At 46.0% G+C, this 70,834-nt stretch overlaps 3 protein-coding genes across 5 annotated transcripts; all 3 read left to right on the top strand.

The window, feature by feature from the left end:
• The first annotated feature begins 12,319 nt into the window (after positions 1–12,319).
• LOC113407103 (chitotriosidase-1-like) lies at positions 12,320–22,367 on the top strand. 2 transcript variants are annotated; one of them, XM_029912301.1, is made up of 11 exons: positions 12,320–12,438; positions 13,656–13,685; positions 14,603–14,804; positions 15,830–15,886; positions 17,352–17,517; positions 18,228–18,352; positions 18,491–18,614; positions 18,874–19,056; positions 19,258–19,374; positions 20,317–20,449; positions 21,803–22,367. In XM_029912301.1, the coding sequence occupies exons 1-11, from the start codon at positions 12,414–12,416 to the stop codon at positions 22,123–22,125; spliced, it is 1,485 nt and encodes a 494-aa protein (XP_029768161.1). In that variant the 5' UTR covers positions 12,320–12,413; the 3' UTR covers positions 22,126–22,367. The 2 variants fall into 2 exon arrangements, with proteins under 2 accessions (XP_029768161.1, XP_026510936.1); XM_026655151.2 differs by having other exon boundaries at positions 21,842–22,367.
• Positions 22,368–24,872: 2,505 nt separating this feature from the next.
• Positions 24,873–37,906, top strand: LOC112118387 (chitotriosidase-1-like). The gene is made up of 10 exons (XM_024216671.3): positions 24,873–24,979; positions 25,563–25,592; positions 26,658–26,859; positions 27,739–27,795; positions 28,145–28,295; positions 29,014–29,138; positions 32,176–32,302; positions 34,891–35,073; positions 35,299–35,415; positions 37,529–37,906. The coding sequence occupies exons 1-10, from the start codon at positions 24,955–24,957 to the stop codon at positions 37,670–37,672; spliced, it is 1,161 nt and encodes a 386-aa protein (XP_024072439.1). The 5' UTR covers positions 24,873–24,954; the 3' UTR covers positions 37,673–37,906.
• Positions 37,907–46,870: 8,964 nt separating this feature from the next.
• On the top strand, positions 46,871–60,715 carry LOC113407102 (acidic mammalian chitinase-like). Of its 2 annotated transcripts, XM_026655149.1 has the most exons (12): positions 46,871–47,034; positions 49,408–49,464; positions 54,920–54,949; positions 55,089–55,290; positions 55,710–55,766; positions 56,420–56,585; positions 56,812–56,936; positions 57,671–57,794; positions 58,060–58,245; positions 59,067–59,186; positions 59,770–59,911; positions 60,462–60,715. In XM_026655149.1, the coding sequence occupies exons 1-12, from the start codon at positions 47,010–47,012 to the stop codon at positions 60,713–60,715; spliced, it is 1,488 nt and encodes a 495-aa protein (XP_026510934.1). In that variant the 5' UTR covers positions 46,871–47,009. The 2 variants fall into 2 exon arrangements, with proteins under 2 accessions (XP_026510934.1, XP_026510935.1); XM_026655150.1 differs by lacking the exons at positions 46,871–47,034; positions 49,408–49,464 and adding an exon at positions 53,394–53,418.
• The last annotated feature ends 10,119 nt before the right edge of the window (positions 60,716–70,834 follow it).

Genomic DNA, 70,834 nt, shown 5'->3' on the forward strand with positions numbered 1-70,834 from the left:
CTACTGCTAACAGCTAATGGAGATACTCCTTTAACTCTGGGATATAGGCCTGTGTTTTTGGTGCAGAACATCTCAGGTTTATATATCCCTGCTTGGGACCAACAGTTCAGGTACAAAGGTCTCTTTGCTCTCTTCCAGTCTTGATCCAGACAGCTCTATATATGTGTGGATTGTCAGCAAGCGAGGTTGTTGATGGAAGGGGCTCAAACCACAGACATTTAGATCCAGATCTAGGATTTCAAATGCCTCAAAATCCAGGTCTGGGATTTCAGTTCAGCCCCTTTTGAAGACAGGAGCCATTCGCAAAACATGGATCCGATTCCAGGCTTCAGATTTCAGATACCCTCAGAGAGGTTGCAGATAATCGTCTCCTGTGGGCTGTAATACTTCAGTATCATTTCAGTGGTTGGGTTTAGCGTGCGGGTGCTGGGTGGTGGTGGTGGCCTGTAATATACAAGAGGTCAGACCAGAGGATGGGGTGGACCCTTCTGGCCTTCAACTGTATGAGTCTAGATGCTGTTCCCCCCGGGGATTTTAATTCTTAGCAGCCTCCTCTGTTACAGGAGACTTTCAGATAGAGACAGTGGGAGGATGGAGCACAAATGTGGGGACTGAAGTGAGCCATGAGCCATAGTTCTCTGCTCCCCCTTGTGGCCAGGGTGGGAGGCATTCCGAAAGCACAAGCCTACTTCCCGTCGGCTAGAACTGCGGAGCTGCAGTTTTATTATTATGCCTACTGTGTGCTGTTTATCCAGCCCCTGCCGCTTCTCCTTCCCTGTGCCATGGGAGCCATCGTGTTTCCTACGCAGACAACCCGAACAGTAACTTTGCTAATCTCCGCCATTATCCAGCTCCCTGTTCAGGTCATAAGAACAAGAACAAATCTAGAATTCTAAGACAGATCTCAGACCCCCCTTTGCCCTGAACAGCACCCAGAGCCAACTCCCTCCTCCTGCCCCCTTAATATACTGCAGATCCAGATTCTGCAGAGAGATTATGGGGTAAAAAGGGCCAAGGATTGGGGAGAAGACACACAAGACTTTGGGTTTTTCCTTATATGACCAATGGAGAATCGACTGTCATCTACGCTGACTCCAATCACCCTCTGAATGGGGGAGGAGGGCCGTGACTGGATGGCTCAGGGAGCTGGTAATCTATGTTAGGATTTTATACTGCCACCCACCACCATCTGGGCACTTTCCATGTAAAACTGATAGCAGAATCCCTAGTGGACTTCATGGAGTCTCTGATTCTTCTCCCTTTTTGGGGTTAAAAAATAAACTTTCCAGGGGTTGTGTTTTTGATTGTTTACATTTTATTAATTTGGGCTTCTGTTTATTGGGTAGACGGGGTGGGTCAGTGTTGAGAGTGTCATTCTAATGGTGGAACGGCTTTTTCGAAGAAGGTGGTCTGAGGCGAAAAGTTTTGCTGCGTTTCTTGAAGATGGTCAGACTCTGGCTTTGTCCTATCTCGTCCAGAAGTCTTCGAAGAAGCCTTTCCACCATAAGAATGACACTTTGAGAGCTGCCCAGTCAAGAAGGGAAGAGACACCAAAAACCAAAAACCAAAAAAAAATATAAAACTGGTGATAGAGAAGGGAGAAAGCCCCCAAAACATCTCCATTCTAAGTTTATTGGCTGAAGAACCTTGTATATCAACTTTACAAGAGACAAAAACAAACAAACAAAGGAACCCCTCCTTCAAAGTTGCTTTTCAGATTACAGTATCCTTCCCCAGTAAAAGCAAAGGTATATTGTCTCCCAGATCTTTCAACCTTTTCCCTTCTCCTGGGCAGCTGTCCAAGTACATGGAAGTTTGGAAGAAGACTTGGTCCCACACAATGAAATTGACCTAGGACTTTATTTTCCAAAGTCAATGAGATTGAATAATTTTTTGACAATTTTTGTTTTCTAAACAGGAACAGGAATTTTCAGATGAGGACATTGTCCAACAAGAGGATACTAAACCAAGAAAGATGGTCAAAGACAAGGGAAAAAGGTACTGTAGAGCCGTTAAGCGTGTACCAAAATACATGATTGCCCTCCTCCACTACTTACAAAACAACCTCTCTACCCTAACTCGCTTTCGAGATCACTGACTATCATTGCATTATCCTGATGTCCCAGTAACAGCCAAGGATGGATCATCATGCATCATCCAATGATGGAACTGTTCATTACAGCCACAAATGTTTGTTTTTAGGATCCTTGGCAGTACTGGCTTATTGTTTAGTAAAGTGCCTTTCATTAGTAGCTTACTGTGTGGAGCTCAGTTTTAATTTTGTGTACATTCCACATCACGTACTGGTTGATTAAAATTTTCCTACACCCCATTAAACTCTTTTCCTTCTATAGATAAGTACTCCATCAGAAGACTATTTTCCTCAGCATTTCAAGTCATTGTTTCCATCCCAACTAACAATTAGCAACGTAAGACGTAAAGCGGCACTGCAAGAAAATCACCTTAGCTAGTGTTTTCAAAAGGGACCTATGAAACAAAACTCACTTACAAAAAAGGATGGTAATATTTGTGGTGAAATAGAGAGTGGAAGCTAATGTAAATTTTGCTAGAATTGAGTGCACATTTCTCTAGTGTCAAGAAAATTAAAGGAAAGGATTCAAGTTGAACGTTTATTTTTTATATTTAATGCTTTTCAGGCTAGTTGGCATCAAACATTGTTTGTCTTTTAATATTAATTATTTTAGTAAAAGGGGCTTCCTTTTCCAAGCTTCTATGATCCAAGTGTTGTTTAATTGTTTGAAATTCAGCACACTGGGACCCAAAGGTAACAATACACTTTTAAGTGCAGGAAACAGAAACCACTGCCCTTTTGCTTGCAGTCCGATGGCCCACAGGTTGCAGGTTGAGGATTATCGGGCCGGGGGAATAATGGCAGAAACGGGTTGTTCACGTTCAATTCTAATTTGGCCATGAGTAGCACACTTCTCTCGGCTCTTCTAACCTGCCGGGCGGGTGCATCTCAGCACCTGTTGCTTTGATCTACTCTTCTTGTTATGTCCTGTAAATGTTTAATAGGAGACAGTTGTTACCTCTGTTACCTAGGCAGATGGTTTAGGTTACTGAGCTTGTGAACAAGGACTAATTGGAAAGCGGCAGATGTCAGCTAAGCAAAAGTGCCAGGCAGAAAAAGGGCTTAAACAAGTAATTAGATGAGGTGGGATAGTGGTGGGGCCAGAGCTACCTCTACAGTATCCAGTGGAGAAGGGGTGGGTCAGTAGCCAGGAACCCTAGAAAGGTCCTCTTTGTTTAAGCCCTGGTGTATCTTACTTAAAGTTGGAGCTACAGCTAACCCAAGGACTGTCTCATTTGGGTCTGAGAGAAATGGATCCAAGCATAACACAATGGCCAGCTAATGTCTGAGTCCCCCTCGGTGCCTCCAGTGAACAGACTAGGGATCTTTAAACATGGGGCCTAAGAGCTCCCAGTCCAGAGATCTTGGGATCAGGTCCCACTGATGACTGCTCACATTACCCAAGAGCAGGAAGAGAGAAATCTAGACGTTTGCTGCTGAGCAAGTGGAAACACAAAACCTTCTTCATCAGGCATCCCCTTTGCTTAAGAGAACACATGCATGTTCTGCAGTGTATGTGCACGCGCTTTTGGTTTTCCCATTGGGCATGCACACATTTTGTTTGATTGTGTACACACACTTGTTTGTGTATACGTTTGTGTTGTTGGGCACGCAGGTGCATCCATACCTGAGCTTTTATGCATCTGTGTGCATATGTATATAAGCACAGTTGTGCAACATCTGCACCTTTGTGCATGCACCTATATGTAAATATGTGTAAGTCTGCATACACACCCCGGGCTTGCATACACCTTTCAAAAGGTGTCCCTTACCTGATGTCACATAAGGAAAATATTCTTGGTTCTAAAGGGAAGTCTCAGGCTACGTCTACACTACGGGGGGGATCGATTTCAGATACGCAAATTCAGCTACGGGAATAGCGTAGCTGAATTCGACGTATCTGATCTGACTTACCCCGCTGTGGGGCCGGTGGCAAATCGACCGCCGCGGCTCCCCCATCGACGGCGCTTACTCCTACCTGGGCTGGTGGAATATGTGCGTCGATTCGGGGATCGATTATCGCGTCCCGACGAGACGCGATAAATCAATCCCCGAGAGATTGATTTCTACCCGCCGATCCGGGCAGGTAGTGAAGACAAGCCCTCAGACACAAAGCCATTGATTCTGGGGTCTGCTTTTAGCTATAGACAGGGCAGGCAGACTCCACAGGAGTATCATGTTTGTACATGGCACCTAGATACTACGTGATAGGTCCATTAGAAATACAGAGACAGATGGAGGACCCTGGCACTGGAATACATTCTTAGATGCAGACTGCATCTAGTTCATTGAAGACCATGACACTGGGGTCACCACGGTCACAAAGAGCAAGAGGGCCCATTACCTCAATCCTGATCGCTGCGGAATGTCCTTACGATGCCTGCGGTGCAGAGCGAAGGCTTATTTGAGGAACGGGTTGGTCACAATTTGAGTCAAAGCCTTCCACGACCTCAGAGGAAGCTGGAGATATGTTTTCATAGCCTAATGATAGCTGTTTGGTGCCAGCAGGGAATGGGAGAGGTGAATGATGCCCCAGAGGACGGGTATAAATGGACATGGGATTATGCTGCTTCTTTGATTCTTCAATAAAATTCTTTTCCCAATGGTCTGATAAAATGCACACAGGGCCAGATCCATGGCTGGTGTATGTAGATGTAGCTCCTTTGGAGGCAGCTGATATGGCCACAGAATTTTGTAAGTCCTGTGCAGTAGCGAGCGGTGAATTTCAGGTGATGTCTATGGGAGCGTGTGCTTTGAAGGCAGGAATGGCTGGCGTCTTAAGAAGTTAGCAGCTATTTAATTTGACTCGGCTCTACAGCGAAGAGGGACCGAGCATCTAGGGTAGATGGGCATGAAGCAGAACAGCCCCAGCCCACATCACGAAGGGCTACTGCTGAGGAAGCTGGGCTTAAAAATAGAGTCCTTTAAACAAATCAACAGGTGTCATATGACATTCATAAAAAAGAAATAGGACTTCCTCCTGACTGCCTTATATAGGCAAAGTGCTCTGAAGAGACTCAGCGTGGTTATCTTCCGGGTGAGCAAAACCAGACGTGTTTAAGCTTTGGGTTCCCCTCCGTTGATCTGAAACAGAACTGAGTCCTCCACCTCCATCCTCTGCTCCTGGAGCGCTGGGTGCTCCTGGATGGGCCATGTCTTCTTGCGGCTGTTGTGGAGCTCTGTGCGTGGGCTGCTGTTGTGCCTGGCTGGTTTTGGATCAGCCGGGTTTGGGCTCCCACTGTAGTAGTCTCATGGGTCGGCAGTATCACCACATTCTTTTCTCCCTGTGGTGCGTGGACGGGGACTCACCAGGCTGTAAAATTTGCAGGCACTCCCCCCTTGATCCAGGGATTTTTTTTTCTCAACATGCAGTTATTTTTTTCAGCACATTTGGGGCCAGCCTTCTTCCTATCACACCTACAACAGGTGCCCAGTCCGCTGGCTCTTCTCGGCTGGCCTGTAGAAATGGAGTTGCCACCGCCGCACCAGAAGCCCCAACCATTTGAATCATTCCCCTAGCCCTAAATGATTCACATCATGAAAGGAGAGCAAGAGACTGAATACCACTGCCCCTTAACTGCTCTCAAGTTCGCTGCTGGGCAGCTGAGCCAATGCCAGATCCCTGGGTATTTCAGCTATCTCCTTACTCACACAATGAGTAACATTACACCAGATGCCATCATCTCTGTGGCACTTGCAGAGTGAAGAATGCCTGATGGGTCATGTGACTCGGGGAAAATCATTCTCCCCAGTTGTGTTTACACATCAAGTTGTTATAGCCCCAGTAAAACTGAACCAAGTACAAAAAAATTGCATCTAGGGCCTGATTTTTCAAGGGACCGGCACACACTACTGGGACTAGCTTTTCAGAGGAGCTCAGCAGCTCATGTTCAGAACGGAGGCTGAGAGGCTTTGACAAGCTGGCCACACAAACCTTGGAAGAAGGCTCATGCAGTTCTCTGTGAGCATGCTCAGTGCATCTCTTACATATCCATCCGAGTTCGGATTCTATCCCTGGTTTTGCTACCAACTCACAATGCGGCCCCGGGGAAGTTGCTATTCTGCAGTACACCTCTACCTCGATATAACGCGACCCAATATAACACGAATTCGGATATAACGTGGTAAAGCAGTGCTCCGGGGGGGCGGGGCCGCGCACTCCAGTGGATCAAAGCAAGTTCGATATAACGCGGTTTCACCTATAACGCGGTAAGATTTTTTGGCTCCCGAGGACAGTGTTATATCAAGGTAGAGGTGTAGTTTCCTCATCTTTAGAAGGGGAATGGCAGATATTTACCCAAGCCAACATTGTAAGATTTAAGTCATTAGTCTACATCAGGGGTAGGCAACCTATGGCACGCGTGCCAAAGGCGGCTCGCGAGCTGATTTTCAGTGGCACTCACACTGCCCGGGTCCTGGCCACCGGGCCAGGGGGCTCTGCATTTTAATTTAATTTTAAATGAAGCTTCTTAAACATTTTAAAAACCTTATTTCCTTTACATACAACAATAGTTTTGTTATATATTATAGACTTATAGAAAGAGACCTTCTAAAAACATTAAAATGTATTACTGGCACGCGAAACCTTAAATTAGAGTGAGTAAATGAAGACTCGGCACGCCACTTCTGAAAGGTTGCCGACCCCTGGTCTACATGAAAAGCTTTGAGATCCACGCATGAAAGAGGCAATATAAAAGCAAAGCCATAATCAGTGAGGACACTATGCCGAGTTGGTGGCTGAGTAAAAGCAGACATCAGGTTCGTTGTGATGAGAGCCAAGTCCGGGGGCCTCTCTGATACTTTGCTAGCAACTTAACCACTGCTAGTGCTGTTACTGATATTTACCAAGTGAAAACCTAAAGGAGGCCTAGGTAGTTACTCGCTTTAAGTCATGACATTAGCAAATGAAATTAATGCAATGTGTTTGCATGAATGCCCGGGACAGGCTTGTCTTAACTAGCCTACTCTTCTGAAATTCAATAAGGGTAATTAATGCAGGGATCAGAAAAAGCTTTGCGGGAAACAGGATCACTATTTATCTGTACCAGGAAGGATTGCATCAAAGTCATTTCCCAGGAGAGCGCAGCTCAGGCCAGATATGGGCAAAGCAGAGGGGAGGACAACGGTGCCCAGCTCCAGAGGGACACAAAAAATAAATCGCCAATGTGGTCTCGAAGTAGGATTAGCGTTTCTGATGCTCATCCCCTTGCGCTACTCAGACATGTCACCCCAGTGCGCAAACTCCGATGTCAGGAGCGCCAAGGTCACTCATCAGCAAGACTTAACTCGGGGAGTTTAATGAGTCACTATAGCAAGCAGACAGGAGTGAAAGTAACACCATATGACTAGCTATGAATAACAGGTTGATCTGAATGCCACTGGCCCTTAAGCCCTTTTTGATTGTAATTTTACACTGAAAACTCAGAGGAAAAGCAGAATCTCGCATACACTTTTCTGGGTCATCCAAAAGAAACTAAGTATTGACTGTACGCTGCAAAAGTCCTGGCAAAGCATTGGTCTGGAGAGTTTCCCACTTTGGATTTTATTCTGATTTAGCAAGAGGTTTTAAGGAGATGGCTGTGATCAGGGCCGGCTCTGGCTTTTTTGCCGCCCCAGGCAAAAAAAGCCTCCGGCCGCCCTGGCGAGCCCCGGCGGGGGCTCCTCTCTCCCCCCGGCGGCCCGGGGGGGAGGGCGGCGAGCCCCAGCCGGGGCTCGGCTCTCCCCCCGGCCGCCGGGGGCAGGGCGGTGAGCCCGCTCTCCCCCCGGCGGCCAGAGCGCAGGGGGCAGGGCGGAGAGCCCGGCCGTGGCCCCGCTCTCCCCGGGGGCCGGAGCGCCGCGCTGCCCCCCTCCAGGTGCCGCCCCAAGCACCAGCTTGGTGGGCTGGTGCCTGGAGCCGGCCCTGGCTGTGATACAGTCATGATTGCACCGAGTGTGCGGGAGAGAGAGACACCCCTTCTAGCTGAAGTTGTAGCTGTTTGGAAGTATCAGGAATGTCCTCCGGGGACCTTCCTTATTATTGCTGGAGGATTTGTTGGGCGCCTCAAAGGAGACTTATGGGGCGCTTACCCGCTTAGTTGAAGGGTGTTGAAGTTTTAACAGAGAAGCCTTTTATCAAAAATGTTCATTGTTGACATTAAGGAGGTGCTAATGGACAGCCACCCTTTTGGTCAACTTGAGGGATTGAACCAGGGACCTCCAGAGGTAACAGCATGGTATTAAACTAAAGAGCCAAGGCTTTGTAACGATGGGCTGGCAACAACTCTCATCATCTGCTCATTGGCACAGAGGAGTAACTGTAACACTCACCAGCGAATTACACTAACAAAGCGACAGTGACTAATAATCCCTTCTCCTCATGATTGCTCAACTTTCACTTTCTTGTGACCAATTACATTAGCTCTGCAGTTATCCCTTGGGTCCTGCCCTCCTGGACAGGCCTGAATTTCTAACAAAATAAGCCAGGGGGTGGCGGGGGGCAGAATGAGGGAAGGGGTAGGGAGGAGGAGAGAATCGTTTCAGGACTTCTTTACACAAGAGCAAAAAGAGTGCACAAGCTCAAGTACCACTGCCCCACACACACACACACACAGGTAGGCCATCTTTACCCTGGTATCACTGAAATGCAGCCTCCTCTGGAGAAAGTCTGTTCAGAGAATTTGCAAACAGAAAGACGGATGAAATGTAACTACCAGAGGAGGCTGTTCTACAGGATCCGCTAGCAGCAAGCACTGCTTTATAGACCAGCTCATCTATCCTAAAATGGCTACAGCACAGAATCTCCAAAAACTCTTAATCCAGATTGAGCCACTTTCTCATTCAGTGAGACTTTAAAAAAAATCACTTGTTTGTGCCTCACTTTGTCCATCAGGAAGCCTGGGCATCAAGCAGAAAACGCCGTGGAAAAAGGACCCTATACCTGAGCTGCGCTCTCCTGGGTAAGTACACATGACTGACCAATGTTTAAATTGTGGATTATTTTATTCACTGTGACTAACCTAAACACCCAATAGATGGCACTATTGCTACAGGGGAAAAAAGCAGAGTGCTTCCCATACATAGTTCCAACTGGCAAACTGGATGATTGCATCGGACTGAGCTAAGGTGAGATAATATCTTTTATTGGACCAACTTCCATTGGTGAGAAAAAGATATTAACTCACCCACCTTGTCTCGGCTACAACATATAGCGTTGGATAGAGCTGTCACTTATTCCAATTTAAATATCCTGTTGTAGTAATTCATACACAGTCCCCGAGATAGAAGACTGGATAGCAGAGGCTGTGAACTGCAACTATATATATTTTTTTTTAGAGCGGTCCCTTGATTCATTTATTTTATCACACAGATTAAGTTAGGCACTAGCCTTTTCCTATTTTGGAACACTGATTCAAAGACACCTCGCATTAACTAAGAGTATGGTATTGCAAATAGCAAGAGACTGCAAACAGTGATAAGTCATCCACCACACAGTGCTCCTCCGCTTCAAGGCATTTTGCACATATGAACTAAAATCTTCTGAAGAATCCAATGTTGTGTTATTTATTTGCATTCATTTCACGCACAGGGTCCTATCATTAAATCTTATTCTATTTTGTAATTATATAATTAAACACTGAAGATAGCAGATTAGAAAATACATCTGCTATGATCAAGTCAATGTTATAAATATTAAACAAAAATCTATAATCAAGTGCAAATCCTCTGTAATTTATACATATTAGAACTTGGCATTAAAAATTGGGTCAACAAATGGTCTTTTTTATCCAATTAAATATTTAAGAACTTTGCTTTCAAACTTGAACAGGTTTGACAAAATCGGAATCTTTTTTCCCTTCCTTTTCTTGTTTTTACCCTTTTTTCCTTTCTGCCCTTCTCCCTTCTTTTTCTTTCAAAAATGGCTGAAGTTTTATTTTCCAGTCCTCTCATTTTGTTAAAAAATTTTTTTTTTAATCACAAAAAATTCCAAGTAATGAAAAATTGGTCGATTTTGAACCCTGCGAAAACCAATTTCAAGGGGTTTTTGGTGAAATTAGGTTCCCCTTCTCTGACCAGCTGTAGTACAGATTTTTTCTGCAACAGCCGTTTGTTTTCTCCAAGTAGTATTTGAAATCCCTTCTCCATTAATGCTACCACTGCTGCTAAATCTATTTTTTAATCCAGAAGTGCTTTAGACAAAAGTTGACATACAAATTATACAAAGAGGATCAGACTGCTCCACCTTTCACTGAAAATCAGCCACTTCCAGTTGACAGCAGCCGTTTAACAGCAAACAGCAACACTACAAAACAGAAAGTGTGTAAAGATACTGTCTCCCACTGAACCTGCAGAGGAAGTTTAGGAAGGCAAAATGGAAGGCAGCAGAACTGGAGTTAGGTCAAGACATTGGAGTTAGTACTCAGTCTGGTGGAAAGAGCACTAGAATACTTAATGACCATGTGTGGTCAGGAGCTATGTTTTATGGCTCATCTATAATGATTTTTGAGTTATGAATGTCGAAGTCACAGACCTGTGGGTTCTCAGTGAGTTCTGAATTTATGCAAATTTTCCTGCAAATTCAAAATCCAAGGAAAAGCGAACATCTTGTGGATATGGACTTATACTGAAGCTACAGTCCAGAGCCTACAGAGGCTTCTGCCCTTGAGTCCAGGCAGGCTGATCACATGGCAGTAGTCCCTGGTGCTTTGGTTTGCTATGAACCAATATCAAGGAAGAAAAATCACAGATGCTCAGATTCTACAATAAAGGAGGCCATAGATAAATCTGATACTTTGCTTTCATCAAAAATTAAGTTCTCTTTTCCCCTGGCAGGCTGCAAGACACTCATTGCTTAGTTATATCCAAGACAATCCAAATCACTGTTCTCCATTGACTGGGTTTTTTCCTAGGTTCGTATACATTCCTGGTGCTATAACGGTGCATAAAGGGTTATTTGATGCATCCAGTGACAAGGTCTCCAGCCTCATATAAAGTCAACTGGTTTCTTGCCTTTGAGCAAAGATTTCCACTTTCCAGACTGGTTTTAGGGCTTTATTTTCTTTCACAAGCTGGTTACAGACCTGCCTTTAGCAGAGTCACTAGTGTAATAACAGGAAAGTGACTGAAAAGGCCACTGTCTTAACCCATAGCTGCTCCTTGTGGGTCTTAAAAGTCACATCTGCTGGCCTTACTGACAGGTGTTTGATGTCTCCTCCCACAGAACTGTTGCAGCCACGGGAGGGCGATCCGGATTTTATTCTGTTTTGTGCATCATTCAACAGAATGGTCAGCTAAGTTCCGCCTGCGGAATCCTTATTCCCTGTGATGTCAGACAGCAGGAACCCGGCCGGGTTTCTAGAGTCAAGAGTGAGTTTGTGACCCCAGCGGTCAGTAAAAGTATCTTTTCACTTGTAAACTGAGCACGTTTGATCTGGGAGTGACTGAGGCTCAATAAATAGATGCCCTCATGGTGTCATTTTACAGGTGGGAGCATACATGCTAGAACTAAGGGTGCCCAGCCCACCACTGAAATGCAGCCACCTCTGGGGTGAACGGCAGCAGCTGGCCCATAGCGCTACACATTTCAGCTTGGAACACTGTGGCAGACTCCTATCCCCCTTTATGAAAAGAGCTATGGGATCAATAGGTCCTGGTTTTTAGCCAAGTCTTTACATGGTTTCCAATATTTTGGGAGCGCTTGACTTAATTGCAGGGAGCCGAGGGGCACTGATCATTTTGTCTTTATCCGACACAAGGGTGAGTTCCCTCAGAGAATGTACTGTAGGAACTCGTTAAAAGCCACATCATCTACTAGTGTTACAGGAGTGCTCTGTACAAGAGAGATGTCTGTATGTATGCAAATAATTACTAGATAACATGCCAGTAGGTAGCACGCAAGATTATGTAGCATCATTTCTGGGTGTTATAGGGCTAACCAACTTCTTTTTGTTGTGCACCATATTCTGCAGTTCTTTACAGGCTGCTCTTAACTACAGCAGGGCTCCTGCCAAGGATCAGTGAATTAAAAGTATAATTAGTCAAACAGAACATGTGCCTCAAGAAATGACTTCAGATACTCAGAATCTTGTGATTCTGTGATCACCAGTGCAATTGCAAAACCTGCCCTTGAAAATTTAGGAGATTGAGCAAAAATCCTGCATGTGGCGAAATCCTTTAACTGCACAGACTGGCGGCATGCACTCCTCTCAGTTCAACACAGCTGTCCTGCATGGGTGTGATCAGATATAAAGAGAAAGATTGAGCCCAGGCCAATGCTGAGCATCAATCTGCAGCCAGAGGCACAACCCAGGTCTACAGAACCCAGCCCAGACCATCTGCAGCCACCATGGGCCGGGCGTTCGTTTGGGTTGGTAAGTTTGCAACTGGAGATGAATTTATGTGGGATGTTACTGAACAGGACTGTTGAGTTTTATGGGATTTGGATGTGAGACTGTATAATGTATTCTTCACCCATGACGTGGATAATGGAAGACATTGGGTTAGGCCAATTGCATCCTGCAAAACGCCAACTACTAAAAAGAGGGTTAGAGAAAAGTTGCAGCTGTCTAAACTGAAACCCAACATTTCTTGGGTTAACCAATGCTGGGATGCTTAACTTCAGTGGTGTTGGTGGAAAAGAGGAACAGTATCACCCCCTAAGGCAACGTAGTATTATCCTCCATCTTGCAGCTGGGAAAACTTTAAGGGACTTTCTGAAGGCCGTAGAGGCCAACGGTTAGAGCTAGCATTAGAACTCAGGAGTTCCTAGCTCTCAGTTCTGTGTTCTTAATCCACTTCTCCCTGCACATTAGTTAATTTACTTTTCAAGATAGTTCTCCTGGGTAAGATTCTTGAGCAGAACCTAAGCTCTGCTCAGCTATAACATGCAACAGTCTTTACTGCCACGTGCCGAGACTGGAGACTGAGAGCGACTTTGTCTTTGGAACTGACTTTGCAGCATGTGGTTCTCTCTGGTTTTGACTTTATTTGTATTGCAGTAGCGCTTAAGTACCCCAGTCAGGAGCCAAGGTCCCATGATAACAAGTAAGGCAAGACACAACCCCTTCCCCAGGTGGGGAACTAGGAAGCAGAACAGAGGGGCAGTGGCATACGTTCGATAGTCACAGTGGTCTCAGTAATAATGGGTCCACAAGAATATGTGTGGTCATTAGTTATGCAATGGACTTTAAACTTATTTCTAGTAGGAGAATTTCTGCATTTCTGCATGGCTGGATCTAGACTGTTCTCAGTGGTGGCAGATGACAGAACAAGGAGTAATGGTCTCAAGTTGCAGTGGGGGAGGTTCAGGTTGGATATTAGGAAACACTATTTCACTAGGAGGGTGGTGAAGCACTGGAATGGGTTACCTAGGGAGGTGGTGGAGTCTCCTTCCTTGGAGGTTTTTAAGGCCCGGCTTGACAAAGCCCTGGCTGGGATGATTTAGTTGGGAATTGGTCCTGCTTTGAGCAGGGGGTTGGACTAGATGACCTCCTGAGGTCCCTTCCAACCCTGATATTCTATGATATTCTAGGCCTGGGGGAGGGATTTTTAAATAACAATCTTCTCTTCTGTTTTTATTTTGCTGTAGGTTTAGCTGTCTTGCTGTTTCTCCAATGCAGTAAGTCACCTTTTCCATGACCATCCATTTCTTAAAAGAGTCATGGGTAGTAGAAAAGAAATCCCTTTGGATAACAGAATAAGGTCCAGTGTTTAGCTAGGATTCAGTAAGCCGTTTCCTTGTTCAGAGGGTTAATTTTTGAAGTGGTCTCTGTGAGCCTGATCCAAAGCCTCTTGAAGTTTCATTAACTTCAGTGGGGTTTAGATGCTACTAATAAGCTCGAGTCAGTTACCTGTATGAAAGCTCTGTGAGCCCATCCACAGCCTGCATGTGTGTAACTTAGCTGCGTTCAGATGCAATGCTGCTTGCAGAGCAGTGGCAAACAAACAGCTGCCCTCCCATACTGTCCCATATGAGCACAAGTGGCCCATAGGCTGTGGGACACATTCACTTTGAAAACAGAGGCAACGGAGGTTGTTCCTACTTAGCTGACTCTTGTCCTGTCTCCATTCAAAGATCGGGCGTAACAGACCCACTTCTGGAGCATGGTTTAGATGTTCAAAGCCCTGTATCACTGCTGTACTACAATTCTCAGTGGGGCAGCCACAGGCCACCGCTGTGGGACAAAGTACAAAGCAAAACAGCAGTGAGGCCTAGCATGGCCATTTCTACACCCAGGTGTGCAACCCACCTATTCTCAAAAGCTTTCGTCACGTCAGTACCAAAGCACGACCATTCCCATTCCCCAGAGACAGGAAAGGAATTGGAAGGGCATTCCAAGTCCTTCTGGGTTTGGGGAACCATGCTAAAAGGAGCACGGTTATGGCCCACATGGACTCAAGAGCCTGAATACTGTACAATGAAATCGAGAGAGTCTGTGAGGCCCCATGCTATCAGCCAACTGAAGGGGTGCATCGCATTTTGATTCCTTGCCTCAGTCCTCATCGCACCTTGACATCTCTCTCCTATTTCCACAGGCTCTGCTTGCAAACTGGTCTGTTACTTTACCAACTGGTCCCAGTACAGACCAGCCCAGGGGCGCTTCCTTCCTGAGGACATTGACCCCAACCTATGCACTCATCTCATTTATGCCTTTGCTGGCATGGACAACAACCGGATCACCACTGTGGAGGGGAACGATGAGCAGCTTTACAAGACTTTCAACGGACTCAAAAGCAAGTGAGTCAAAGGGGAGAGGGGCCTATCTCCCAGCGCTGGGGTCTCACCCCTAGGGAATGGGGCCTCTGGGTTTATCCTGAAGGAGGAGGCAGACCTGGGATTTAAGCTAAGGCTGTTTCTAGCTTCACCGAGGGAGAAAACTCCTTTGGAATCATTATTTATCATGTGCTCAGCAGTGTACAAGACCAAGTCAGTCCCTGGCCCAAGGACTTTAGAGTTTAACCTATCCTCTCCATGAGAAGAGTGGATGTGACAGTTCGAAGACTCATGTTGACATCACCATAAGTGTTAAAAAGCCCAACTTCTTGCATCTGAGAGGGATTCTTCTCTGAAAGATCCACTCAGACACAGAATGTACACGAACGGGTTTTCAGTAGGGTTATAGCAAAATAGAATGTATTATCAAGCGTTGGGGCACGAGCTAAACTAGAGGGGGGGAAACCCCACCATTCACTATCTCAGCATAATCTGGGGACAGTTCCTTAAACTTCAAGGAGGTCCCAACTTCTCCTTCCTCCCGTTTATCTATAGGAAGGTTTGAGGGCGTTTACATTGCAGAAGTATGGAAGCTTTCCCCCAGATTAAGCATCCAGATCAGGGGTAGGCAACCTATGGCACGCGTGCTGAAGGCGGCACACAAGCTGATTTTCAGTGGCACTCACACTGCCTGGGTCCTGGCCGCCGGTCCGGGGGGGGGCGGGGGGGGGCTCTGCCTTTTAATTTAATTTTAAATGAAGCTCCTTAAACATTTTAAAAACCTTATTTACTTTACATACAACAGTAGATTAGTTATATATTATACACATAGAAAGAGACCTTCTAAAAACGTTAAAATGTATGACTGGCACACGAAACCTTAAATCAGAGTGAATAAATGAAGACTCGGCACGCCACTTCTGAAAGGTTGCCGACCCCTGATCCAGATTATGGCTGTGTTTATTAAGATCGGAGAAGTCCAAGTGTGAGGGACACAATGAAAGTGAGCTTTTGCAGCTGCTTTTAAAGCCACCTTTTCTCCCACCCAGGAATCCTGGGCTGAAGACCCTCTTGGCCGTTGGTGGTTGGAATTTTGGCTCTGAAAAGTAAGATGAGAGGATGTTTGTTTTCTGCATGAAAAGCGTGAGGCGGGGGGGAGTGGATTATGCTAAACCTCAAAATCCTGTGATGTCCAGGAGAGTCAGAACAGTAGCGTGTAGGAAGGAGATTGTGCATTCTATCTACCTACATTAGGCACTTATACGACCGCCATTGCCATAGTATCTGAGTGCCTCATAACACACCCGTAGTTAGCCTCAACACCTCTGGAAGGTAGGGCACGGCTGTTTTTCCCCATTGTACAGATGGGGAACCGAGACAGACACTACATGACTTTCCCAAGGCGCACCCAGTCTGTGACAGAGCAGGAACTGAATCTGGGTTTCCTCACTCCTAGACTAGTGCCCAGCCCATTAGTATTATATTTCAGAGCTCAGTCTCCAAAGACAATCAGTATCAGCTGTACACCGCCTCGTGATGCCCACATCAATGTTCAGTACAACCTGGAGTTAGTGGAGTCACTCCAGCTTGACACTGGTTTAAGAACAAGATCTCGCCTGTGGGTCATTACGCCCTTTTTTGACTAAAATTTGTCACTGAGGAGGTTGCCCCAGAATTTTCATTCTGGGCTTTTTGTCATGAAGAGGTGGTCTTGAAAGGCAGAAGCTCAAATACTGTGTTTGGTACTGAGATTTGTGTGGCAACATTTTGGGAAGTTTCCAAATCTCTCGTGCTCTTTGACAGCAATAGAGTTACTAACAGCTGTGAAGTCTTTGGTATTGACAACAATTCATCTCATCAGTGCTTAGCAACTTAGATTTTTTTATATTCATTTGTCAAGCTTTAAACCTGAAGCTCTCCCTGAAAGCTATCTCCAAAGCAAACAATATTCAGAATAGTGCTTTGCAGACAGAGTCTCCTTCCTGCTCTGGATGGGACGTGGGCTGGAATTTAAAGTGAACTGGGGCTGAATATGACCCTGCGAGGACCAGTGGCCTTTCCTCCCAGCTGTATGTAGCCCCAGGGCTGGTGCAAGGAAGTTTCGCGCCCTAGGCGAAACTTCCACCTTGCGCCCCCCCCCCCCGCCCCGCGGCAGCTCCCCCACCCCTGCCCTGAGGCGCCCCCCCCCACGGCAGCTCCCCACCCCAGCTCACCTCTGCTCCGCCTCCTCCCCGAGCACGCCGCCCCTGCTGTAATTCTCCTCCCCTCCCAGGCTTGTGGCGCCAAACAGCTGATTGGCACTGCAAGCCTGGGAGGCAGGAGAAGTGGAGCGGTGACCGCGCGCTCCGGAGGAACGCTGTAAAAAAAATTGGGGGCACCGCTTTTTGGCGCCCCCAAATCTTGGCGCCCTAGGCAACCGCCTAGTTCGCCTTAATGGTAGCACCAGCCCTGTGTAGCCCTCTGTGCTGCTGAGTTTATCTTCTGGACGCAGCAACTGTAAACTAGCCCCCAAATCTGCAGCGGGTGGTTAGCAGCACAGACAGGGTAGTTAACGTGTCACTTCCATGCTAGGTTCTCCAGCATGGTGTCTACGCCTGGTAATCGGCAGACATTCATCCTCTCTGTGGTTGAGTTCCTGCGCAAGTATGAATTTGATGGTCTGGACCTAGACTGGGAATATCCAGGTGCAAGGGGAAGCCCACCTGAGGATAAACAGCGTTTCACTGCTCTGGTCCAGGTACAGTAAGACCTAGGAGTACAGCCCCCTCCTTCCATTGCCAAGGCAGAGATTATAAGGATGCAGGACATGTGTTTTGTCCTCATATTTCACCTGCAAACACTACACAGTCTGCAAAGTCAAAGTCAAAGCTGAGGCGTTCTCTAAGGTAGAGACAGCTAACATCTGAAAGGATCAAACAAGTGACGGAATCAAGTCACCAGACTGTTCGACCATCTGAACCATGTTTTTTGGATCCAAGCTTTGGGCTCATCTCTAGCTCAGATCTCCAAAGAGTGGGGGAAGAGTATATCCAAGGGGCATACAGGTAAGGTCAGGGATTGGACTTCCTAGCCTGCTGGCGCCTGGCTCAAGGAATCCCCACCAGATGAGCAGACACATAATGCCCCCAGTGTCAGAAGATACTGATCAGCCACTTTGATTATTTGCTTCCTGGAATCTACCATCAAGTCCTGTGCCTTCCCAGAGTCAAATCATTCACAGCATCAGCCCTGAATACGTTAATAAATTGATCAAATATGTGATCTAATTGGCATGACCCACAGCTACTAGAATGCTCAGGACCCTACTCTAACTGTGTTTGTCAGACATGTGTGCAGTCTCTCCTTTAGTTTAGATTTGCTTTTTTTTGAAAGAAAAAAAAGATGGAAGGCACAATTAAAAAGGGGATAATTGATGGTTGTTTGGGGCTTTCTATTATTCCCCCTCAGGAAATGGCTGAAGAATTCAAGGAGGAAGCCAAGAGGACAGGGAAAGAGCGGCTGCTGTTGACTGCTGCTGTGGCAGCTGGGAAGGAAAACATCGATGGAGCCTATGAAGTCGAGAACATCTCAAAGTGAGTCTATCCAGCCACACAGTTTTACAGAGGACAGTCAAGCTACAGGACCAAATTCTATTACCCAGGATGCTTTGCAAAACTTCTCTTGCAGAGGGAAAATCAATGTCATCTTGATTCCTTATTCTCCCTTTGTAGGGCCTTAGACTTCATTAACCTCATGACGTATGACTTCCACGGTTCCTGGGAAAAGATCACAGGACACATCAGTCCTCTCTACAAAGGGAAAACTGACACTGGATCTGCTGTGTACAGTAACACTGTAAGTGTCAAAGAACTTTGTAGGTGACTCCTCCTTCTGACAAATAACTAGAGCTCAGCTGCAGGAAATGGTTGAAAAGTCACATTTCCAACAAACCTGCATGTATCATCCTTACCCCTGGTGCAAGTATCAGAACTTGCGTCACAAGCCCCAGACAACAGAGATTCAGTGGCTGTATCACAGTTTGGTTGCAAACTCCAAAAACTGTTCCAGCACCCCTGTTACATGGAGAGACTTCATGTCTGATCCCCCCGTACAGGACTATGCTGTGACGTACTGGAGGAACAAGGGTGCTCCAGCTGAGAAGATCATCATGGGAATCCCCACCTATGGACGGTCTTTCACCCTCTCTTCCTCCGAGACAGGGGTTGGTGCCCCTGCCTTTGGGCCTGGATCACTCGGCCCTTTCACTCGAGAGGCAGGATTCTGGGCCTATTATGAGGTAGGAAAGAATTCGCTTTTCCTGCAAGCGGCTCATTAAATGCTCCTGGGTCTACTGTGATTTAAATATGGTGCCTTGAAACTGCCCCTTTGATCCTTCTATTGGCAAACATGCTAATATTCGTAAGATTATTAATTAATTCAGAGAGGCAGCCAATCTCAGTGGTCTCTTCCCATCTCTCCATTTCTGTATTTTTTTCAGATCTGTACTTTCCAGAAAGGTGGCACCACCAAAAGGATCGAGGAACAGAAAGTCCCGTATTCCTTCAAGGAGAACCAGTGGGTGGGGTATGACGACCAGCAGAGCATTAAAACCAAAGTAAGCAGTTCCTATGCATTCTTCTTGCCACACATTGTGGAAGGCTGGAGGGGGGCTATCGGAACCTTCCCGTAGCCCAGAGAGATGGGCTCCACTTTGTATCATTGTGCGTATCGGCAGACAATGCTTTGTGTGTCCCTAGACTGTGCATCTGAGAATCTCAATGCACTTCACCAAAGTTAACCTGTTAAGCCTCCAGTCCTGCCTACCTTCTGGGAAGGCTAGTGTTATCCCATTTTACAGATGGGGAAATCAAGGCACAGAAAGGTAGGATGACCAGACAGCAAGTGTGAAAAATCAGGACAGGAGATGGGGGGTAATAGGAGCCTATATAAGAAAAAGACCCCAAAATCGGGACTGTCCCTATAAAATCGGGACATCTGGTCACCCTACAGAAGGAGAACGTGACTCGCTTGAAGTCACAGCAAAAGATGAGACTAGAAGATGACTTATGTGGTGCGCTGTGAGCGGAAACATTGGCCCATCAGCAGGTGAATTCAGCAAACAGGCCCCCCACAAGCCCACACAATCTTTTCCTTGAGTGTAAAGTGTAGGAGAGAGGATCCAGACAATATTCTGGGGCAGGGAAGTTTCATGACTTGCAATGTGCTCCACCCTGAAAACAGAATCTTAAGGTCATATGAGATTTCAGACCAGGCAGGAAGCAGCACAAGGCTGTAAACATCCCAGGCATGAGCACCCTTAACCCAAACGGGATTCCTGCCTACATGGAGCTTCATTGGTTCAAGCATAGGCAAGCTTTTAGCATGCACTTGCCCCTTCTCCCATCCACCTCTCAACCTCATGGCAGGTTGTTTTGGACTTGCAAGAGGCTCCTTAGATGAGTAACAGTTGCTGGAGTTCTAACAGAGGCGAGATGTTTTAACTTCCATCTCCCACCAGCACCCAATGTCACAGTTTCGGAGATTTTTCCTCTCCCAGGTTCAGTATCTGAAGAAGAAAAGTCTGGGAGGGGCCATGGTCTGGACCATCGATCTGGATGATTTCAGCGACTCATTCTGCGGCCACGGGAAGTACCCTCTTCTGCAAACTCTGAAGAAAGAGCTGAGATGCGGTAAAGCATGAGTTAAGGGTCTGCCCCATACCGATAATGCAATATCTTCTTGACACATGTATTTTTTTATTATTGGGCAAGAGATTTTTCGAGGGCAGGGAGAGAGAATGAATTGCAAACTTGCACCACAGCCTCAGCCTCCTCTGAACACTCTCAGAGTCTCCAGGGAAAGCCCTAATGGCAAAAACATTTATGTAATACACCATTTTTCTTTTAAACGCCCACGGCCAGCTTTTGGTTTAGAGCGCAAAGGCTGGAGCTGCATGAGTGTTGCAGGGCCCAGCCTAAAGAGGGGAGCCTGGGACACAAAACACCCTGATGAAAGTTGTCTGAAATCTTTGCATTAGGCCACGTTGTTATGCCTCCTAAAATTCAGTCATGCAAGCCTGGGGAAAAAGCCACGTAACTAGGGAAATATAGAGAATTGGAAGAGTTTGCATCTAACGCTCATGAGCTGAGCCACCAAACCTGCCAAAAGCAGGCTGGGAAATTACACATCAGAGACCCCTCCCCAGCATCATAGCTTTGTAGCTGATTAGCCCAAAGCTGATTTAGTTTAAAGCCACGCCTCTTGTAATAGCATTATTTGTTTCTCCCCCCAGGCCTGTTTCCATGTTATTCCCCATGTGCCCTGTTCTCTCTGCTCTGCCAGACCACCACCGTCACACATTTGTATCCCTCTTGGAAACTCATTTCTCATACAATCCTCCCAATAAACCAATCCACTTTCAACCCCACCCTATTTAGATACACTATAAAAAAGATCAACCAGAAATACTGCCATGGTTTGTGCATCTCTAAAGTAAATAGCCACATTGCATTGCTGTAACATTTGTCCTCACTTATCCCATTCCCCTCCCTTGTTTCCCTCCCCTATGTCATGGGCAAACTCTTCAGAGCAAGGTCCTAGGAGACTTTGGGGTGCTACCAATAATCTATCCAGCCACCATGTATTTACGCTTCAACATTAAGTCACCTTTAGTTTTACAGGTGTCTCTACCCAAAAGTCTCTAAATAGTGTAGCATAACATAGTCCATATTTATCGCACCAAACAGTAATTTACCAGATCGCCTTTCTATGGCATTCAATTCAGAGTTAGAATCCTTGTGGACTTTATGCCAAGTCCACTACAACTGCTGCGTATCAAAAGGTTGTCCTATTGTTGGTTTGTTCTGCCCTAGAGAGCCACTGATCTAGCTATCGGCACCTTTACATCATCGCTCGTTCATATTTCACAATAAAAAGCCCTGTGTCACCTAACAACCATTTAAACCACCACCAAGCTGTCTAAAACCTCCAAGGGATTGACCACAAAATGTCTCCCTTCGTTCCATTTTCTTTCTGACTAGTAGATGCCGATAACGTTGTTCCTTCTGCTAATGCCTCCGCAGGGCTGGTTCAGACGACGCCTGTTCCAGAAACCACCATCAGCTCCACTACATCACCGCCAACTGTTTCATCCTCAACCCTCAGCTTCACTACACTACCATCCATCCCTGCCACAACTACCAACTCCACGACCAGCAGGTTTTGCCTCCATAAGGCCAATGGGATCTACCCGGTCCCCGAGGCCCACGCCATGTTCTACATATGTGCCAACAGGCGCACCTTCCGAATGTCCTGCCCGGAAGGGTTAATTTTCGACTACTTATGCAAATGTTGCAACTGGCCTTAAAAGCAAAGAGCCTCAAATCACCTTCCTAGAGAATGAAATAAGAGATTGATTCGTATCAGCTCAGATAGTTTAGTTTCCTCTGCCATCAAATCCGAGCTTAGGAGATGGTCTATATTGCAAGTGTCTCCAGCAACCTTCTTCTCTGGCCTGGGTGAGTTATTTTCAGGGGCAACAACCATCGCAGTAATACAGGTCAGAGTTAGGGAGGGGAGTGAGCGGAAGCAGAATATTGGCACTGACAAGTAGGGCTGATGGATTTTCAAACTGTCGTGCATTTATTTCTTCATTTTGCATTGGTCTCTTTTAGAGTCTGACTTCATCCTCTGTCCTTATTTCATGTTTGTTTGCTCCAAGAAAATAAAGCTTTCATTTGTAAATGAAGTTGTTGTACTTTTCTTCTATTGGGTAGAAGTGTCAGGCCCTATAAGCTACTGAAAAATGGGGCAGGGAGGAGGGAAGGAATGAGGAGATTTATGGCCTCTTTACATCCTTACATCAATATAGTATCCTAGAGTTTGATGTGTGGTTCACTAGACAGTACAGAAGCATCATGCATTCTCTCAGCTCCATATTATCCCTCTTGGAGAGCTCAGCAAGATAAATTCAAGATGTACTGGAGTGTCTGTAGGAGAACACCATCTGCTATTAGTCCAGTCTGCCACAGGTGTCAAAGCTGTTTCTTCATCTTGCGTGCTTACCCAGGAAGGTTCGACTCAGACACTCAGGGCCGGTGCTACCATTAAGGCGAACTAGGCGGTTGCCTAGGGCGCCAAGATTTGGGGGCGCCAAAAAGCGGTGCCCCCAATTTTTTTTTACAGCATTCCTCCCCGAGCACACCGTCGCTGCTCCACTTCTCCCGCCTCCCAGGTTTGCAGCGCCAATCAGCTATTTGGCGCCGCAAGCCTGGGAGGAGAATTAGAGCGGGGGCGGCGTGCTCGGGGAGGAGGCAGAGCAGAGGTGAGCTGGGGTGGGGAGCTGCCGCACGGCTCCCTGGGGCGGAGAGCTGCTGTGGGGGGGGCCCCTCAGGGGGGGGGGGGGGGCGGGAAGCTGCCGCAGGGCTGGGGGGCGGGGTGCAAGGTGGAAGTTTCGCCTAGGGCGTGAAACTTCCTTGCACCGGCCCTGGTTATATGGTTTTCAAATCATGCACAGGAAGGTCAAGTGATCTTTCTGATACCAGAGACCCAGCCCTCCCCCCAAACCTAGGTCTTCCATTGGCCAGGACTTTGCTGTTCCCACTGGGCCAGTGACCCTCTCAAAAGCAGAAATCCTGACACAAGTGCAGATCTCTGGGCCATTAAACTTAGGGATAGATTCACAATATTTCCAACACCAGATAATAAAGGTGGCCTTACATCTGCTATGGGAATGACTTTAACTGCCTGGGACTCCTAATACATAAAAAGCATCCGATTTCTTCCTCTCCAAGGAGTCCAAGGGCTGTGGTTTTTATTTGTCTTTGATATTTCGGAGGCACGTAACTTGGTATCTAATCACGAAGCCTTCACAAATTCACTTCCCGAAGAGAACAGAGAGGCACCGACAGACCAGCCTGCAGAATCCAACACAGGTCATCCATCATTGCCCACGTGGACTGACCCAGATGAACTGAAGTTTAGACCTTACCTACATGCTAAGGTGGTCACATTAGTGGGCCAGGGATCTTTCTGAATGATTAGAAATACAGGCAGCAACTGTCAGCAAGTGCTGGAGTAAGTGACTCCAAATGCATTTGGTCTCCACCGCTCTTGTGAGGATTCATCCATGGAGTAAATTCATTCCTGGCCTAAGACCATTCAAGCAAACAGAGTTACCCTACGGACAGACTTGGCTCAGTTGCTGCTCATCTTAAAAACCAAATAGGAATTTTGGAAGGAATATAACCTTCCTGCTTCAAGGCACAAGCTGACCTTGAATGGAGAGTTATGGGGAAAAGATAACCTGTCCCTGGGGGAAGTTGTTTATCCCATAACTGCAGGGTTTCTCACACCTTCCTCTGAAGGAGCAGGTGTTGACCATTGCTGGAGACAGGACACTGAGCTAGATGGACCCATGGTCTGGTCCGGAGCGGCCATTCCTCCATCCTTGGAGAGCCTGGCCCCGAAGGTGCTATGGGTAGACAAATATAAATGCATTAAAACATTCTCACTGCTCTGTGAAGCATGATCCCCATTTTACTGCTGGGACCTCAGCAGCACAGAGGAAGTGATCTGACCCAGGTCACGCTGGGAATCAAAGCGAGCCAAACAGTTTCTCGTAACACCCTCCCCTTGGCAAAGTAGCCACAATAGCAGAAGTGAAAAAAACAACAAGGCTTATCAGGCTCTGAGCCCCTTTGGGGCCAATCTCGCTGCAGTGGGAGCTTGCAGGCAATGATAAGAGAATGAGGCTTGGAGATTACGCAACTCTCTCCAGTACAATGACACTATTTAAAGACTCTTTGCTCTACATCTTCAAGAACAGTAATAAATCCCAGAAATGTGTACTCAAGGTCTCCCGCTCCTTGCCTCGGCACCATTTGTGTTTGCACATCAGGCCAGAGCCAGGCTGATGGTAGGTATTGCAAAACCTACACAAGCGCGCACACAGCGCATGCTAAAATTGCACAAGAATTCCTTCACTAAAAATAGCCAGTTGAGTTCTCAGAGAGACAGAGTAAATAAGACTGTTCCTTTGTGAAAAAGAACATGCTGAGTTCTTGTAAATCAGGGTTATTGTGAAAGACAGGTATAAAAAGTGACAATGAAAAGCAGAGATCAACCATTTGGCAGTCAGATACTGTTTCTTCCACACCCCAGTGACAGAATCCAGAGCAGAGCTGTATGACCCAGCATGGGACAGGCAATCATTTGGGCTGGTAAGACTGGGGCTAGTTTAACTCTTGTGACGGGTGTCATTGAATAGCTCCTAAGTTCTACAGCAGTTTGGTGAAGTGGACGCAATGGCATTCCCGGCTGGGGAAATCTCAATGAAACAGGCACTTGGGGTGGATGTATTTTGGAGACTCATTTGTTAATGGCTTGTGACAAGGGCCACCACAAAGCAAATTTTAAAGCAAGACAGTAACTGAAGATGCTTAAAAAAAATCTAAAATTTTGTGAAGGGCCAAGCAGAAGAGTTCTTAAACATTCAGAAGAGATTTTAAAAAGAGAGATTTCCAAATTCTGGCTTTCAATTTGTGCTTGCAATCAGGTGCTTCGACATTTAAGTGGCCTAAATTGCACCCACAAATAATTGTAGGCCCCAAACTGCAGGTGCAAAACGAGGTGTGGTTAAGGCCTTTGTGAAGATTTCTTAGACATGTGCATATGCCTCTTTGGGAGTAGGGAGGTGGGGGATTTATCATCCAAAGCACCAATATTACTTTATTCTCATACAGTCCACAGGATCTCAAAGATAGGTCAATAGTACACTTTACCCTTGTTCTTGTATTTCTCTAGGTTTCACTCTCTTGCTGTCTCTACAATGTGGTAAGTAGCCAACTTACATTATCACCTGGTTTTACAGAGGCCAATAGAAACGTGATTGATCACAGGGGATGGGGAAGAAAAGTTGCTGGGTTTTAGTAAGTGCTCCAGTGTGGGTGGGATTTTTGATGCTTGTACTGGGCCCTGGAATTCAAAAGCGGAAGAGGAAAGTCCTTCTCCTTCAAAACAGCTCCAAAAAAGCTGTGCCAGGCCTATTCACATCCTGCAAAGGCATCGAATCATTTGAAAAGGAAGGAGGGAAGTTGCAAGGTTAGGAGGAACTGCAGGGGTCATTCTGGCTGCACGTCCACTGCCTCCCTGCCTGAGACCACCACCAGCCAAAACTGCCCCTTCTCTGCCTCCCCTTCAATCCCAGCTACACCCATGGCAGAGAGACAGAGGCAACCCACTTCTTCCAGTGATTAAGTGTTTTACTGTAGAGCATGGGCAGTCTAGCGTCCCCACTTCAGTGCTCCGTGGTTAATATCGACTGCTCCATCTATGGCTTTCAGGTATAAATCCCCGATCTCTGCAGGCTACAGTCCTGTCTGTTAGCATTGCACAAAGGTGCACCATGATGCTGAGTCACGGAGGCGGGGGGGGGAATGGATCACAGAGCTGCTTTCATCCTTCAGAACTCAAGTCAAAATTCCTCCTTCTTTGGCTTTCCTTTACCTGGCTCTCGCATTACAGGAGATGCACCTTCTAGCACCGCACGCTGCCGTAGGCACGATAAGGCTTAGTACATTTTGATTCATCCTGCGGATCACAGCTTGGTTATTTTATCAGGTGGGGCCTGGGCGCCCCCAGGAAGATTCTATCATGGCACTGCCCTGTAAGGGTCATGCCATGTTATGGCCTCTCATAATAGAGCACTGTCTACCCGAGGCCCCAAAGTAAACGCAACAGAAACTGCAATCCACTCACAAAGTTGTATTGATATTAGAGGACTAAGAGGCCATTCGGGCCCATTGGCTTTTGTCTTGTTGGGAGATCCCTGGGAGGTGGCAGAGATAGCACAGTGATCTCAGGTTTACATGGGACCCAGTCCTCTCGCTGTCTCCCCAGGTTCTGCCTCTAAGCTGGTTTGTTACTTCACCAACTGGGCCCAGTACAGGCCTGGGGAGGGGAGCTTCCTCCCCGATGACATCGACCCCCATCTCTGCACCCACCTCATTTATGCCTTTGCCAGCATGAGCGACCACGAGATCACCACCGTGGAGTGGAACGATGTGACACTTTACGAGGCTTTCAATGGCCTTAAAGCCAAGTGAGTAACACGGGGAGCGCGCCCCAGCTGTGGGAGGGAAGGCTCACCCTCAGTTCGAAGGGTGAGAGTTTTCCCAGGGAGCATCGTGTCATCCTCGGGGGAAAGAGGGGCTAGTGCATGTAGCCAGAAAGCAACAGGAAGCATCCAGGGGCGGGGAATTAAACAAAGCTGCACTGCTGAGCATTCACGTCAAACCCAGTTCCGTGACAGAGGATGAGGGGAGCAGCTGCTCCCCACGTCTCGCCAGTAGCTGGTTCTGAGCTGGATTCACAGCTAAGCAGAGCCTAAGCAGGCAAGTCAGCCATCTTTCCACTCATCCTGGGTAGGCCGGGCCTGAAACCGCCCCAGGCATAGTTTAGATCATCCAAAGCTCTCCAAACTACATTAGCTATGGCAGTCACACAGGGCCCGCTGTGCTAGCTGGATCCGAATGCCGTGCTCTCCCTTCCTTCCCCCCGACACCCACCTCCATGCAGACGGGGGGAGTAGGTGGGAAGGGAACTAAGGGTACATCTACACTTACCGGAGGGTCCGGCGGCAGGCAATCGGTTTTCTGGGATCGACTTATCGCGTCTAGTGAAGACGCGATAAAATCGATCCCTGATCGCTCTGCCGTCGACTCCGGAAATCCACCGCGGCAAGAGGCGGCAGCGGAGTCGACGGCAGCGCGGCAGCGGTCGACTTTCCCCCGTCCTCACAGCCAGGTAAGTCGACCTAAAATACGCAACTTCAGCTACGGTATTCACGTAGCTGAAGTTGCGTATCTTAGGTCGGACCCCCGCTGTAGTGTAGACCTAGCCTAAGTCTGTCGAGTGAAAGATTCCCCATAGGACAGCCAAGCCAAGTGTCCATCATTTAAATGCACTTTTCTCCCCTCAGGAATCAGAACCTGAAGACCCTGTTGTCCATTGGAGGATCAAGCTTTGGAACCGAACGGTAATACTGGGATCTGCAGTACTGTTCCACTTCTGAGTGTGGAAGTTAATATACTCTCGTGACACACCTGCTCGGAACAGCGATGGGCTCGAACCCACCACCTCCAGCTCTGGGAAAGCTTTTAGCTTATAAACATGGAGGTGGAGGAAGGGGGAAATTGGTTCCCCCAAGAGCAGATGTAAAGGAGTATGGGTACGTCTAGTGTGCTTCGCTGCTGCGTTATTATTGTCCCTGTCATGGACAGTTTGCAGCTGTGAAGTGTGCATATTGAGTGTAGCCAATTCAAACAGTACTGGGAATCTATACTACGATATACATGAATACAGGAGGCATGTCACTTTCATTCCAGCTTCTCCAACATGGCTGCTTCGGCTGCTAATCGCTGGACATTTGTCCGCTCTGTGGTACAGTTCCTCCGGACGCATGAGTTTGACGGATTAGACATAGCCTGGATTTACCCAGGGAGGAAGGATAAGAGACATTTCACTTCTCTGATTCAGGTACAATAAAACCAGGGGGTGCGGTTACAGTCTGAAAAAGGGCTACCCAACAATGGCAGAACATACATGTCAAGCTCACAGCCTACTGCACCCAGCACAGCACATCACACACCCAGTGGAGCTAGATCTCTGGGGAGGTGAATTTTGTCCGTCTTTCATAGAGATGGAACCACTTTCAGAAAGAGTTTGGACATAAGGGGAATTCAGAGGCACATGAACATTTAGGAAGAGCAACAACACAGACATGCTGTCTCAGACTTTGGAAGGTCTGAACAATGCCCATGAGGAACATAGCTCAGTTCCTTTTCCTCCAGGCACACTGTTGCGGGGACCCTCCCGTGTCTCATTTTCACTACAACCCATGTGCTTCAGCCTGGGGAGATGGAGAAACATGGGCTTAGTACAAAAGTGTTGGCACGCTGATCCTGATCCTAAGAACATCCAGAAGTAAACTAATCAGGTTTAAAAGAACCCACCAGGAGTTTCAGAAAGGATCTAAACACTCCTAACTTCAAATCAGAAGCTAACCTCAGAGAGGCTAGATAGGAACGCCCATGGGACTGTCACTGCAGGGTTCCTTGCACCTTCCTCTGCAGCAGCTGGTACTGACCAGTGTCAGACAGGATGCTGGGCTAGATGTTCCCCCGGTGTAATCCAATGTGGGAAGTTCCTATGTTAATTCAGATATTCAGGTGAACTGCTTTCTTATACCCTCTAGGATCTAGCAACGGCATTTGAGAAGGAAGCTCAGAAAACCGGAAAAGAGAAACTTCTACTTAGTACTGCAGTGTCCTCTGGAAGGATAAATATTGACACAGGCTATGAAGTCGACAAAATCTCCAAGTAAGTGTATCCAGTGACACTATTTTACAAAGGCTTCTAGAGAAGCTGTAACCAATCAGGAAAAATACCTGAGCATCATCGTGAACAGCTCAATGAAAATATCTGCTCGGGTAGCAGCTGTCAAAAAAAGGAAAACAAAGTTAGGACGAATGAGGAAGAGAATCATCCTGAAACTGCTCCAGTGATGTTATATAATTCAGTGGTACATCCTCATCCACACTACTGTGTTCAATGCAGGTCACCTTCTTTCAAAAAAGGATACAGCAGAAACAGCAGGGGTTCTGGCAGGCAGTATTGCCTAGTAGGTAGGGCACTGGACGGGGACTCAGGAGAGCTCGGGTCAATTCCCAGCACTGCCACTGGTTTGCTGGTTGACCTTGGGCAAGTCACTTCCTTCTTATGCCTCAGTTTCCCAATGGGTAAAATGGGCATATAACAATATTGACCTCCTTTGGAAAGTGCTTTGAGATCTATGGATACATACACATACAAATATTTATATATAAAGAGATAGGCAACAAAAAACTAGACACCTGGAGAGAGTTCCATAAAGAGACATTGGAGACTGGCTTAGAGAGATGAGTAACGGGTTATGAAAGAGAAATAAAATAGTGAATGGTATAGAAAAGGTGAAATTGCCAACTCCTATTTACCATCTCATCATGCAACAGAAGGGGAACATGAAATCACATGAATGCCACTGGAAATTTTACAATATAGATTAGCCGGTGGAACTCATTGCCACAAGATAAAGGACAAGGATTAGACTACATTAGTTTAGCTTTTTATTTTAAGAGCTATAAATCTTCACGGCTCAGGCCATCAGCCAGTCATCAATTGACAAGGTTAGACAGAAACTTCCCTTAGAGCAGATTCATTCCACAAATGTCCCCAATTGATTTTCTGGCACCTTTCCTTAAAATATCTGGTGCTGACCGCTATCAGACAGGATAGTGACTAGATGGACCCTGAGTCTGATTCAGTAGGACAGTTCTTAAGGTACATAATCAATATACTTGGCCATGTACAGTTACCCAGAATGTTTCATATCATTGTCTGCTGTTAGAGGCGCTAAAACTAGAACCTGGATTCTGAAACTCAATCACATGTTAGGAATGCTCCTGCCACAAGAGTTTTGTTTCCATGTTCAATGGAACATGGAACGGACCCCCAAGAGTCAGTCCTAGGACCAATCCTATTCAACTTATTCATAAATGATCTGGAGAAAGGGGTAAACAGCTAGGTGACAAAGTTTGCAGATGATACTAAACTGCTCAAGATAGTTAAGACCAAAGCAGACTGTGAAGAACTTCAAAAAGATCTCACAAAACTAAGTGATTGGGCAACAAAATGGCAAATGAAATTTAATATGGATAAATGTAAAGTAATGCACATTGGAAAAAATAACCCCAACTATACATACAATATGATGGGGGCTAATTTAGCTACAACTAATCAGGAAAGAGATCTTGGAGTCATCGTGGATAGTTCTCTGAAGACGTCCACACAGTGTGCAGCAGCAGTCAAAAAAGCAAACAGGCTGTTAGGAATCATTAAAAAAGGGATAGAGAATAAGACAGAGAATATCTTATTGCCCTTATATAAATCCATGGTACGCCCACACCTTGAATACTGCGTACAGATGTGGTCTCCTCATCTCAAAAAAGATATACTGGCATTAGAAAAAGTTCAGAAAAGGGCAACTAAAATGATTAGGGGTTTGGAATGGGTCCCATATGAGGAGAGATTAAAGAGGCTAGGACTCTTCAGCTTGGAAAAGAGGAAACTAAGGGGGAATATGATAGAGTTATATAAAATCATGAGTAGTGTGGAGAAAGTGAATAAGGAAAAGTTATTTACTTGTTCCCATAATATAAGAACTAGGGGCCACCAAATGAAATTAATGGGCAGCAGGTTTAAAACAAATAAAAGGAAGTTCTTCTTCACACAGCGCACAGTCAACCTTTGGAACTCCTGGCCTGAGGAGGTTGTGAAGGCTAGGACTATAACAGGGTTTAAAAGAGAGCTGGATAAAGTCATGGTGATTAAGTCCATTAATGGCTATTAGCCAGGATGGATAAGGAATGGTGTCCCTAGCCTCTGTTTGTCAGAGGGTAGAGATGGATGGCAGGAGAGAGATCACTTGATCATTACCTGTTAGGTTCACTCCCTCTGGGGCACCTGGCATTGGCCACTGTCAGTAGACAGGATACTGGGCTGGATGGACCTTTGGTCTGACCCAGTACAGCCGTTCTTATGTTTCAAGCCAGAACCAGAAAGGGTCCATGTTCTTTTTTTCTTTTCGGTACAGCTGAGTTCGTGGCAGAATGACCTCACACTATTTCTACCTCTCAAGATAGCAGAAGTCTCACCAACAGAGAAAGTCAGCAGATCTTGTTAGATGAGACATGTTGGGCTGAAATCTTATGAGGACAGTTTGCAAGAGATTACACCTTATCAGTGAATCCAAACCCACACACTCATTGTGTGAGAGGCTCAGGGAACTGGGCCTATTTAGTCTGCAGAAGAGAAGAGTGAGGGGGGAGTTGATAGCAGCCTTCAACTACCTGAAGGGGGGGTTCCAAAGAGGATGGAGCCAGGCTGTTCTCAGTGGTGGCAGATAACAGAACAAGGAGCAGTGGTCTCAAGTTGCAGTGGGGGAGGTCTAGGTTGGATATTAGGAAACACTATTTCACTAGGAGGGTGATGAAGCACTGGAATGGGTTACCTAGGGAGGTGGCGGAATCACCATCCTTAGAGGTTTTTAAGGCCCAGCTTGACAAAGTCCTGGCTGGGATGATTTAGTTGGGGTGGTCCTGCTTTGAGCAGGGTGTTGGACTAGATGACCTCCTGAGGTCTCTTCCAACCCTAATCTTCTATGATTCCAGTTCAGCCTCAAAACTATTAAACCTAATCCAGATCCAAATGTAAATATTAGGTTGTCGATCCCTCTCCACATATTATTCCTGTGTGCCATTTTTGGGATGTTTATTTTGGGTTATGTAATTTATCTCATTCTCTTTTTCTTTTCCTGCAGGATTGTGGATTTTATTAACCTCATGTCCTATGACTTCCATGGGGCCTCCTGGGAGAAGACTACAGGACACGTCAGTCCTCTTAACAAGGGAAAGAAAGACCTTAGAACTGCTGCATACAACAATGTTGTAAGTGACAAAGATCCTTTTGTCTCTCCTCCCCTCAGCCACCTAAAGTTTTACAAGCAACACAAGTTCTGAAAGTGAGGAAGTGACTTGCTTTGGAACTGTTTTCACAGTAACTGAGCTAGCTACCAAGTAGTTAGAGAAACTCGTGATTGTGAGCGATGCTCGACAGACACCACTCCCCGACTCCTCCACATGCCTCAGTACAAATAGCCTTGTACTTTGCCAACATTCCTACAACACAGTAAGGCAGGTCAAGGGGTATTTTCAGTGTCGACAGATGACGGGGCACATGGGATGAGGTTCATCAACAGTACAACCACATCCTTCCAGCTCTCCTGAAGACATTTGGATGCTGGTGTTGGGCTAAAACCTGCTGCCCAAAGTTACGTGATGGCAGATAGTGTAGGACAGCAATGTGTCTTTTTTAAAAACTGTATTTAGTATCTCCAGGTAAGTTCGGTGTGGTCTGGGATTTAAGTCTGGCTTGGATCACACCGGAGAGGAGTTTGGCAGTCCCAGCATAGATGCGAGCTGAAAGTCATGAGTAACTCCGTCGAACCCCAAGACTTGCAGTTGTGTCAAAACAGCTTTAGGCAAGAGAAGAAGTCTGGCCCCTTTGTTCTAATACAGCGTTTCTCAAACTGGGGTCCATGAGGGTATTCCAGGGGGTCCCCAGGCCCCGCTGATCAACTCTTCCCCCTCCCTCCAAGCGCCTCCTGCACGCCGGGGAACAGCTGTTCCGCAGCGTCCAAGAGGCACTGGGAGGGAGGGAGAGGCGAGGGGACTGGGAGCGCTCAGGGGAGGGGGTGGAAAGAGGCAGGGAAGAGGGAGGGGCAGGGGTGGAGCAGGGATGGGAAGAGGTGGAGTGGGGGCAGGGTCTGGGGCTGAGCAGGAGGCTTGGGGATCCAAGTAGAGTTGCCAACTGTCTAATCATACAAACCCAAATACCCTTGCCCGGCCCCTGCCCCGCCCCTTCCCCCGAGGCTCCGCCCCTTCCCCCAAGGCTCCCCCTGCCCTGCCCCTTCTCCAAGCCCCCCCCCCACTCACTCCATCCCCCCTCCCTCCGTCACTCGCTTTCCCCCACCCTCACTCACTTTCACCGGGCTGGGACAGGGGGTTGGGGTACTGGAGGGGGCGAGGGGGGCAGGCTTTGGGAAGGAGTTTGGGTGCGGGAGGGCGCTCAGGGCTGGGGAAGGGGATTGGGGTGCGGGAGGGGGTGAGGTGCAGGCTCTGGGAGAAAGTTTGGATGCAGAAGGGGGCTTATGGCTGGGGAAGGAGGTTGGGGGGTGCAGGCTCTGGCCAGGAGGCCCTTACCTTGGGTAGCTCCCAGGCGGTGGCGCAGTGGGGCTAAGGCAGGCTCCCTGCCTGCCCTGGCCCGCGCCACTCCTGGAAGCAGCTGGCACATTCCTGCAGCCCCTGAGGGAAGGGTTAGGGGGCTCTGCGCACTGCCCGCACCCGCAAACACCGCCCCCGCAGTTCCCATTGGCTGCAGTTCCTGGCCAATGGGAGATGCGGCGTCAGCGCTGGGGACGGGGGCAGCACGCGAAGCCCCCGGCCCTCCCCTAGGGGCCACAGGAATGTGCCAGCTGCTTCCAGGAGCAGCACGGGGCCAGGGCAGGCTGGGAGCCTGCCTTAGCCCCACTGTGCTGCCAGAGTTTTAGTGCCTAAAATCTCCCAGTTTGGCTTCAGTAGCCTCCGGGAGATAGGGCCTGATTCCAGGAGACTTCCGGCAAAACCGGGAGGGTTGGTAACCCTAGGTCCAAGAAAAATTTTAAATCAAAATGGGGATCCTCAGGTTGCTAAAGTTTGAGAACCACTGTTCTAATACACAATGTAGCAGTCCAAATGGTGAGGCCAGAAAGCGGAGATGACAGGGTGGCAAGAAAGAACATTCTCATCTCCCATCAATAAGATCCAGGAGTAACTCCATTACTGAATGTAAACTAATATAGAACTCTCCTAGGCAAGATCCAGGACCCCAATGGCTGATTCTTCAGCAGAGCGGTGTCACTCCGGCTGACACAGCTCCGGCCTGCATCTTTTGGGGGGCTCTGGTTAGTTTTTATCAGTCCCCTGAGCATGAAGACACTAACCAATAGAACTGAGCCCATGTCTTTGTCTCCCCTTTCAGAAGTTCAGTCTTAGGTTTGTCACCCTAACGACAGAAATAACGGGGGAAACGGATGCGTCTTAGCCTAATGGTGAAGAGCCCCATATTTCCTACAACCTTCAACAGCTGTCACCCATTTCTGGCCCACTCTAGGGCCAGCCCAATAGCTCGTGAAGTGTCTGATCACTTGGAAAATTGGGGTTCCTTGTGCCCTCTCAATGGCTATCATGCCATCTGCAGGATGGTTTCCTGGCCCCGGGAACGGAGTCCCCTGTAGCCATGGAGCAGGCTGGAACTGACCCGGACCCTTTGCATAGAGATGTTCAATGTCCAGAAGCATGTTGCTGGAAAAATGGAGATGTGTAGGCAGCCATATCTTGGGAAGCCTTAGAATTTGTACCAAAGCACCGCAGGGCGGTATAAAAACCAGGTCTCCGTTTAAGCTGCCAAATACACGTTTAATATTTCCTTCGAACAGGACAACGCCGTGAGACACTGGAAGCGAAAGGGCGCCCCAGGGGAGAAGATCATCATGGGAATCCCAACCTATGGGCGGAGCTTCACCCTTGACACGCTGGATACAGGCGTCGGGGCCCAGGCTTCCAAGGCAGGACTGCCAGGCCCTTTCACTTCAGAAGCAGGATTTTTAGCCTATTATGAGGTAAGGAGCGTATTTGTTCCATGTGGGCTTACTTTGGGGGAAGCAGCCGTAAGAATAATCTGTGATTTTGCATAATCAAAGGGAAGCCGTGCTCAGTTTTCTAACATGAAAATGGTTTCAGTCTGCATGCCAAGGAGGAAAAGGCTACTTTTCATTTCATCCCGATCACACTGGCTCCGACCAATACCCACAGCCTCATCCTGCCTCCAATGTGTTTTGTTTTAGATCTGCACCTTTAAACAAGGTGCCACCACAGAGCTGATTGAGGAGCAGAAGGTTCCTTACTCCTATAAAGGGAACCAGTGGGTAGGGTACGATGACATGGAGAGCATTAAAGCCAAGGTAAGGAGGGTCTCAACCATTTGCTTTGGGCCGAGAACGACCCAACGTCTGGCGCCAATAAGCATGACACCTACTTTCCGCTGAGAGGTCTGGCCACTCGCCCAAGTCATATGGCAAGAGTAACAGCTTCATTTTGGGAAACGTGCATGGGGTTTCATCCACCGTATCTGGCTCCCATCGCCACTCAGGCTGAGGTTCTCCCAGCCAATTCCATATGGGAACATTAAACAACAGTAGCTGGAGGAATGTGACTGTTTGAACAGCTGTATTATCGTAGCTCCATTGCTACGACAAGCAAACACCATTGGGGCGGTGGAAGCTGCCCGTTCCCACTTCTCCATTCTAAGCTTTCATGTGCTTACAACGCATTTCAGGGAAAATATTGTTCTTCTGGGCTACAGCTTCTTGTGGTCTCAGCCCAAAAGGCAGCATAAAAACGAACAGAAATCAAGAGTTTACCTGTTTGAATTCTGCAGGGGGGAGAAAGAATTGTCAGCACCCTCCTCCCCAAAACATATCGTAAAAATTGTGCAGGTGCTCGCAGGCCTGAATATTTCTAAATCTTCCAACTTGCCTTGGATCAAGTATTTAAATCAGAACTGAGGAAACAAGTTCTAAGCATCTCGGGCAGGGGAACGGTGGGGGTGGCTGTGTGCATGACACACTCAGTGCAACATGAGGAGGACTGTCAGTATCAAGTATGAGGCCACACGGCTCTCTAAGGACAGGCAACAAAAAACAGCCTGGTTTGATGAAAAGTAGGATACACCTACCACAGATAGGTCAGCTGAGAGCCATGCGGGGAGGAAGGGTCATGCTTTTCTTGCTGTCCTGAGAGAAGGCAACTCTCCACTGAATGAGGAGTTAGTCTCCCACCACACACACACACACACACACACACACACACACAGTGCAGCAGTGACTGCTTAGGATCAATGTCAGACTGAGCTATGTATTTCCACCCATCACGTTTAGGGGGAACATTCTTTTTCCCAGTCAATTAAACCGGGATCACACCCCAGACTGCACTTTGGAGCTCTCCATTGTGTTCTGACAAGGGACGTTGTGCTGTAGCCAGGCCCCACCACCACACTGGCATCTGGGATCGGAAGCCCTATTTTACAAGATAAATTGCCCAGGGAAATAATGCAGCTCTCAGAGCCGGTGTTTAAGTGTAAAAAGCAGATGCTCGAGAGAGCTCCCAATACCCCCCGCAACATGTGGGTACCAGACAGGACCCAGCCAAGATGGTCGGGGATGCAACCCCATGCTCTGGGTGTCCCTAAGCCTCTGACTGCCAGATTCTGGGACTGAACAACAGGGGGATCACTCGATAATTTCCCTGTTCTGTTCATTCTCTCTGAAGCATCTGGCACTGGCTGCTCTCAGAAGACAGGATACTGGGCTGGATGGACCATTGGTCTGACCCAGTATGGCCGTTCTTATGCTGAGTACTCACTAACACAGGGGTTCTCAAACTGTGGGTCGGGACCCCAAAGTGGGTCATGACGCTGTTTTAATGGGGTTGCCAAGGCTGGCTTAGATTTGCTGCGGCCCAGGGCTGAAGCCAAAGCCTGAGCCCCATTCCCCGAGGCTGAAGCCAAAACCCTTGGGTTTCAGCCCTAGGTGGCGGGGCTCAGGTTACAGCCCCCTGGCTGGGGCTGAGGCCCTTGGGCTTGCCCCCCCACACACACACATACACACACTTGGGGCGGTGGGGCTTGGGCTTTGGTCCCCCATCCTGGGGGTCATGTGGTAATTTTTGTCAGAAGGGGGTCACGGTGCAGTCAAGTTTGAGAATCCCTGCACTAACACAATTAAATCCCTCCCTTAGGTCCCAGAGGAAGGTCAAGCAGGGAACAGGTGTTAAATACGATTCACAAGAAAGCCTGTTTCAACAGACTTTTGCCCAAATAGAAAGAGAGTTCAAGATCTTAGAAAAAGTTTGGAGAGAAGCTGTCCCGTTCACCCCTCTTGCCTCTTCAGGGCTATTTCTCACTTTAGTAACATGTTGAAAGGAGATGCCCACCTGACGGAGCTCAAATAGCACAGGGGCATTTAAATGTCTGTGCCTCATTTCACGTCATCTGTTTTTTCCCTTTCCCTCGCTTAGGTTAAATATTTGAAGCATGGTGCTTTGGGAGGGGCCATGGTTTGGGCCCTCGATCTGGATGATTTCAGCGGCTCTTTCTGCCATCAAGGAGCTTATCCTCTCACACAGACACTGAAGAGTGAGCTGAACGCTGGTAGACAATGAGTGATTGCATTGAAGTGCAAAAGTTTCCAATATATACAAGGGAAGTGATCACTGTAGGTTTTGGAAGCATATTGATTTACTTTGACAGTAGATCTGAGTTAGCTTTGCTTGGGTGTCTTTAAGATAACAATTGTATAAAACTTGAACGGCAGCAGCCGTCTCCTCGGGACATGAGAAAAAAACCCTGTTAACCAGAGACAGTAACATTTGTTATTAAATATGTGTACGAGTGGCTGCTTATTTTCATATTTTTAAGTGTTAAGGGGTTGCTTTACAGCTAAAACTGTCCACCATAAAGAGAAAGGTGGGGACCACAAACACTGAATCTGGGTTTATATTTTCCTACTTATATAGATTAATAAACTATATGCCAAGAAGCCCAAAGATCTATACTTGCTTAACACAGAACCACTTGAGTAAAAATCAGCGTCTGAAGGCCACACCCACAAAATGGGATCAGAGATAGAGACTTTGCCTCTTATCCGATCTGATCAACTGAGCACAATTTCCCATAGGACAAAATTTCCTTTGGGGGATTAAAAATCTAACTCATGATGGATGCAGCTGTCAAAGATTTAACGAAGCCAGAGGAGCCTTCTCAGTAGCAAGCCCTAGGCACTGAACTCACTAATAGGAGATAGGATGATCCTTGCACACTTGCAAGGTGACCCTTGCACTTTGAACTGAAGGTTACAAGAATGACACACACACACACACACCTCTTCATCAAACCATTCTTCCATGAAACAGAATATCTTGCAATGCACTCTAAGGTAGAAGCCAGTGACCATGTCACAAAGCAGGATAAAGAGAAAACTGACTGTCCCTTCTGACTGACTTTCACTGCTCCTTCATATTGCACAGATAGGATGATAGGTACTTTACAAACATTGGTAGATTAAGAGGTGGGACGCACAGAGATACAAAAGACACTTTTTTTTATGGCTCACAGGAAACATGACACAGAAGTCAGTGTTTGTAATAATCTGATGCTATTGCAATTGACACTGTCCCCATCACAAACTTTGTCCAATATATCAAAGGAGTGATTGTCCAAAGAAAAACCTTTTCTTTCCTAACTGGTGCAATTGGCCGTGAATACAGTCGGTTGTGCCAATGATAAGTTTATTAGGCCATGTAGTTTTCCTGTCTGTACCTGCATTTCCTCAAACACATTTTGAGGATCTAGCCTAGAAAGAGAAACTTTCCCTGATTACAAAGAAGTCCGGCCCTTATCATGGCTGCTAAAACTAACAACTTGGCTTAATATTTCAAGATTTGTGTCTCATCTCTAGTCAATGGCTTAGCACAGCTATTTTCCAGAGTTTTCATCCTGCAGGCCATTTTATGAGAGAAATTAAGTCAAGTATAAACATTAGGGGCCTCATATCATGATTGTATTTCTGAAGGAGCCAAAACTCAGGATCTGGCTGGGAGATAAGGTCCATTTGGTAGCTCTTCATTTTCCTTATATCAATTATGGATAAAGATCACATGGTACTATAGCTGCCTACTGACACTGCATTCTAGTCATTGCCTAGATGTGACTTGCATTTGTCTTGTCCCACTGATCTTTTATAAAGACTAATATACACAACTTGGCATTTGTAAATCTACAGAGGGCCCTGGACAACTTCAGGATCTTGATTTGCTTTTGAACAATGAATAGTTAGCAACCTCTAGAGGTGCAGCTTCCAGGGAGCCAAAGCTGGGACTTGAACCACTGTTTCTAGTATATTACAGAACATTTCTTCTACCTGCTAGGGAAGCACCTCTTTGCCACATTGATATAGAAGAGCAAGCAACACTGACACCTACTGGTTGGTGACTTGAATTGCATGGATAGACCCATCTGTTTCCCATTTCTTTCAATCTGTAGCAAAAGCCAGGCAGGAGAGGACTGGGAAGGGTTGAAGGCAGAAACTCTACAGTTAAGTGAGAGAAAAAGAAAAATAAGTCTCTAGGAATAATACTGTTTCCCTTATCCCAGTAAGTGTGTCTGTTTAGGGTTATAAAAAAGTGGCTTTATGATTCATCATCATTGTGGCAACATCACCCTGTTCACCAGCTTGTTGGTAGATAGTTTACTTCCCCTATGCACATAGAAACATTCCTTTTCCTTGCTTCTTTCTCCAAGTGTTCACAGGAGTCTTAAATCCTCCCCCTGGCAGTGAGTCCTCCCTGTTTTATCCAGTTATTCCCCCCCCCCCTTCCCTAGCTTTTAAAAGAGACCCAATTTTTTTTTTAAGTCAATTTAAAAGTGTTTGCAATTTAGGAAAATGTGGGGTCCCTTGCCCCAGATTCTGGGGATGCCCCTCAAGAGCAGAATCACATTCTGCAAGAGTGTTTTATGGATTGCTTATATTTTGAGAGTCAGATTGTTCATCTCCATACTCAACAACTTCAAAGCTGCCACCCTCCTCCCCCACACATACCACCACCCTCTCCAGATTCAAACTGCATTTGTGCTTTCATTTTGTCTCCTGTGGTGATAGATCAGCAAGCATTTCAAATGCAAACCCAGGAAGCACGCAGCCAAAGGAACTTTCCCTTTCCCCCTTAGAATTAGGTCCGGTGGAGCCTGAGATTGTTATTTGCAGTAATGCTGAGCCTATCTTGCAAGCGGACTGATAAAATAGAGTAAAGCTGGATACGTGTTTTGTTTGTATAGACCATCAACCCAGACAAACCTGGGTTTTAGATCAGGTGATGGATCATGCTGGGTTTTCAGGGCACTCAATACACCTCTGGCTACAAATGAGATTAGTTTTCTATAGCTGGTTTTCCTCACAAGCTTCCCCTGTGAATGGAGATAGGAAAATCTTTGAATCAATAAGTAACTGTCAAGTTGCCTCCAGCATCTGAAATGTTCCCCAGTGACAGAGTACAGGACAATGATTTAAAGAGAAAGAGGGTCATATTTTGCCATCTGAGTGGACTCCTCTATTTGATGAAATCAAAGTACTATCCACAGATGAATCAAGCCTCACAGCCACTCTACATTATCCCCTTATTTTTTCAATGACCCTAAATAGATCTAGATTCTGACTCTCCGCCCTGAGTATTAGCCCCCCTGCCATCCTTGTTCTCTTTCTTAGAAGCTTTGTGTGTATTGGTTTCCAGTGATTTTATAGGATTCTGAGTTTTGCCTATAGTTCCCCACCTCCTGACTTAAGAAATAAGAGGGAAAAGGCTTCTAGCCAACCAAATACTGAGTAAGCATCTAGACTTACAAATCAGTCCATAACATTTAGAAAAAAAATGCCTGTTGGCAATGCAGAGAATAAAAATCAGCCTGTTTTCTCCAACATTAAACTACATTCCATTTTGCTGTGGGCAACACAGCACCACCCTCTTGCCCTAAGCTTCCCTAACAGGCTACCTGTGTGCAGGAAGGAAGAAGAAAAGACACACCAACCCCACATGCAGTGTTTAAGGGCCCATGATTTCACACACCCACCTTCTCCACCAATCACTGCTTGCAAGCTGCTTCCTCACCCATCCCTTTGCAGCTGGGGAAGGTAATGAGAATTACCCCAGGTGTCTTCCATTAGGGTCTCTGGCACTCACTTCAAGCCTGTGTGCACACACAGAGACACACACACAAGTGAAAAGTAAATTAGAGAAATAGTATTTTCTAAGTCAGTGGCTCTCAACCTTTCCAGACTTGTGTACCGCCTTCAGGAGTCTGATTTGTCTTGCATACCTCCAAGTTTCACCTCAATTAAAAACTACTTGCTTACAAAATCAGACATAAAGATACAAAAGTGCCACAGCCACTATTACTGAAAAATTGCTGACTTTTGGATTTTTACCATATAATTAAAAAATAAATAATTTGGAATATAAATATTGTACTTACATTTCAGTGTATAGTATATAGAGCAGAATAAATAAGTCATTGTCTGTATGAAATTTTAGCTTGGCTGACTTCACTTGTGCTTTTTATGTAGCCTGTTGTAAAACTAAGCAAATATCTAGATGAGTTGATGTATCCCCTGGAAGACCTCTGCATACCCCCAGGGGTACATGTACCCCTGGTTGAGAACCACTGTTCTAAGTGGCAGATGAGAGTAGATATGGGCCAGAGCCACAGTGTGGGGTCAGATGTGAATTTCTGAGGGGAGAGTATTGGATCAAATGATCTGGTTCAGATCTGTCTCCCATTCAGAGGGCAGATTCCCACACAGGATTGTATCAGCAAGCTGATGCCCATTCTCCTGCACATCAGCAGACCTCAATCTACATCACCGAGTTTAATCCCCGTAATGCCCCAATGAAGCACAGACAGTGGCTTGGTTCTATTCCCTGCCCTGCCACTGGGCTGCTGGGTGAGGCTGGGCAAGTCACTTAGCTGATCTGTGCCTCAGTTTCCCCCATCTGAAAATTGGGGTACTGATGCTAATGACTTCCTTTGTAAAGTGCTGTGAGACCTGAGCAGGATGTGGGACATGTGGGATTTTGGCTGCGATAGATGGGGTCAAAACATCTATGCTGCTCATAAAATACTGGAGTACCAATGAACCTTAAACTCATTTCCATTAAGTAAAGGAAACATTCATTTCAGCTACGTAGAGCATCCTGCCTCTTTTATATTTCACACACACACACACACACACACACACACACACACACACCAATCAAAAAATTTTTGCCTTGACATTTTTCACACTTTGATTGTCTTAGGGCAGAAGAGAATCTCTTTGGGAATGCATGAGGTTAATCAGACAAGCAAGCTGTTCCTGATTTATGGGACTTAGAACACTTAGGCTAGGTCTACACTACAGCGGGGGGTCGACCTAAGATACGCAACTTCAGCTACGTGAATAGCGTAGCTGAAGTGGCGTATTTTAGGTCGACTTACCTGGCTGTGAGGACGGCGGCAAGTCGACCACTGCCGCGCTGCCGTCGACTCCACTTCCGCCTCTTGCCGCGGTGGATTTCCGGAGTCGACGGCAGAGCGATCAGGGATCGATTTTATCGCGTCTTCACTAGACGCGATAAGTCAATCCCCGATAGACCGATTGCTACCCGCCGATCCGGCGGGTAGTGAAGACGTGCCCTTAGGGTATATCTACATTGCAATTAGAAACCTGCCATTGGCCCACACCAGCTGACTCTGGTTCGCAGTGTTTGGGCTGCAGCCCAAACTCTGGGACTCTCCCACCTCACAGGGTCCAGCAGCCAAAGCTCCAGCAGCCAAAGCTCCAGCCCGAGCCCGGAAGTCTACATGGCAATTAAACAGCCCCTTAGCCTGAGCCCCGTGAACCCAAGTCAGCTGGCACGAGTCAGTCACGGGTGTCTAACTGCAGTGTAGACATAGCCTTGGTGGCCTTTCACTTTTTGATAACTATTCTATAGACCAGGGGTAGGCCACCTATGGCACGCATGCCGAAGGCGGCACGCGAGCTGATTTTCAGTGGCACTCACACTGCCCGGGTCCTGGCCACCGGTCCGGGGGGCTCTGCGTTTTAATTTAATTTTAAATGAAGCTTCTTAAACATTTTAAAAACCTTATTTACATTACATACAACAATAGTTTAGTTATATAGTATAGACTTATAGAAAGAGATCTTCTAAAAATGTTAAAATGTATTACTGGCATGCAAAACCTTAAATCAGAGTGAATAAATGAAGACTTGGCACACCACTTCTGAAAAGTTGCTGACCCCTGCTATAGACTCTAGCCACTAGCTCTAATAATACAGAAAATACCATATTCCTTTATGTACATTATCAGATACACAACCACAGCTGATCAATTTCCATGACCATAACAAGATTAATACCTGCCCATTATTCACATTTGGCATTCTGGCTTTCCATAGCTATGCCTTTAATTGTGAATATTGATAAACTACATCAGACATTTCTTAATAACTCCTATATGTTATTGTGGTCTAACTACCTAGTTACTGCCTTGTTACCAGATTGCTAAAGGCCTCCCCCAACATTCCCTTCTTGCAGAATTCTGTGGTGTACTGTATTTTTCGTGGTTACTTGTTTGTGTCTCATAATGAAAGTTCAGAATTGGTGATCTGGGATTATCTTCTTGGGCCTACCAGCTTTTAGCTAAGATTCAGCCTTTGGTATGACTACTCCCACAAGGCCTCCCACTAAAAAAACCAAGCCTTTAACCATAGAAAAGCCTAAAAACCCAATTATGTGTGTTCTCCTACTTGCTGTCACAGACTTCATAACATGCTAAGAATGCTTAGCAAAGAAATTATATGTTACCCAAAACTATAAACCCTCCAAGATCAGGTCAGGGGATCAACAGTCAACAAGCAGATACTCGCAGAGAAATTATAACTGCTTTCAGTAGGGTGTGACGGGGTGGACAGATATGGGATTCCAGGCCTACTTTCCTCTGTAATTTCTTACGGGTGTCTTGCCCTGTCATTTGCAGGACCCTGTATGAAATCTGGTATAGTGCTCTGTTCAGTTCCCTCTCCAGATGAGCTCGCAAGCTAAGTAAACAAGCACAGCTCTTTAGTTAGTAATTAAAGGTCTGAGAACAATAGATTTGATTTAGCTGCTGAAGGTCTCCATGGACTCCTGAATACAAGAGAACTAGAATTACTGTAACTTGTTGAAATCTGCAAGCTGAAGCTGTTCTTTGAGAAGGTAACAAAACCAGCATTCTCAGTCTCATCCTAAAAGCTGCAGATAAAAGATTTCTCTTTCTAAGCACCCACCCCTTGGAGCTGTGACTTTCTGTCTAATATTGGATCCCCTAAAGGACTTGCAGACAAAATTCCTGGTGCCACGGGTTGGCAGTGTAGGATGGTGAGAAGAAATTTCCAGTCCTTTCTCTCAAGAAACAAGCTGAGTCTTCAAAGGAACCAAACCACTCAGTGATGATTATTGTCTGATATTTTAGATTGCGTGCTCTGCAGTCTAGTCACGTTGCATAGACATATGAAATTCTGGGCCAGATTTCCAGAAAAGTTGGTGCATAATTGCACTAGCTGAAGGGTGTGTGTGTGTGTGTACACCTAATTTGCATATGTCATTGCCATGACTACACTCCCAGCCTGGTTATTTATGCGTACAAATAGCCAGTTAGATGAGAAGGGCCAGATTCTCAGCTGGCAAACAGCAGCGGTGCTCCATTGACTTCAGTGTAGCTGTGTCCATTTACACCAGCAGAGGAAATGATCTGAACAAAATCTAGTTTTGTTGTTTCATTATTCCAGGAGAACTGGAATGATTGCAGTGTTTTAACATCTGTCAGCTGGCACTGTGACCAGCAGCTCCTGAGTTCAGGATCGTACCCTAAGATCTCCGCAGTAAAGATTCCCCTTGGTAAATAATCCACAACAGATTTAACAAGGAAACAGTCTCTAACTTCATTTCCCCAAGGGATTTTACTAATATGCCCCTATATGGTTTGGGGTAAAGAAAATACCATGTGAAGACCATCAGTGCTTTTGGCATTCGCTGACAGCAGTCTGGATTTGCAAAGGTCCTAACGGGGGACTCTCTTAGGGTGACATTAATTAATATCTATGTTATGGTATTGTGCTAGGAGCTGTACTACAGGAGACATAGACATGGTCCCTACTACAGCTGGCCCAGGGATGTAGGACATCTGGGCTCTACTGAGCACTGGCTCCCCAGCAGCTGGTCACGTGGGCTGCAGGAGAGTCCGGAAGCTGGCTGGCCAGACAGAATTTTTTTTTAAATATCCATTCAGTGAAAATTTTTGCATATCTGATGTTTTGTTACAGTTCTGGGCAAACCTTCTTTGACTCGTCCATGGTACAGAAATTCTGGTTCCTGTTCAGCTCTAGTTCCTACTCCAAAGATGTTACAGTCCAAATTACTTAACAGTGAGGACCTCTGGGATTTTCAAGGCTCCATTATACTTCTCCATGGTCAGAGGCAGCCATTGCGACCTTAATTTGGCCCCCTTGTATGTATGATAAGTCTTTAATGACATGATCACCTACTATATTTTCCACAGGACCTCTGCCTCATTCAGTGCACAGGATGGATCTGCTCTGGGGGGTGTAGTGAAGGGGGCTGATGCCTGGAGAAACCCTGCCTCATTTGTTGTAGAAGTCGGAAGGTGTGTGTGAATGAGGCAGGGGACTGCAGGATGAGAAAAAGACGGTCTCTTGAGGAAGGCAACTGTATGCTGCCCTGCAGAATTGGGCTCTATCCCTGCTTCTGCCACAGAGTTCCCATATGTTGCTGGGCAACTCCCTTAAACTGAACTTTTCACACCTCCGTTAACGATGTGTTCTGGATGCCCAACTCGAGACCCTGGGAGTGAGCATTCCCAGCTGCCACTGAAGTCACTGGGAGCTGTGCTCTGAGCATGCACCGTGCTTTTTAATGCTAAGTACTCTGACGTATCAGGAGTGACATGCCTCAAGTAGGTCATCCAAAATTAGTGGCCACTTTTGACCTTAATTTCTCCGTGCCTAATTTCCAGACCTATAAATCAGGGATAATAGTATCACCTCGCTGCACAGGGTATTGTGAAAATCAATCAGTTAATGTTTGTGACATTCTCAGCTATTATCATGATGAACACCATAGAAAAGGCCGTGAGGAAATTAATAATTCTCTATTCAGAGCAAGGTAAGTAAATAAGGCTTCAGGCCGCACGCTGAGTAAGGAGGAGAAAACAAAATATTGAATAGCTGGGCATTCAGTGAGCACCATTCATCCTGTGCACTCAATGAGGCACGGGGAAAAACAGTATGTGAGCATGTCATTGAGGACTATATGTAATGCATACACACAAGAGGGCAGAGTTAAGGTTGCCAGGTCCACCTTAATTCTGACATTTCCTAACTTTTGAGTGCTTGCCTTTGCAACCTTAGGATTCTTTTGATGTATTTTTTTGCGTGTAATATTATATACAGTGAAAAGTGTTGACGATAACAGTGAACACATGCATCCTGCGCAGGGAATATTGTGTAGTGGTTACAGCAGGGGACTGTGGAATCAGCACTCCTGGCTTCTGTTTGTAGCTCTGCTACTGATTAACAATGTGACCTCAAGGCAAGGTGCTGATCTGCAAGGTAACCAATGTTCTGTTTCAGGTTTTCCCTATGGGAGTGACTTCCCAAAAGGCATGTGGAGAATGGAAACAAAACAGGATGGCAACACCTCCACCCATCCTGAAAGGAGATTGCGCAGTCATTCCCAGATCGGAAAATCCCTTCATGGCAAAGAGGAAGAACTTGTCTCTCCTATTTTATTTCATGGCTGCTGAGTTCCTGTAAATTGGGGTGGGTGTAACAGCCAGATCCATAAAAGGAACGTCGAAGAACCCAGATCCATTCTCTGGGCCACCACAAGCAGAGCAATTGCAACCAGCATGGGTCACACCTTCGTTTGGACTGGTAAGTCTGGTGAGGGTGAACTAGGGTTTGGAACTGTTGTGGGTTTTACTGGAGAGTTCTTGACATACAGGATATTTAGATAAGTTGGATGTTATAGAGGGATTCCATGCTGGTGATGTTGCTAAGGGTGAAATGGGAGCTGGGAATTAATTGTAACTTGGAAACCAACAGTGCACCCTCTTGTACAGGTGAAAGTGACGACTCAAGATGCAGGGCAGTGAAGAATCGGTCCCAGTCCCTTTTCAAAGGGAAAGGGATGCATGTTCAAAAAGATGTCTGTTTCTCAAATTACCCAGATGTCAGGCACATTTGGAAGGGAGATGTGTCCTTTGTACATGGCTGGATCTCATTCTCCTCTATCACCTGTTTGACACAGTACAGCTCCATTCATTCCAGTGGAGTTATTCCAGGTTAAAACTGGTGTAAAAAAGAAGGCAGAATCAGTCCCTGAGAATGAAACTCCCCAGTCCAGGAGCAGCTGGGGGCTGCACAATATTATATATTTTTTTCCATCTCTAGTCAGATCCTCCCTACAACGATTATTTTTAACCAGATAATCCACATCTGCCTCAGAGTTGCTATGTCCTTCTCAGCTGCATGGTAAAGGCTCAGGCTGGATTGAGAGAGAATGCTTGTTCTGAAGAAACACACTGGGACCTTTGAAGTCCTATGTGGCCCCCATTGCTGCTACCCAGTTTGGGGTCAGACCTGTTGCCGAATGCTTTGATTCAGGCCCTAAACCAGGGATAATCAATTATTTTTTGTCAAGGTCCAAATTACTCAGTCAAGGTATAGTCAAGGTCCAGACTCCAGAGAAAATACAGAAACAACAATAATGATAATAATACGTCAATAAAAAGATGTCACAGTCCATTCAAAAGCATCTGGCGGTCCAGATTTGGCCCACAGTCCACCTCTTAACAGTGTCTGAGTCTGTTCTCACTGCAGAATTAACACAGATGATTGGCAGCCAGGTCTGAACGCAGAGGTTAGCCTAGCCCAGGTCTGAACAGTCACACTGCAAAGCCCTGCCCAAGTTTGTGTGCCCCCTCCCCCCCAACACACATCACTAACAAACGCAGAGTGAGGACTTGTTTTCTTCCACAATTGGATATGGCCCTTTGTGGTGCACTAAGCTGAACTGCTCTATCATTCTTTCCAGTGAACTGTAGGAGAACCCGTCTGTCCTTATGAGCACATGGGGGGAATTGTGGGAAGGCATTGGAGGACTATGAGCACTCAGTTGGTTTAGCCGGCATCCTCACTGCAAAGTGGGAGGGTTACCAGCTCGAGTGAAAGTAGCACCCAAGCTATAGGGTATACCACCAGCCAAGCCAGTTAGCCTGGGTAAAAAGCACCACCAAACTCACATGAGAAGGTTGTGGGTGTGTGGATGGAAGCAGGGTTCCATGCAACCCCCAGGTAAGAATCTGAGCTAACTCTGCCGTGAAGACAGACCCTTTGAATGACTCCCTCTCCGCTTCCTTCCTATCTGTCTGCACAGATTCTGCCTATAAACTGGTTTGTTACTTCACAAACTGGGCCCAGGACAGGCCAGGCGAGGGGCACTTTGTCCCCCACATCTCTGCACCCACCTCATTTATGCCTTTGCCAACATAAGCAAAAATGAGATCACTACCTCCATGGAACGACGCCATACACTATGAAACTTTCAATGGACTCAAAAGCAAGTGAGGCTGGTAACAGGGGCGATTCCTGCTTCCTGACTGCAATGTTCTTCTATCCACAGCAACTTCTGTGGATGTATGGAGGGACTTATTTTGAAGTGGGAATACTGCCATTGAGCCAAATCCAGCACTCAGCTACATCCAAAAGCCAGGACTAAGTCCATTGGATATAGGAGCCAAGATGGTCATGTTTGCAGCATTGCTGAAGGGGAGGCCTCCTTTGAAAAAAATCCATCACTCCAGAAGATGAGCGTGATTAGAGACAGGCCAAAACTGGAATCATTTATCTAAATGGCCTCACATTTTTGAGGTTCATCAAATAAATAAGTCCTGGATGAGAAACACCTCTTCTTATATTATTGCAAAACAAAACTACCCGAGATGGATGAGAAACAGATATGCATAGAAATACTAGAGCAGAGACAGTCAGTGATAGAGAAAACTTGGCAAACACAAGAATAAAATCTAGGACCTCAGTCTCTTCCTTTTGCTTTTGTTTGAATAGAAAGCGCAGCACAAAATAATGGGTCGTGCTGGTGGGAGTGCCGAACTCTCCTCTGTGTAGGCCTTGCCTTCCATAACTGAGCAGGCTTGGCCCAGCATTAGACTCCACTCACTGTTTATTGGAAGTGGAAGCCAGACAGTGTAACCAACTTCTGCTCCTTTCATGCCCTTTTCTCCTCAGGAATCCTAGCCTCAAGACCCTCCTGTCCATTGATGGAGGAAAAACGGGTTCCGACAGGTACGTCTAGGATCGCCCTTCCTGTTTGGCTCAAGACCATGCTAGTGAAAGACAAATCAGTCCAAGAGTAGTCAAGAGGCGCAGAAAAGGAAGATGACTGTGTTGTTGATAGATCCCCCATGACTGTTTTAATGATCTGTCTTTGCTGGGGGAGATGCTCCAAATAAACCTGGCCATGGGAAGATAAAGGCCAAATGCTGCTGCAGCTGGCAGGAGGCATATGTCCCACACTTAAAAGAGTTATTGCCGTCTCTGGGCAAAATGTGCCAAGGGAAAAATTTGGATCCTTATGTTTAAGAGAGATTGGTGAGTCAAGTATTTAGAACTGCCATGTCCAGATGGCCATCTTCCCATGACAGATAGCTCTTTGTATTGTCCAAATGCTGTTGGTATTATCTGAGGCAGATGTGGATTATCTGGTTAAAAATAATCGTTGTAGGGAGGATCCTATGAGCTTCCACTGTTGCTGAGATAGAAAGTACTTGCAAAACAAAGCCTTGCTGACAGATGGTTTGATCAAGTTGGGAACTTCCTGGAAATGTTATCAGGTTATTCTAGAACTGTTGTGGGTGACTTCCACCCACTCTAGATACTCTCCACCATAACTTCCCCCTCTAACCACACTTCATAGCTCTCAGGCTCCTGGTTTCCCAATAGCAGATGCTATTCTAAGGGTGGTTCACTCCTGAATGCATCAGCACTTGCAGAAAAGTGAATGGGCCTGATTCTCTTCTCGCTCTAACCAGTTCTGCAGCAGTATAATGCCACTGATGTCAGGAGACACTAAGGCAAGTGAGAGGAGAATCAACCTTGACATGGCTGTACTATGATAGCTTGAGCTGGTATGTTTATATTTTGATTGCAGAAAATATAAACTGCAACATGGTCCTGGCCTTGTAAACTTCTCTTCACCTAAGGAAGGCCGTCTATGCATGGTGAATTCCATTGAATAGCACTGGGTTCCTGTAAGAGCCACTCCTGTTCCTGTCGGAGAGGAGGAATGCTAAAGGGACAGGACTGTTTTTTTGGGAATCTGCTTGAGAGTTGCATAGGCCTGAGGCTGGTGGATTTCACCCATAGTGCAGAGGGGTCCAAATATTGTGTCTCACCTGCACCTAATCAGGTTCTTTGTGCGTTTTCTCCCTGCCCCCTCTGTTAGGTTCAATATTTGAAGAATAACAAGTTGGGAGGTGCCATGATTTGGGCAGTGGACCTGGATGACTTTGATGGCTTGTTCTGCAGCCAGAAGAAACCATATCCTCTAATAGGAACTATGAAAGCAAAGCTGAGCTCCGGCAATTGAGCCGGCAGAGTATGAAGCTATGAATGCACTATGAGGAAGACCGTCTCGCCTTCTTTCTTTGGATGGGGAAAGAGTTTGAAGACATGCTGGGGAACGTTCATGCAGCTCAAAAATAACACTCATGTGTGGCATACCCGCTCTCTTTCACCAGCACATCCACTGGTGGTTTCCTCTCCTCTCGTTTTGTAATAAAGCCATGGACAACAGGGCCCCTTCACCTCAGAATTGCCCAAGGCAGAGAGCACCACAAACACCCTCCTCACCCTTTTTCACCTTACACTGTGTATTGTGTCACCCAAGTGAACCAAAACAGTGGGAGTGAAAACTATTTAAATGAAACAATAGGAAAGGAGATGGACTGCTCCCCTCCCCACCTACCCCTCCTTCTTCCTCAGAAATAATGGTGGGTAAAATGTCCACCTCAAGCCTCCAACACAGAAAAGCACAAGAATCAATTGTAAATGGAGCAGGAACCTCCAGCTCTGTAAACACAAGCTCATTAAGGGCTGAAGCAGTCTGATTATCACATCCCAAGCCCCATTATTATTCCCCCCCCCCCCCCCGCAGATAAGCTTCATTGCCTCTCTGCAATCTGGGGTTACTCCACAGCTGGCCCATAACTATATCTTATCAAGGTCTTCAGCATAATCTTATCCTGGTCGATTCAGTGAATGCTTGGGAAGAGATTTCCAAAGGCAAAGGAATGTTGGCAGTTCCCGTTCCCCAGTACCGATTCCATTGAAAGCAGTGGCTAATCAGTCTCCTTTTAGAGCTCAGGAGGTAAGCAGCTAGCAGGCTACTGGTAAAAGCAGGGATATGGCTCTCTGTGTTCAGTATATCAAAGATCTATGGAGCAGTCACCCACTGGTAAACTATAATTCACCTGGGGGAAACCATGTGTCATATTAACCTCTTCTGGTTGCCAGTGGATCTGCTGAGTGGGAGGTTTGCCATGTGTGCCCCTTAGACTTTCAATGGGCAGACTCCATCTACCCAAGTATACTCACTACTCCAGGCTTGGAGAAAAACAATGTATTGCAACAGAAATTTAAATGGAAAATGCCACCACCCTAGTACTCAACGTCAGTAATTATTGTCTGACCTGCCCATGACTTCCCACAACTGTGAAAATTTAAACCAATAACAATAAAAAATGCTTAAACCCCATAATTTTGCACTACTGTGAAAATGTAAATAGATAAAAATAGAAAAAAGGCTTAAAAATAAAAGTTGATATGTATCAAAATGATTTTAAAAATATCGAATTCTGCCAAGGATCGTGATATTGCACTGAAAGGCTCTTTAGAAGTAAATGGACAACACGTTTTATATTCTTGTAAAGTGAGAGATAGATTCACATACATACAATAGACAAAAGATGGGGAACCATGTTTCTGGAAGAACTCCTGTTAGCATTTGCTGTTTTAGCTGGGAGCCAGGTTGAAATTCAGCTCAAAAATAACACTCATAACAAATCAGGCACATGAAAACTCTTCCACAAGCTCACTGAAAGTAAGTGATAACAGTGGCTGAAGGACAGAGCTGGTCAAACTCAGAATTTCCATTTTGCAGGAAATTCTGGCATTTTTATATTTGTTTTCATTCTGAATTGGGGGGGGAAATAAAAAGGAAATTGAAATTTCCCGTGAAATGATTTTTTTTTTTAATTTCATGTCAGGTCACTCAAAACATTGTGTTTTAAATAAAATTTCATTCTATTTTTGACTTTTTTCAGTCATTTTGAAATGAAAAATTGAAACATTCCATTCTGATAAGCTCAAAACACGACTTTTCAGGATGGAATTTCACCAAAATTGATATGTTCCCACAGAAAGCTTTGAGTTTGATAAAATGGCATGATCTGAGAGAAAAATGTTCCATCTGAAAATTTTTGACCAGTGTTATTGTAGAGTTGGTTATTCCCCCATTTCCTGCCTTCCATCCTTCCCCCACCCCCGTTTTGGAGCCCTGGGAATCTTCCAACCACCAGGAGCCAACCATCATCTTCTGTCTGGGTCTCCCTTCAGAACCTACTAATGGCTCATAGCTAGTGGTCCCTCGAGCCAATGAGCGCCACAAAATAATGGGAAAAGGGATAGACACAGAGTAAATTCAGCAGAGGGCAAACATGTTTGCCGGGCTGCTCTGTTATCGCTCCTCTCCGAAAATAGGCTTACGGAGCCCCTTGCAATGTCATTCCTCCTGGGTTACATGATATTCTGACCCCTATCATTACATTGGCAAGCTCCCTGCTGTAACATATATTTGTGAGGTTATTACAGTTTCCTTACATAATACCCAGCATGTTGAGATTTCCAGTGGCGGGATTTAACCTTTTGTGGCGGGTGGGGGGGGGGGATCCAGCACTTCACTTTCAAACCAGACCCTCTTATCCATCAACCTTGATTACTGGAGATTAGAAATAAAAGGACTACTCCCAGTGGGAGGCAGCTGGTGGTGTGAGGTAACTACTTCAGTTTAGTCCACCTGGAGTTACAGATTAACCTTTTGTTTAATGTATGGGATGGGGTCACATACTGGTGTCACATGTGTAGCTGAGGAGGAGTGGAGACCATCTTATAAAAGGAAGGCAAGTGCTCAACCAAGCTAGTACACAGGCAACAAAATGGGCAAGCTATTCCTTCTGATCGGTGAGTATCCTGAGAGACTCAGTTACACAGTGAGTCTAGGGAAGGACTTCTTCTTCTCTTTGTTATTTATAGAAACAGAATAATTCCGGTAATGAAACAGATTTCCTTCCCAGCCATGTCGGTCTGTCTAGCCAGCTATTATCTCCCTAGTCTCACAAAGCTAGCTATGTGAGGCAGTGTGGCCTAGTGGATAAAGTAGAACACTGCTCTGGAACTCGGGAGACCTGGGTTCTATTCCCATCTGTGCTGCTGGATGACGTTGGGCCAGTCACATCACCTCTCTGTGCCTTGATTTCCCCATCTGTAAAATGGAGCTATTGATACTGACCTTCTTGGTAAAGCTCTTTGAGATCTTCTGATAAGAAGTGCTGTACAAGAGCTAGGTATTATCATCTATCTGTTTAGTTACTTACTCCTCATTGCTGTAGATTTAAGAGCATATGTTCTTCTAGAAAGCAGATGAAATAGAGAAAATGCGTTGGACCAGAGTAAACTCTTTCTTGGTTGGGAGAGGCCTGGGGAGGACATAACACTTAATGAATAAAATTATTGTTATTGATTATTATAGAAAAGTCTTGCACTACTATGGGTCGGTAACACAGTGCAGTGGATAATGGCATGAGAAACAGAGAGGTGATTAAATGAGAGACATATATAAGATCTAGCATCAGTTTAATATTGGATATTTCTTCTGCCAGGCCAAATTCAGAGGTGATATATAAGGTAACAGACATCCTGGACCCCATTCTTCCCTTGTTTAAATGAATGCAACTCCTATTCATAAAGATATGCCTTGTTACATTCAAGACTCCATTTGATTCCCTGGGCCAAACTGAAGAATGATTAGGGAGAGGTGAAAATTACACCTCAGTAATTAGGTGCAAGTCTAGGGCAGCCTGACTCCTCTCGCAGTTGCATACATTTAAGTCAGGAGTAATGGAGTTAGACTGCTCAGTGCCAAGGAGTCTAGAGAGAGTCAAAAATGGAGGAACTCTAGGAGGCTGGAAGAATAAGTTAGACAAACTTTGACTCATCTCTGATCTTAGCCCTAGATCTAGCTCTAGCTAGGGGAGTAAACCTGATGATCTAGTAGGCCTTGTCCATCACTAACTCCTGTGATCCTATCCTGCCTTACAGTACCACCCTTCCCTACCTCCTGTAAGTAGCAAGCAAGGCAAGTGTTCTGAGATCTCAGCATACAGTGGCAAATGTTCAGCATTGCAGGAGGCTTGATAGTGGGATGGCTCTTTACATCCCAAAGAGCTGAAAAGAACTGGAAATTAGTAGGCAGTCTATCATCTCAGCAGCACAATACACAGGGGAAGGACCATAGGCAGCTGAAAATGCTGCAAGTTGGTGGAATTCTTATCTTGTCCATCTCTTGCTTAACTCTGAAGGGCTCCAGCTTGCTCTCTGGGGTAAGAGCAGGCTGCTAGAGAATCACCTACCTTGGTTTTGTGTCTGAGCAATTCATGATGGAACTTCTCCTTTCCTTCACTAGGTCTGGCCCTTCTGCTGCACGTGCAGCTGGGTAAGTGCACATGTGTGTTTTTACTCATAATTTTCACGTCTGACTCACAGGGGGCTGAAAAACATAGCCCCACCTGCTCACCCTGCATGTTATCTAATAACCAAGACACATGCCCCAATCTTCTCCTTCTAAATTCCAGGCTCATCTACCAACATTGTCTGCTACTTCACCAACTGGTGCCAGTACAGACCTGGAATTGCACGTTACATGCCTGAAAATCTTGATCCATGCCTATGCACTCACGTGATCTATGCCTTTGCTGGCATGGCCAACAACCAGATCCAGACCACCGAATGGAATGATGTGGCCCTCTATGCTGGCATCAATGGACTCAAGACCTAGTAAGCGCTATTTTATTCAATGAGTTTGTGAGTTCTCAGTGATGACAATAATTACACAGTGTTTTTACACACACACACCCCCACTCCCAAAGGATCCCACAGAGCTCTGCAGATTGTATAGCAGTTTTTAAGTCGAACGATACGCAGGGATCGCTGCATCCACCACTGAAATGCAGCCAAGGGTGGGGTGGGATGGGATGAAACAACTGTTCAACACTGGACAACAGATTAGGAGAGGAAGTGGAAAGAAAATACTATTCCGAATTTGCTCTCAGATTCCCCTGTGTAATTCCATTGGTTTCTGGGGGGTTTCATGGCTGTAACTGAAGCAGAATCTGGTCCATTATGTCCAAAGGAATTTGAGTAACTACCATAATCTCTGTTGCTATTGAATGTCCTTTAAAATCATTTGTTCACAGCAATCCTGACCTGAAAACCCTGCTGTCTGTCGGAGGCTGGAATTTCGGGACCCAAAAGTAAGGACCCTGTATCCAGCCTGAATGTATGTTTTCCCCCTTCTTTCTTTTTCTCTTGCACCGCAGTCCCTTCCTCCTTGCCACTAATTTCTACTTCCTGACCTGTATATTTACACAGCACGTACCTCTCACCAGATCCTTCCTACCTTCCACTCCATAGTGGAGTGCTGCATGAGAAACATTGGTTGGGAATGGAGTCATTCAGGAGATGACCTTTCACTGCATTATCCGCAACCAGATTGCACAGTGGTTCTGCATCCAATTCACGTTCTGCTAGATTTCCATTTCTCCTGTAGTGGGAAGGAGAGGGATTAGGCAGAAGCAATCGGAGAAGCCTCAACATTAAATAATGATGCTCTTCACCCATTCTTTATTGTACGTTGTAATATGCCAAGCAATGTGAAGCCCCTATATTACTTTAACAATCTTCACTATGGGCTTTCTGCATGGTAAGAATCTCGGACCTTCAGCACCAAATCTTTGACCTCTACCACTTCAGCTAAATGAGTAGCTCTATTAACTGGTGACAGTAGTAGCCTGTTATCCTCTCTGTAGACTAGCCACTAGCATGCTTTACAAACATGTTACACTGTCATTTGCTGTTTCACATGTTTGAAATTCACCATTTAGCTGTTGCCTTTTTGTCTTTTCAGGTTTTCTGACATGGTTTCCTCTGCTGAGAACCGCCAGACCTTCATCCAATCCGCCATCACCTTCCTGCGCAAGTACGACTTTGACGGGCTGGACATTGACTGGGAATACCCTGGCAACAGAGGCAGCCCTGCTGATACCCAGCAGCTTTTCACCGTCTTGCTGCAGGTCAGCCTTTCTTTTTGCTAGCATTTCATCCCAATTCCCAGGCCATCCAAGTTAGCAAGCGATACAGCATGTGCACACCCAAATCCATTCCTCTAACAAATATTGAATGACTTGGGAAATCTTTTCCTCCAAAATCAGTCAGTTCTTTATCGCAACCTTCAGCATGTGAAAGCTGGCGATGTTCGACCTCTCCTTAGCGCTAAGACCCTGGTGTGGTGTATTCCAGGAAATGTATGAAGCTTTCGAGCAAGAGGCTGCTCAGATCAACAAACCCAGGCTGTTGATTTCCGCAGCTGTGTCGGGTGGCAAAGGCACTATCGAAACTGCTTACCAGATCCCACAGATGTCCAAGTAAGTGTCTCGTTAATTCCTAAGCCCAGTGGGAAACCACTCAGCCAAGACCAAACAATGAAGGGAAACTGGTGCCGTGGAAATCAAGAGAAAAGCACCTGACACCAGTAACATGTGCTTTGTCAGAATGTGCCTTCAGGCAGAGAGTTCCATCCAGCTCTTGCAGACGGAAGAAAGTAGCAATTACACAGGACAGCCGGGAAGATTCTACATAAGGTTTAAGTGGGAGATTCTAATAGGGCATGTGGGGCTAGAATTGGCCAATGGTAAAGGTTCACACGTGCTCTTTCACCTCTCACTTCAAGTTCCTGTTGTTCTATCAATTGCAAACTTCTGCTTTTTTTAGCCAGCACAAGTGCTCACTTTTCTTCTATAAGGTTTCACAGTAAAATGCAGAGCTGTAGAATCCGGTTTCAGCAGCTCTCACCTATGCAATTTGTGATACACACACCCCCGCCGCCCACCATGCTCTGTCATTTCTTAGGTCCACTCTGTGACAGATTTCACCAATGATGAAAATCCACTAGGTTCAGCAGAGTTACACACAGGGGGAGTCTGACTTCTGACTCAGCAATGCACTGTTTGTAATTTTAAAATACAACTGGCTGGGAGCCCTGAAGCCATCCATCCTGGCTGACGGCATTAGATGGGGTCATTATTCAGTGCACAGCCTTCAAAGGTGGGGAAATAAACCCCGAGAATGATATTTTTGGTCACTTGCTTTTCCTCAAAAGGTACATGGACTTGATCAATGTGATGGCCTACGACATGAGGGGCTCCTGGGAAGGGTTCACAGGGGAAAACAGCCCTCTCTTTGCAGGGCCTGCTGACCAAGGCTCTTACATTTACTTCAATGTGGTGAGTAATGACACAGAAAGGCAGGTGCTCTTTTCTTTCTCCCATCACATCATTCCACTGGGGGAGGAGGTTAGTTCCCATGGCTTGGGAACATCTCCCTGACAGCCCTGGCTGGGATGATTTAGTTGGGGATTGGCCTGCTTTGAGCAGGGGGTTGGACTAGATGACCTCCTGAGGTCCCTTCCAACCTTGATATTCTATGATTCTATGATTCCCATGGCTTGGGAACATCTTTCTGACTGGATCACTGTGCTGTCTCCTCTAGGACTATGCCATGAACTACTGGAAGGACAATGGTGCCCCAGCTGAGAAGCTGATGGTTGGATTCGGAGCCTATGCCTGCACCTTCACCCTCAGCGACCCTTCCAACCATGGCCTGGATGCCCCAACCTCCGGCCCAGGTGCCGCGGGAGCCTACACTCAGTCAGCCGGGAGTCTGGCCTACTTTGAGGTAAAACTATGAAAATGGGTGCAGCAAATCAGAATGGTTGTTAGCTATGGGAGTTCGCACAGTATATTTATTGGAGGACATGTCTGCAAAAACAACGTTTCTGATAGAGACACTCGGGAACAGAATGACACAGCCACGTTTTATAACACACATGAGCTTAGGCCATCATCACAAAAATGTTACTTAGATGCTCTAGGGGTTGTTTGCTCTGGTGAGTTCGGATAGTTTTGCCAGCAGACTGTAACCCCTTCATTGGGTGGAACCATAATCATATTTACTTTGGCTGTAAGTTGTTTAGGGCAGGGACCATCTTTGTGTTTATACAGCATCTAACACAATGGGGCCCTGGTCCATGAATGTGCTCCTAGGTGCTACCACAATACAACTACTACTAAATAATAATGTTCAGTCTTGATTCACACCGGCAGCCTTGCAATTCCACCAGAGACTGCAGAATTGTCGCCCTGTCACAACCCGGTTGAGAGTGGTCAAGCCTAATGACTGCGACAGGAGTCAGGCCTAGTGGTTGGAGCAGGAATCAGGGAACAAGAGACAGGAAGCAGTGCCCAGGGTTTTTAAGAGACCCTCTCCTTTTCCTAATGCAATGTTAGTGACATGAGGTTCTGAATCACAGTGGCATCTTGACAGCAGGAGGGAGACCTCCAGTCGATGTCTGCAGCTGGTGGTATTCCTGAACATTCAAACTAGCCTGGTCGGACCTATGGGATGCAGTGTGCTGGGTCAGTCCAAAGAGACAGTCAGATATAGGCCTCTAGATCAGTTAGGATAGACCATCTTAACAAACAATTTTTATGTCCCAGGTCTGTACCTTCTTGAAGAGTGGAGCCACCGTCGTGTGGAACGCTCCTCAGAAAGTCCCTTACGCCTACAAAGGAAATCAGTGGATCGGCTATGACAACCCTAAGAGCTTCGCCATCAAGGTAAATATGTTGTCTGTCATCTCTTTGTGCTCCGGGTCAGGGTTTTCACGCCTGTATTGGGCTACAGAGCTACACTGCTCTCTGGAGAGTGGGACAGAGGCCACTATTCCATACTGATCCTTGCCAGTTAATGTCTTACAGGATCTCCACACTGCTTCTTCCTCAGCCTAGAGGATCCCAATATCTACAGAGATAAGAGTGAATTCCCCTCTGTTTAGTCACGCTTCTCAGGACTGGATGTGAACCGAGACCCTTGATATTCCTTATAGGTTCCTAGGCTCAGGCAGGAAATGATCGGGGTGCCAGCACTGTACAATGTTAACACCTTGGGAGAAAGTGCACAATTTACATCCAGTACATATTGCTCTAGTTCCCTGACCCAAAGCCCATTGAATAGACTTTGCATCAGGATCTGTTGCTATTTAAAGACTTAGCTTGCAGCCCTTATTCTATTCCCACTGACGTCCAGTCTTTAATGTGAGCAAAGACTGTAGGCTCAGGCCCTGAAACCTTCAGATAAGATATGGTTTAGAGTAGCTTTACTGATGCATTTACAACTCTGCTTAAAAATCTTCCCTCACAGGCAAAGTGGCTGTTGGAGAACAATTTTGGAGGTGCCATGGTTTGGGCTATTGATCTGGACGACTTCACTGGCACATTCTGTGGAGAAGGCAAATACCCGCTGATGAACTCCTTGAAATCTGCCTTGGGCGTCACCACCCCTAGTAAGTAACACCCCAGTGCATGGAGTGAGATGACCAGCACTCCTCTGAACTCTTCTCCAGGCCTGCATCTCCTCCTGTCTCACCTCCTGCAACCTCCTCCTCTCTGGCCATGCTGACACCCACCTCTCCCTCTCTGCTGTTGAGACCATCTTCCTGGCACGTCATTCTGACCATGCCAGCCCCCTGCTCTGAATCCCTCCTCTAGTTCTTCCTTCTCCACTACACCAAAGTCAAGCTTTTTGTCCTCCCCTTGAAGGCCCTTTACGGCTCTGTTCCTCATCTTCTTATCTGCTCTCGCATCCTGTTGTGTTGCTCCCTCTGCTCGGCCAGTGAAACCAGCCTTCAGCACCAGCTTACTGCCTTATCCCATATGCACCTTTGCACTTGCTTCCACATCCCCCGTGCAAGGAAAAACCTTCCCAAACACCTCTGTGAAGCTGCTACCCTGCCCTCCTTCAACTTCCTCCTCGAGAGGCACGTCTACCGCCATGCATCAGATGCTTAGAAAAAAGCACGTTCTAATGCCTCCCTTTGCATTTATTTCTTTCAGACTGCAAGGTTCCAGCAACCACCCTGGGTACCAGTGCTAACCAACCAGCCACAGCTGCCCCTTCCAAAGGCAGCGGAAGCTCCAGCGGCGGCAGTAGCAGCAGCAACTTCTGCTCCGGCAGAGCCAGTGGCCTCTACCCAGATCCCAGTAACAACAACGCGTTCTACCACTGCGTGAACGGGAAAACCTACCTGCAGTTCTGCCAGGCCAGCCTCGTCTTCGACTCCAGCTGCTCCTGCTGCAACTGGGCATGAAAAGAACCCCCACTAGATTCGCAGACCTCATAGCAATAGGTGCAGACCTCAGACGAGAGAATGATCAATAAACGCGCATTGCATTAAAATAACAATGTGTGGTCTCTGTCACTGCATACGCACAAAGGTAGCACTGGGGTAACAGAGCAGAGTTTGGCCTATTGGGCAACATAGATTAAACAGCCATTAGATAAACAGTTTTGTGATACACATTCCCACTATTATGGTACCTGAAATGAAAGAGGGAGACTGCTCCCCTTTCCTGGCTTGCTGAGAAGGGAGCTTAAAGGAGACACTCTGGCCTACTGGATAAAGCACTGGCCAGCCTCTGTTTCCAGCTCTGCCACTGACTTTTTGTGTGGCCTTAGGCAAGTCACCCCACCTCGCCTGGCCTCCGTTTCGCCATCTGTAAAATGGGGATAATGATCCTGGCCTCCTTTGTAAAGTGCTTTGAGAGCTACAGATGAAAAGTGCTATGTAAGAGCTAGGTGTTGTTTTGCATTATGGCATTAAGATTCAGCCCGGAACAAGTAGACACCCTCTTTGCACACAATAACATTATATCTTTAAAAGCCTCCTTGGAAATAGACAATAAAAGTAATTCCACTAGTCCTTCTTCACTTACTCCCAGTATGTTCCAGGCTGAATTAAAGCCTTCATGAAATCTCCATGCGACACTACCTGCCTAAAGACCTGGAACACTAGGAATACTGGCAGGCTTCACCATTATATGGTTAGACCAGGGAATGAACAGAGAAAGCTTTATTATTAATAATGTTGCCCCTTTTGGCCCAAGCAGTTAGCCAAAATTCAGGGTCTGACAGGTTGTTTCGGTTAGGAGGAGAAATTTATGATATAGAGTCAGGTACCTTTCATGCTTATTTACAAACAATGTACAAAGTTCTGTTTCCTTAAACAGAGTAGGACTCAAAACAGCATGAGTCAGTTTCTCTGCTCCCAGTCCCAACCTCTTTCCAGCAAGCACTCTGCCCAAAAACTGTCTGATCTTTTCCCACAGTCACAGCACACACATGTCTCTGGCTGTGTCTTTGCTTCCTTCCCTGTCTGCTCCACTGGTATTTCTGCTGCTTCTCTCACACACAACTGCAATCCAAGTAATCTCCAACTCTGTGTTTGTTCTCAGATCCATGAGAAAGCCCTTGGACCACATGGCCCAGCCACTGCCCAGGGTAGCATGCAGTCTAGTCATTGGGTGTTGGTTTTCCATTGTTCCTTCTACCACTAAACAGAGGGACATTTGTTCCCTGGTTTAGTCTGAATGGAAGCCTGCTATCAGACCCAACAATTTCAACCAAACCCCAGCATAGCAATAATATTTAGTACATGTTATTAATATAGTGCCCTATGTACCCATGGCATGGTACATTTGCTTATGAAAATCTAGGCTTGAAATCTACTATATATAAAAATGAAGCAAAAAGTCAGCAGATAATGGATAAAACTAAGAAATATTGATGGGAGAAAGCAGAGAGTGGCAGAATGGGCAAGAAGTGCAAAAGAGAAAGAGGAATTCTAACCTCCAAAAGTACATCACAAAGCCATACCAGACTCTAGTTATGCAGATTACAATTGTCTTTATACCAAGAACACAGAAAATCACCAGAAAACCAATGTTGGCTCCTCCTCCACGAGTGCAGCTAGCCATCGGACCAAGCAGTATTTCAATCATGTCAATAATTTTCTAACTCCTTTCTATGAAGATACATTGACATACACCATGTGCTCCCTGGCTGACTTGGAGCTTCTGCTCTATGGCTTGATTATTCTCAGTGGAAAGAAACATCAAGTCTGGCCCTTTTATAGAATCAGTGTGTACCCCTGGCTCTAATACTCAATGCACAGTCAAACAGTCCGGTGGCATCTCTCCTCTTTTTCCCTTCAGAATTGTCTACTGTACCTCAGTAGGGCCAACACCTTATTGTTTCTCTTCCTCACCATTTTGGGGCCGTGGAGAAAGTCTGCCTGACGGATCTGAAATGAGGTGAACACCCGAGCAAAGCAAAAGGATTTCTTAGTGGAGTGGCATATTGCACAGCAAAATGTTGGCTTGCCCCATGCTCCGTCCCAGCCCGTCCAGCATAGTCACTGGCCCCTGTAATGCAGGTGGGCAGACAAAAGGTAACTGCGGTGCAGGAAGCGGAATACTTTGCACACTCTGCAGTGACCTAGTTTGCAAGTGAAGCGGTGTGTTTTGAGTGTGCGCAATTTCAGACCTGAACACCCTTGGAGCACGGAGGAAGTTGGAAATTAGATTCAGACCCAGACTTTATTTCAGCTCTTGCTGGGCTGGGCTGGGCTATCAACTCCAAAGATCACCTCAACCTTGGGGAGATTTAGATTCTGGTCTGGTTACTGAACTCCACAGCTTGGGCCTATCTCTACTAACTACTGTGGATGCATTCTTAATAAGACTCCACATTACTTGTTCTCTGTCTGTTACCATTTATTTTTGGAAGGGGAAAAAAGGATTAAAGTTAAATACTGATTCAAGCACCGCCTTTTTGTCTTTGTCCTCAATGTGCAACCAGTGCCTAAGTCCTGACTGAGTCCTCTAAGCATGATTACAATATTATTGATAGTAGAAGCCATGCTTCACATTTCCACCTTCCTCTGCAGCATGGGGTGTGGATCACCTGCTGGGAACAGCTAGGCATGTCTCACCTAATCAATTTCTTGCCGTTGCAGGAATCATAGGCATTGGTGATGCTTTCGTCTCTGCCTGTGGCACACCACAGTTTCATTTCCCGAGGATTAAAAAGTTTTAGTTTAACTAAAGTCATTGGGCTCAACATAGGGGCATTTGGGTAAAATTTATGGTCTGTGCTATATCTGTTTGATAGCGCCTGTATCAGCACCACCTTCAAATGTATAGACTGGCTTTGAATTCTGACCTATCCAAGCCTGAAAAACAATATTTCATATCACTCTGTATCCTTCATTGTACAAAGCCACTGTTGCCTTCATTGACCTTCACATCTCTCCTCATTTTCCTTCCCACAATCATAAAATCATAGAAATGCAGGGCTGGAAGGGACCTCAAGATGTCATCTAGTCCAGCCCTCTGCACTGACGCAGGACCAAATAAACCTAGACTATCCCTGACAGGTGTTTGTCCAACCTGTTCTTAACCTCCAATGTCAGAGATTCCAATACCTCCCTTGGAAGCTTATTCCAAAGCTTAACTACCCTGATAGCTAGAAAGCTTTTCTTAATATCTAACCTAAGTCTCCCTTGCTGTAGATTAAGGCCATTACTTCTTGTTCTACCTGCAGTGGACAGGGAGAACAATGGATCCCCAGACTAATCTCAGTAACAAGGGCAGGTGGAACAAAGGACTTACATAAAGCAACAGACCTTATACATTAAGGTTACTGGTATTTTCTCCAGTACATCTTTTTGCACACTGCTTTTGTTACTGCACTATCTGAGAAGCATGTTGGGAAAAATTTCCCAGGAGGCTCTGTCCTCTCACATCCATTAGATAAAAATAATTTGAAACAATTGCCTACATCTTATTCATCTGCTCTTGAGTGAGTTCAGACCCAGCGTGTGAAATGGTCCTTTGTGGTTTTTTCCAGAGTCTCATGAAACTAAATCTAGATGACCTGGTGGAAATTCTTTATAATTTCATTTTACAAGTTGTTACAAAATGTTTCAGGGCACAGGGACTTGGGGGTCTCTATGCTATGCTTTGACAACACCATTTTCACTAGCACTGCTAGTGTTTCACGCTCCCAGTGTTTAAACTCGGCCAGAAAACAAAGACCAATGGTGCCATCTGTCTAATAGGGGGATGTTGGGAAACGTGTGGAGTGGGGGACAAGGAGTCAAACTCCAAATTCTTTGCTGGTGCAAATGGGCAAAACTTCACTGAAGTCAATAGAGATGCACTTATAATACCAGCTGAAAATTGGGCTCCTACAGTCCTGGTTCTGCTTCCAGCTCTGGCACTGATTTGCTGGGTGACATCGAGTAAGTCATATGACCTCTCTAACAGCTTTTTGGTGGCCTGTGTGAAATGAATTAGCAGGTGTCAGCCTAGTTCCTATCACAAAAGCACCATCTTAACTGGCACTTGTAAAGGATCGGGACATAAGTGGTCTGGTCTGGTCTGGTCTGGTCTGGTCTAGCAGTCACAGCTGGACTGGTGTCCACAAGTAGTCAAGGGTAGCCACAAGGCAGTAGGGGCAGGGATCAGAGTAATTACTAGAGCCAGGATCAACAGGTAAGGGCCAGGGTCAGAAACCAGAGGTGGTTACCATGCTCAAATCAGGAGGCAAGAGGCAGGGTCAGAGTCAGGCTGGGGTCAGAGACCAGAGATCAGAAAACAAGGTGAACTCTGAAGTCACAGCAAGCCCATGATCTGTATGGTTGCCCAAACATCTTCCTGGAGCACTGTGCAGGGTTAAATAATGTGCATGGGCCAATTAGAAGGCTGCAGAGTGCTGTCTCTCTCAACCCTTTGGGCGGGACTTCCTGAGGGACCTAATTCTACAGTGCTCCTTGTAGATAGCTCTATGTAGCCTCCTTGTGGCGATGTAGGAATATCAGCTGTCCTAGGCTCTAAAGACCCAGGTTCTAGTCCTGTGGATTTTTATGGCACCATCTGAAACATTGACTAGCCCAGGGTTGACTGGGCCATAATGAAGCTGGAAATAAGCTACAGGTGTTGAGCAGGTAAATCTTTGTTCATGTGGCATAGGAGTGAAGGGGCATGTCTTTCACAGATGCTGCAAATACATACACCCATTATGATCACAAGACATAAAAATGGACACAATGTACAGTGAAATACACACACAGCTGAGACTTGATCAGCAGGACACAGGAGGAATACAGGCTAAGTGACCAATAGGTATTGGAACAGACTCTTAAAACACCACTCCACCAGAAGAACCAAGTGCAGGGCAATCTCTTGTCATCGCAAAACACACCCCGACTCTAACATCAAACTGCCTGCAAGTATACACAGGACTTTGTGCAATAAGAGGAAAATACCTTAGTTCCCAACCTAAGAGAAAAGGAGTTGTTTTAAGTTATATATATGATGAGAGAGATTTTAAGAAAGCATAATATGCATCAATATTTAACATTCTATTATGGTGTTCATGTTTAATGTTGCTATCTCAAATGTGAGAAAAGGGCTATTTCCATAGCTTTCCAATAGGAATGTTATGGTAAGACTGTATGCTTATGTCTAGGAACTTAGAGAACTTTAAGAAAATGCTCAATGAGAAAAATAGTACACGTGGAGAAAGGAATAAAGCCTGAAAGTTGCACTGTCTTGGCTCTCTTTTTTTATGCTTGAACACTGAACATGGTGCCAAAAATGAGATGGCTCCTGCAGGTCCACGAAATCAGAGCCGTAGAATATTGTGTGTTGGGGGTCAAACAAAGAGAAAGTCATCATCATCCTCATGGCAGCATACCAGATTCCTGTCCCTGAGCACAGGAACAGAAAAGGAGATGTATTTAGCAATGGACTAGCCCAGTAGGGTAGTTAATACAAATGTTCTTTATACTAGGGTGACCAGACTGCAAATGTGAAAAATCGGGACAGGAGGTGGGGGGTAATAGGAGCCTATATAAGAAAAAGACCCAAAAATCAGGACTGTCCCTATAAAATCGGGACATCGGGTCATCCTACTTTATACTCACTTTAAGGCCCCTTTATACCGGCCATGTGGTGTCAAGTGGGCTTAGTGTCGATGAGAATCTGGCCCATCTAGCTTCCAATAAATCAAGCAAAAGTCACATCTCTCTACAATAAGTTTCTGTGTTACAAACATGAAACACGCCTATTTCAACACCACCTTCAAATGCATCCGTTGGCTTTTCATTCTGACCTTTTCAAGTCTGAAAAACAATATTCCCTATCACGTCGTCTCCTTCATAGAACAAAGCCACTGCTATGCAGATTGAGCTTTACATTTCTCTGCATTTACCTTCCCACAACGTCCAGACTAATCTCAGTAACAAGGGCAGGTAGAACAAAGGATTTATATAAAGAAACAGACTTTATATGCTAAGGTTACTGGTATTTTCCCAATTTTTGTTTCTGAATCGCTTTTGTTATCGCACTACTTGAAAAGCATGTTGGAAAAAATTTCGCAGGCTGCTCTGTTCTCTTACCTCCGTTACATAAAAATAACTTCATCTTATGAATGTGCTTTTGAGTGAGTTCAGAATCGCGTGTGATATGGGATGGTTTGAAAATTCCTTTGTGTTTTTTCCCCTGGGGTCTCAAACTAAGTCTAGGTGACCCGGTGAAAATTCTCTGTCACTTCATTTTATTACAAAACACTGCATAGTACAGGGTTGAGAGTGTCTATGCTGTGTTTTTACACCACTATTTTCACTAATATTGCTTGTGTTTCATGTTCCAGTGTCTGAGCTTGGACATTGGTGGCTATTGGGCAAGGAGGCATTATGCACATGGCTACTGCAGTCACCACAAGGAGTTGGTGACCAGTTATCCCATCCTGAAATACCCCAGTGTGAATGAAGAGGCAACCATATAATGTGAGGCCAGTGAGATGAGGCTTGGAACATCACACATATAAAAGGGACAGCTGGTAGTTCTGTGTCATGATACTGACGTATCACCAACTGAGCAGAGATGTGCTTAAATTGAAAAGCAATGTATTGCAATAGTGTTTTCGTGTCAAGAGTTTGACCAGTATGTTCAAGGATAGGAAACCATTCAAGTAGAAAACGACCATAAACCACTGGAGAGCATTTAAAAAAAATCATTTCTAGTGGCCTTAAAATGCCTTCACCTCTGCTACTGAAAATACATGTAAATTGTAGCATTGCAAGCCACAGGGACTTAGATGTTTATAGCTAGCTTCTTATCCAGAGCAAGCCTTGGAGCATGAAAATATGGTCACTGAACAAGAATGTGAAATCCTCAATCTGATAGCAGTACAAAAATCATGGAAAGACACAGAAAGCGTTGACCAAGCAAGGCGTGTGTTAGTTTCAAGGCGGCAAACAAACTTTACAAGACTTGGCAGTACTCATGTCCGCTGTTCTGTCAGGATGGCCAGACACCAGGAGAGAAGCGCCACCTACCACCCAAGAATGCTAGCGCTAAGGAGCTGGGCTGAGCATCCAAGATAGCATCATAATGCCCAGATTTTTGAGACCAAAAACTCTCTCAAGAATCCAGAGCCACTCTGAAACAGCCGCCTGTATCTGGGATGCCAAAGACATCATGTGCCAGCCAAACATGACGAAGGATATCTGACACTTGGAGAGCAGTTGTGATACATCTGGGGAAACGCAGGCCAAGCACCAAAAAGGGACCATTAAAATACACTGCATCCCCCACAGACCTTGGAGCAAAGTAGGACTAGACCTTTTCACTGCAAACTCAGAGCAAACTAGGGAAAGCGGTCTAGATGAAATTACTATAAGGTGGGTGCAAAACTGGTCCATACTCACAGAGTAGTTATCACTGACTCGCTGGCAAACTGGGAGGGTGTATCTATTGGGATCCTGCAGAGGTCAGTCCTGGATCCAGTACTATTCTATATTTTCATAAATGACTTGGATAATGGAGCAAAGAGTGTGCTTGTAAAATTTGTGAATGACCCCAAGCTGAGAGGGAGTGGCAAACACTTTAGAGGACAGGATAAGAATTCAAAACTACCTTGACAAATTGGAGAGTTGGTCTGATATCAATATGATGAAATTCAATAAAGACAAATGCAACGTTCTACACTTAGGAAGGACAAATCAAATGCACAAATACAAAGTGGGGAATAATTGGCTAGGTGCTAGCACTGCTGGAAAGGATCTGGGGGTTATAAATTACAAACTGAATATGAGTCAGCAATGTGATGCAGTTGTAAAAAGACTAATATCATTCTGGGGTGTATTAACAGGCGTGTCGTAGGTAAGACATGGGAAGTAATTGTAATTCACACTGGTGAGGCCTCAGCTAGGCTATTGTGTCCTGTTTGGGGCACCACACCTTAAGAAAGATGTGGACAGAATCTGAAAGAGTCCAGAGGTCAGCAACCCAAATGATAAAAAAAAAAACAGGTTAAAAAACCTGACTAATGAGGAAAGGGTAAATATACTGGGCATGTTTAGTCTTGAGAAAAGAAGACTGAGGGGGGATCTGATAGTGAAATAAAGTAAGGGCTGTTATAAAGAGGACAGCAATCAATTGTTCTCCATGTACGCTGAAGGTAGGACTAGTAGTAAAATTGGCACAATCTTCAGCAAGGAAGACTGAAGATAGATATTAGGAAAATCTTTCTATTATAAGGATAGTTTAGTACTGGAATAGGCTTCCAAGGGAGGGTTTGGAATTCCCAACATTGGAGGTTTTTAAAAACAGGTTGGACAAACTTGTCAGGGATGGTCTATGTTCACTTGGTCCTTCCCCCGTGCAGAGGGCTGGACTAGATGACTTAGAGGTTCCTTCCAGCCCTACTTGATGCCCAAGGTATGGCAGAAAACTAGGGCAATAGCTATATCAAAAACTAGGAAAGGACCATTCCCTCCCAGCTAACTCCTGGCAGATATAAATTCTGAGCTGTGCTTACAAACTTCTCGAGAGACTAATTCTGCAATGAATCTTTCCCACAGCAGAGCAGACTCTGGGTGATGACCAGGCAAGATTTAGACCTAATAGGAACACTTGTGACCAAGTTCTTGCTCTTGCCACCTGTATAGAAAACAGCTTCCCGCAAAAGGAAAAGACAAGGCTGTGTTTTTTTATTTGCCCACCACCTATGATACCGCCTGGCACACTGGCTTGCTGGTCAAGATGTCATAGTTGGGTTGTTACAGTTACAAAAATGATGCTTCAAAAACAGACAATTCCAAGAGATGCTCGATAATAAATTGAGTACACGGAGGATCCAGAAGAAGGGACTCCCTCCGGAATCTGTTCTTGCCCCAACTTTTTTCAACATATTGACGAATGAGGGGCCCTCAACAATCTCAAGGCCATTCAAGTATGCAGAAGACAGCTGCCTAGCTTCAAGAGACAGAGCCTTCAAAAAGATTGAAGACAACCTGAACTAAGACATAGCAGCCATCAGTGGCTGTTGTAAGAAGCAGAGACTTAAGCCCAGTGTGTCAAAGACAGTGTTGTCATGCTTCCATCTGAGTCATGCCAATGCTTCATGAGAATTCAACATCTTAGAGAACGACTGGTCTATGATCCAAAGCCAGTATATTTAGGAGTAATCTAGCTCATACACTTAACAAAGAACACTTCACCAAGGTAGCTCAGAAGATTAAGAGCAGAAATGGCCTCTTAAATAAACTTGTGCACTCAACTTGGGGAGCTGATGTGCAAACATTGCACAACTTGGCGCTTCCTTTTGGGTGCTCATCTCGGGTTGGTTTATCAGGAGGACTTCCTAGACTCCACACTGCTGACCCCAATGCTGTTGAAGGGCTAAAATGTGTGTGATGTCTACTTATGGCCTTCTGAAACATTTTTCACCTTTATTGGATCACTTGTGCATTCACAAAATAAAAAATAGCCTCTTTTTTCATTCTTGAACGCTACCCTGTCACTGCTGAAGATGCTCCGTCCAGTACAGCTCTGAGGCATCCTGGTGGATCATGTGGTTAAATCTTGCCCTGCTGCTTCCCATGTCCTGGTCTGTGGACCAATACGGGACTTCAGTCTCCAGGCCTGCCAATTGGTCTCCATTCCTCCAGCAAGAAATTGATCATTTAAAGAAATATTTTCAAGGATTTTTTTAATGTTTTTTTAATGTCTGCAATAGAGGGCCTGATTCTGCTGACGTTTATACCAGTTTGACACCAGGGTAGCTCTGTTTACATCAATGAAGTCATTGTTGCCCTTTTTTTGACCCAAGTGGCTAATCAGATTTCCGGGCCATGGGGATGTTCCCACTGGAAGTCTGGTAATCTCTTTGATGCAATCTTATTTTTTAACAAGGTGTCATGGGGGCCTCTACTTACCGCTTGTCAGCACCTCCTCCTGGCCACTCTGGGGATTAGCTCTTTCTGCCTGATGCCCTCTCCTTGTAGTTCCTCAGCCCGTCGTCTCGCTTTCTCGGTCTGCGGGCTCTCTCTTGGTCCTCAGGAGCTGCAGCATCTCAA

Source organism: Terrapene carolina, unplaced genomic scaffold (genome assembly GCF_002925995.2).
Source record: "Terrapene carolina triunguis isolate 2854851 unplaced genomic scaffold, T_m_triunguis-2.0 Scaffold198, whole genome shotgun sequence".
In the NCBI taxonomy this organism is placed as follows: domain Eukaryota; kingdom Metazoa; phylum Chordata; order Testudines; family Emydidae; genus Terrapene; species Terrapene triunguis.

Bases quoted from the DNA above. Each gene is read 5' to 3' on its own strand.
- LOC113407103 (XM_029912301.1), top strand. From the start codon at position 12,414: ATGGGCCGGGCGTTCGTTTGGGTTG. The intron at 18,353-18,490 runs GTGAGTCTATCC...CTCCCTTTGTAG, and splicing joins GAAGTCGAGAACATCTCAAA to GGCCTTAGACTTCATTAACC. The intron at 18,615-18,873 runs GTAAGTGTCAAA...CCCCCCGTACAG, and splicing joins CTGCTGTGTACAGTAACACT to GACTATGCTGTGACGTACTG.
- LOC112118387 (XM_024216671.3), top strand. From the start codon at position 24,955: ATGGGACAGGCAATCATTTGGGCTG. The intron at 24,980-25,562 runs GTAAGACTGGGG...GTATTTCTCTAG, and splicing joins ACAGGCAATCATTTGGGCTG to GTTTCACTCTCTTGCTGTCT. The intron at 27,796-28,144 runs GTAATACTGGGA...CTTTCATTCCAG, and splicing joins TCAAGCTTTGGAACCGAACG to CTTCTCCAACATGGCTGCTT.
- LOC113407102 (XM_026655149.1), top strand. From the start codon at position 47,010: ATGGGTCACACCTTCGTTTGGACTG. The intron at 57,795-58,059 runs GTGAGTAATGAC...TGTCTCCTCTAG, and splicing joins CTTACATTTACTTCAATGTG to GACTATGCCATGAACTACTG. The intron at 59,912-60,461 runs GTAAGTAACACC...TATTTCTTTCAG, and splicing joins CTTGGGCGTCACCACCCCTA to ACTGCAAGGTTCCAGCAACC.